This window comes from Nicotiana sylvestris, chromosome 1 (genome assembly GCF_000393655.2).
Source record: "Nicotiana sylvestris chromosome 1, ASM39365v2, whole genome shotgun sequence".
Lineage (NCBI taxonomy): Eukaryota > Viridiplantae > Streptophyta > Magnoliopsida > Solanales > Solanaceae > Nicotiana > Nicotiana sylvestris.
In genome coordinates this window covers 132,605,649-132,677,737 of record NC_091057.1, presented here as the reverse complement: position 1 = coordinate 132,677,737, position 72,089 = coordinate 132,605,649, and the positions used below count along the sequence as shown (strand labels likewise).

At 38.8% G+C, this 72,089-nt stretch overlaps 1 protein-coding gene across 1 annotated transcript; it reads left to right on the top strand.

Moving 5' to 3' along the window:
* The first annotated feature begins 33,382 nt into the window (after nt 1-33,382).
* On the top strand, nt 33,383-66,563 carry LOC104238318 (protein SUPPRESSOR OF QUENCHING 1, chloroplastic). Its single transcript, XM_070168028.1, has 28 exons — nt 33,383-33,849; nt 34,648-34,748; nt 34,875-34,931; nt 35,019-35,113; nt 36,277-36,376; nt 41,431-41,489; nt 41,858-41,985; nt 42,300-42,420; nt 42,876-42,963; nt 43,063-43,141; nt 43,385-43,445; nt 43,636-43,711; nt 44,546-44,656; nt 45,156-45,251; nt 46,373-46,495; nt 46,977-47,178; nt 48,416-48,516; nt 48,615-48,679; nt 50,162-50,255; nt 50,463-50,620; nt 51,682-51,731; nt 51,831-51,952; nt 52,056-52,163; nt 53,409-53,501; nt 63,964-64,000; nt 65,219-65,463; nt 65,554-65,703; nt 66,211-66,563. Exons 1-28 carry the CDS (start codon nt 33,495-33,497, stop codon nt 66,370-66,372), a joined length of 3,237 nt encoding a protein of 1,078 aa, XP_070024129.1. The 5' UTR covers nt 33,383-33,494; the 3' UTR covers nt 66,373-66,563.
* Nucleotides 66,564-72,089: the final 5,526 nt, after the last annotated feature.

The following is a 72,089-nucleotide window of genomic DNA, read 5'->3' as shown; positions in this document are numbered from 1 at the left end:
AAGCCATTGAAAATATAAAGCGCATAAATCAATCAGTTATGGAGGTATAGATAAAATAGGGATTTTTGGTTGGAAGCCCACGTTTGGGAGCACGATCAGTCGTGGGATAAAATCCGACTGTTTTCCTCCTTTTTTCACTTTTATGTATAAAAAAAATAATTGCAAATTTGAGTGGGCAGTTGTTAAAGAAAAACGACCAACTTCATACATGGACGAATTTTTTTTTAAAAAAACTGTTTTCCTTTGTTTTTTTGTTAACTTTTATTTATAAAAATATAATTACAAATATGAGAGGGTAGTGGTTGAGTAAAAAACGTCCAACTAAGAAAGTGGGAGGATTTTTTTTTATAACAACCAACCAAAAAAAGGGGAAGGAATTCTGTTTTTAATAGGCAAGTCTAATAATCTAATATCCAATAATAATAATAATAATAATAATAATAATAATAATAATAATAATAATAATAATAATAATAATGAGATTAACTGCAAAAACACAATCGGGGGAGGATTGGAAGTTTTTGAAATTTGATAAATTTAACTTTATTTTTCTGATTTGTAGTTTGAATTTGAAACTCCAACTATCTTGGAGAATTATCATAATTTTTTATATGTGTTAGAATTGTGGTTATTCCACTTGGCAGCCCAAGATAGTTTTGCTTTTGTTATTCTATATATATATATATATTTGTATTTGACTAACATATTTAAATATAGAATAAAGTTACCATATTTATTGACATTTATTAGCTTGCCACTTGGCTTAATAATAATGCCAATTATATATGGTAACTTTATTCCTTTAATATATTTATAGATATAGATTATTATGGGGTGCACATAGATAAGTAGTTGTTGGATGCTATATAGCTGAAGATGCTTCTCATAGTAGTTTTGAACTTACTAAAGCAAATTCGAGCTTGCTCTTATATTTAAAAAAGTAGTACTCCTATTTATGGTACATGACCTAACCAACTAAAATCATGAGCAAAATTATTGGTAAAAGGTAATAAAGGCTCACATGATCAATGGAATGAAAGTGCCTTTACTTTCTGTGACATAATTAACACATGAAATATAAAAATGTATGATCCTTCGTTGTCCCTTCAAATATTTTTTTTCCTCATTTTATTTACTTATGTGATCCCCTTGACACCATTTGCAAAATGTCACTAAGTGTTCTTCTAACTTGTGCCACTCCTCACGGAGGCGTTTGATGTGGTCGCAGGAGAAAAAGCAGAGCTGATAAAAACTTGCTCGCATGGGAGAACACAAAGCTTGGGGAAAACCTTTGAGCATCTAATGTGTATGTTACGTGAAATTAAGTTGTCGTTAGATAATTATTTGTTTGGTCTGTTCTGTTAGTTGGACTGTTCACACTCAAATTTCACAAATTAAAGGATAAAAGGTGCTCAAGGTTATATTTAGAGGATCATTTAGGTATACCCCAAACATAAAGGATAATTGTGAGGAAAAAAACTCTATCTTTGTCGGATGAGTAATAAATTAAAACTTAAAAACTCCAAAATCACAAAAAAGAAAAAGGAAATATGACAGTATGGATTGAACAACGGCTGAGATTGTGATTGAATCCCACTATAAACGGTGGATATCTTCACCACTTTGCATGGATGACACACGTACACCTCTTTGACAGCAAAGAACCATCAAATGGCCCCACAAACATTACCACGTCAGACAACAGTGGGGCCACAGAGAGTTAAGTGGATGATGAACCAACCCCATAAAGTAAAAGCACAGTCGCATTGGAAAACGGAGGAATGAAAGTGTGTTTCTCTGCTACTGTGCAGTTTCTCAGCATGGCGGCAGAGGATCAGAAAAACAAGAAGAATAAGACCATTATAACGGAGAAGAAAATCTACGGCGAAGATAAGTATTCCGGTGCCGGAAGTAATTATGCATGTAGCTTCTGGTCGCCTGTAGTTACCGGCAATCTCTCGGCAATGCAGAGTGGACAGAGTTCCTATAATGGAAAGGATGGCTTCTATGAAAGGCTTAACAAGTTAAACGAGTCCTCAGGACTTAGTCTCATGTGAGGCTTTCTTACAATTTCTCAAGCTTTCTCTCTTTGGTGGAGTGTTTAATTAAGATTACTAATTTAAACATTTGTTAATTAAGGTCCAGAAAATGAGACAAGAATGTGTTAGTAATGGATAGAGAACAAGTTTTACTCCTAAGAATAATGGCTTCATTATATCATGCAATGTATATTCATGGAAATAATTGTCATGACTAGCAAGCTCTGTTGGACACTTTATTACATTAATCATTGTGGAATATATGAAATGCTTTTGAGAGGACAGTATTAAATTTTGTAGAATTAGTTGATGAGAAATAAAGGTTAAATTGCATGCAAATCAGAAATAGGTCTGATAGTCGTTGGACCAATATAAGTTTCTCTAATTAGGTAATCCCAAACATTAGATAGAGCCTTGTGACTTTTGATTTTGAAGTGGTGTAATTTGCAGTACTATCTTGTACTATTAATTTTTGTGGCTTGCAAATTGAAACTTGAAAGTTGGCTGTTGCACTCTCCGAAAATGTCACATGGTGCATGTCGGATCCTCCAAAATAGTGTATTTTTGGAGGGCACGACATGAGCACAACATAGCTGAGAGGGTGAATTTTTCCTAAAGGGAAGTTACTTTTATATATGCAGCTTTAACTTTAGAGAAACAGCCTTGGATTTGTATCTTTTCTATGAAGAAGTCACTAAAAGAGGTGGATTTAATCAGGTATTTTTAAAATTTCCCACTTTATTGTTATGTGAATTAGTTTATCTCAATACCAACAACCCATGTTTACTGTTCCCACATATGCATGTGCTGGTCTACTGCTAATCACTTAAATAGAAAAGGGGAGTGGTGTTCATTTTGCGCTCCAGGAAAAAGATTACCTTCATTGTGTCAATGTTATGACATGATCCTTCGATCATGTCCTTGGAAATTGAGTGCAGTTTTAGCATACTTGGTCTCTATTTATTTGGTTCCCCAGGTTGCCACATCAGAAGATGATTCATGACTCAGTATTCTTAGATCCATGAAATAACCAGGAATATTTTTCTCAAAATTTAAGTATGATTTGAAAACATTTACAAACTATTTTGTTGGATATAGTTTTCTATATTACGCTGCAAAGTAGTCTGCAAAGAGTAGGCAGGTGGAGCATATGCGCTGTAGTCAATAGTCATTTATGATTGGGCCTTCTCAAATAGTAGTTACTTATACTTATGTGTTTCTGACAACTCGGACGTTATCAGTGCACGATGCTTTGGACCCAAACACTATTTATTTTTTTAGGAAATTAGTAATGTGTACAAATAGATTGTCTGAGCACCCAATGTTAGTAGCAACTTCGGATTAAAAGTAATTGAGCACGCATGTTTTAAAAAATTGGGTCCGCTACTGGTTTCTGATATCTAATTGCTTTATACCTTAGTTTTCCCTATTTGGTAAGTAATTTCTGGAAAGAGAGGGTTAAGGGGAAAACATATTGGAATATTGAAACGAGTTCCAAAAACTTGTTGCCCTTGTTTTTTTCGAAAAAGGGTTGTCTACTGTAACATTATGTTATTCACTGTATCATAGTTCATTCAGCCGAGAAGTGTGTTCAAGAGGTACGGCTGAAAATGTCAGTGACATGGCCCCACTATCAATTAAGTCTCAGATCATATGAGTTTCTAATTGAAGTAGATGAAATGAAGCCCCTATGGCACTGAATGTGGATATGCATGTGACATTCCCATTATTAGTATGAGTTTAATTACTTGATTTACAATGAGTAGGTTACTAGGGATGCCAAGTGGGGTGAAGTTGCATCTTATTTGCATGTGAGAAGCAACGTCGTAATGTTCCCTACTCAACTTCAGAAGGTCTACGAAAATCTTCTTCTCCAATTTGAGCAAATGTATTACTATAGAAGTCGAGAAAAAGCAACTATACCACCACCTAGTCATCAAGTTTCTGGTGCTGCTAGGGCAGTTTCATTAAAAGGTAAACTTTGTTCTTGAAAGTTTGGGGGCCTATGGTTTCTAGAAGTTGAACTTTTTAATCCTTAGTCCAGTACTAGTTGTTGATAACTCTCTTCTTTGTTTGAAGATTATAATCTTTCTTTAGGTTCTGGGGATAGCATAAATGACTCGGCGGGGAAAAGGAAATATTGTGATTGGTCATCTCCTGTGGTGTTACCACACTCTGATGATAAGAACGGTCCAGTAGAAAAAAGGAAGTGCACTAATGATTGTTGCTCAGTTTCAACAGGTTTGTTATTCTTCTTTATCTCAGAGACTTACAGTTCTATAAGCTTCCAAACTTCTCATCAAAATGTCAGTTTCGAGGAAAGTCGATAAATTGAAGCATCAACATACACTCATGCTAACTCTCCAACGTTGGTCAGTTATGGAGAGTTGACATGAAGTGAATTACTATTTTTTGTCTAAGAGAGTTTGTGAAAAAAACTACTACAATAAATTTCTAATTATGTAAATTATAAGAATATGTATGGACTTTTCAAAAGCTTTTCTAAAAAAAGACTTCGTTAGACAAAGAAAATGATTTATCTTCAGTTTTACCTTGCTTGTTATACAAAGCTGTTATAGGTTTTCCCTCGGGGAAGTTTCTAGAACATCTTTCTCCATTGCTGAAACATTAAAAAGCTCAAAACCTCAGAAGTGTCTTGACATGGATTTTTCTTGGATGATCTTTTCCACTGAGAAGGCAATTCCTCCAACCTCACAAGTCACACCTCAAAAAAAGAAAATATAGGCTGGTGATCTGTTATGCTGCAGTTACTTTATCTACTCTTCTGTCACCCTTGGTCGTCTCTTCTGTTGCATATGATGTAACTGCTGAAGACTTATCCAAAAAGAAAAGAAAAGGAGAAATGAAGAGGAAAGAGAGGGTAAAACAGATGAAAAGTGAGACACACAATTCAGTTAATGAAATTATGCAAGACAATGGCATCAAAATTAATCGTTAGCGCGATAAAGTAGAAAATTAGATTTGTTTCCGTTTGTAAGGCATCCATAACCTGCAACAACAGGTACTATTTTAAGTACGTGTCCTATTCAGCTGTATGCTATTGTTTGGAGATAAGTTTCTTCTAACGAAATTACTTTGCATAGTCATGGAATTGATACTAGTTCTTGCAGTTATCTTAAAGTTACAAGCCTGTCCAATTATTGAGTTTGTATCCTCAGGACAGCTTCATTTTTGCTTAGGTTAAGGCTCAAGTTGATCATAAATTTATCTTTTAGTAGGGCCAGAGACACCAGAGCAAAAATCTCAGGTTTCAGCAACCAACACTTATCTGAAGAAAGACCCCAGTGCCCCAATAAGAACAAGGAGTGGATATCAGATATACCTCAAGTTGGAATGTGAAAGACTAAAGAAAGTACTCGGGGAGAGTTCTGGTTCTAAGAAAATAAGAGAAATGGCAATCAGTAGTTGGAGGACTTTATCTGAAAATGACCGAAAGGTACAATGAAGTACTTATCATACTGTTGCTAGCAGCTCTAATGACTCCCTAATCTATTTCTCATATTTGGCCATTTATGTACTTTGTTTGTCAATTAAGCATTCATGTTTCTTTCCTATTTTTTAACATGCACAAATTTAAATCGCTTCATGTAACAAGTGGGGATTAAAGCTTCTGTCCTTATTGATTGTTTCCTTCAAATTTTTTGCAGCCTTATATTGAGGCAAGTAACAAGGACAGGGAAAGATATTACAGAGAAATGTCTGCTTATAAACAGCGTACGAAGAAGGAAACTGTAAAGGATCAAAACTCTTACAGCAGTTCAGCCCTTAGTATTATCAACTTTGGTGCACCACCAGAAACTGATAACGCGTACTATGTAACTTTGCAAGCTGATGCTGGAAGCAACATTGTCCCTGATGAATCCTTGATTGAGTCCACGGCACAAATGTTGGAGAACGCTAACCAAAGTGATCCTATATTTCAGATAGATAATTGGGGCTGTTTTACATAGTTGAGGCAAAATCATATGTGCTGTGGTCTTTTGCTAGCAGCTTTTGATAAGGGCGTGTTACTGCTTAGTGGTTTTTGGAAGGTATGCATATCTTTGTATCTGAGGATGTATGGCTCAGAACCTTAGCATGGTGTTTTGAGGATGTATAGCTTTTAGCATAATGCACTTGAAAATTGCATTTTTGTGCCTGCAAATTTTGTAAAAGGGTCCATGTGCTTTTCTGGTTAAGGGAAGTTTCCACAGATTTTGTATAAGCAATTCCCACTTTTGCATATACAAGCAGTGTATAAACTTTGTGTATATATAAGCTATTTTTATCGGCAGGAATCTGTATTTCACATATTGTTTCCAGTTTATATTTCACTTCCATGATCCAGGATTAACAAAATATGCCATAAAGCAGCTAAAGTGTTCCCTTAAAGTCCAAAACTTTGTAAAATAATTGGTATTAGACCTTGAAAGGGGCCATAAACTAGTATACATGTTTGCCTTTGATTTTTTGTTATTGTTAAGAACAGAGATCACATATATACTTACTGGTACACCTCATTAGAAGAGAGAATGACTAAAACACCTTATTACAATGAGATACTAAATTAGAACACCACAGGGGTGATGGCCAGACACATTACACCTCAACAAGTATGCAAGTGCGCAACTCTTGAATCTTGAGGAACAAACCAGAACTAGAGTTGCTAGTTGCTACACATACATTTTTATTGTATATGAATCCATATATATGGATCATCCGATCTCTTTTTACAAATGCTTTAGATTTTGTTGGGAGCGTGAACAAAGTCCTACATGGACAGTAGAAAAGAAAAAATAAGCTACTTATAAGGAGTTAGGAGACAGTAGAAAAGAAAAAATAAGCTACTTATAAGGAGTTAGGAGTTAGGAGTTAGATACTTTTAATATGTGCGGCCTTTTAGGAAAAACCGTGCGAGTTTAGCCCAAATCGGACAATATCACACAATGTTAAGAGTATCTTTGTGCCGTTTGGCTTAGTGTCGTTGCCCTTCTATGGGCCGGTTCACGGTTCACTATCTTTACACATAGTTTCAAAGGCACATACAAATAATTTCCAAATTAGCCTAAGAGGAAAATTGTTGGGAGCTTAGTCTAAAACGGATAATATCACGTCATCTTAAGAGTATTTTTGGGTCGTTTTTAGCTCGACAGATTTTATTGTAAATCTCATCTACTTTGAAGGTTTTCTTCATTGAAACTACGACAGTCTCAGTGGATGTCCTAGAAGGACTGACATAAGCTTTAAAATTGTCGATATTGTCAGTATTTCGTTATGTTTCTGGTACATGTTCAGCATTGCGATCTTTTTCGCTCTTTGCATTTACCTCCAGAATATAATATACCTTTTACCATCAGATTCAATGTACGTATAGCAACGCTGTTTTAGTAGGAAATGTTAGCACTTGTTAAAAAATGAAAGTGGAGGCAATGACAAATTGATGGCGCGTCACAATGTAATATCGGGCCATAATCTAACTAATTTGATTAGTCGAGTTGGCGAAGACAGATGCGAGTTTAATTTGATGAATTTAACTTGTAAATTTTTATTATTGAAGTTGCTTTACTTATAAAATTGTAAGTTTATTTCTCTATATCGAAAATACTGAATTTAGTTAAACCCATTGAACAAGATCTATTCTGAAATTATTAAGGTCTTGTTAAAGCCACTTTCGTTCAATCATTATTAAGCTCTTTCTGTCACATCCGTTTATAATCAACGGAACAACAAAAAATGCTTCATGTGTCTCCTGATCGTACTAGTTCGGCTTGACTTTGCTTGCATCAAGATGTTTTGTATGAGAAAGGGTAAGGGAAAGATTTGACGTATAAAATATTTTTCGTGAAATAAAGATGTGTAAAGGCATTTTGTTATAAGATGGAGGGGCAAAATATATATGTATACGGATGGAATTGGAACTTGTCCGATTTTGTCATTTTATCGAAGACGGGGGGCATCGTGTCGATGGACAGACTCGTAATGGGTCAGGTCATAGCATGAAGATAAAGTATCAAGCTCGAGAATCGAGGTGCTTTCGAGATCGAGGTCAGTAGCGATCGAGACCATATATGACAGACTTGGAACGAAGCGCAATAACGGAAAGGTGAGATATCCATAACCGGTCGAAGATCATGGCAGAAATCCTAGAATAGATCATATCAAGGGTGGTTGTTTGGGCTAATCATGGGATTTATTTCTATAATTAGAGTTATACCATAATTAGGATTCCTCTAATATATAAAGAGAAGTCCCCGTCTCTTGTAGACTCGCATTCACACATATCAAAGCAATAAAGTATTTTCTCTTTAGTTTACGCTCTCTTGTTCATCAACTCATTGCATTTTAACTGTTCTTACATAACTAGCTTAAGGGTATCCGATCTCGAGGCCTCTGTCCAAACGCTGGTTTACTTTATATTATTGTCAATTTTCATCTATTATCTTTACGTTTATTAATTGGTATTAGGTGAAATCACGTGTCCTTAAAACCATATTATAAGTTTAATTGTTATCCAATTTTTAGGGTAAACAGTTTAGGGCCCACAGTGGGGCCAAGGATAATAGTAATTGCCTAGTATTAATCATCACAACACACACTGCTTTTACACTTGTTCTCGTAAGTATCTTTGATTTTAGGAACATGTCAAACTCTCAAGCAGTGCCTACTCACACAGACACCGACCTTGGTCTTCATGGCGAAAACGAGCACATTCGCCCCAGAAAACGAAGTACCTCCAGTCAATCTCGAAGGACCACAAGCCGTAGATCTCGTCGATATCAATTCTCGTGTTGCGATTCATGGAAATTTAGGCACCGACCCTGAAAATAACGTCCGCAGAGATGCCCGGGTAGCCGATCAAAACACACAGAGTGGTAAAGAAGGCGGGATTAGCCTTCGAATGATATTTGAAATATTGCAGACTCAGCAAGATGCGATAGCGCAGCTCCAAAATCAGAATCGAGCACCAAGCAGAATCGAACTCGATGTATCACATGAAGTGATTCACAGGGTCAAGCCTATACCGGAAAAATCAAACGAAAACAGATCGAGAATTGACCTCGTCATCATGAAAATGCTCGAGGAGCTCCCTAAACGGATCGAATCGGGAAAAAAGAAGATTGAGGCTAACGATAAAAAGGTAGAAACATACAACTCACAGGTTGATCAAATACATGGGGCACCCCCGATTTTAAAGGGTTTGGACTCAAAGAAGTTCGTACAGAAACATTTCCCACCAAGTACAGCTCTGAAGCCCATTTCGAAGAAATTTCGCATGCTAGAAATTCCCAAGTACAATGGAATCAGTAATCCTAATGAGCATGTCACTTCTTATACATGCGCAATAAAAGGAAATGACCTAGAAGATGATGAAATTGAATATGTTTTGTTGAAAAATTTCGGAGAAACTATATCGAAGAGGGAAATGATATGGTACCACAATTTGCTGCCCAATTCCATTGATTCCTTCGTCATGCTCGATGATTCATTCGTAAAGACACATGTCGGGGCAATAAAGGTCGCGACTAGGAAATCAGACCTCTTCAAGGTGAGACAAAAGGACAACGAAATGTTAAGGGAATCCGTATCTGGGATCTAGATGGAACATATAGACTTGCCCCCGGTCACTGGTGATTGGGCTGTCCAAGCCTTCACCCAAGGTTTGAACAAGTGAAGTTCGATAGCATCACGACAACTTAAACAAAATCTCATTGAATATCCAGTTGTGACCTGGGCCGGCGTACACAATTGATACCAGTAAAAAATCAGAGTCCAGGAAGATCAGTTGGGAGACCCTTCCGGTTCCGTTTATCCGAATAGATCCGAAGGTAGGATTCAAAGAGACATCAACAGATAGCCCCGATCAAACAGATATCGGTACCAACCATAGAACGCATATCATAGAAATAGTGGACCAGGATGTAATCCCTTCGGAATGATCGAATGAATGATCAAGGGCAAAACTCCCGAGGACTCATGAGTAAGAGTGGCTTCAATAAACATGTCGAGCCCAAGGAAGAGCTACGGTTATCGGAATATAACTTCAGCGTCGATGCATTGGGTATTGTATCAGTCATTGGATGGATCAAAGATACTAGATGGCCCAGACCCCTACAATCCGACCCGGCTCAAAAAACCCTAATCAAATATGCAAATACCATGGAACCTATGGTCACAAAACCGAAAACTGCAGGCAATTGAGGGAGGAAGTAGCTCGTTTATTCAACGAAGGTCATCTTCGAGAGTTCTTGAGTGACTGAGCTAAAAATCATTTCAGAGACAGGGATGCAAATAGGAAAAACGAACAGGAGGAACCGCAAAACATGATTCATATGATCGTTGGTGGGGTTGATATTCCTCAGGGCCCGATATTTAAATGCACCAAAGTTACAATCATAAGGGAGAAGCGTACCCAGGACTACTTACTAGAGATACCTTATCTTTCAACGATGAGGATGCAGAAGGGATCGGACATTCTCACAATGACGCACTGGTAATATCTATCCTCATGAATAAAATTCAAGTTAAACGTGTGTTGGTTGATCTAGGTAGCTCGGCAAATATTATTCGATCGAGGGTCGTAGAGCAACTCGGCCTCCAGGATCAAATCATGCATGCAGCTTGAGTACTCAACGACTTCAATATGGCGAGTGAAACCACCAAAGGAGAAATCATGTTGCCAATAAACGTGTCCGGAACTATCTAGGAAAGGAAGTTCCACGTAATCGAATGTGATATGAGGTACAATGCACTGCTCGGAAGACCTTGGATCCATAATATGAGGGCAGTACCTTAAACACTTCATCAAGTCTTGAAATTCCCAACACCAGAAGGAATCAAAACGATGTACGACAAAGAACCAGCAGCCAAAGAGATGTTTGCAATTGATGGAGTAATACTAGTATCGACACTAACATCAACGAAGGGACCAGAATCAAAGGAAAAACAAGAAGTCAAATAGCAACCACAGTCGTCGGCCTCGATCAAATCGGAACAACAGGAAAATATCGAGGATGATGATTGTATGATACCTCAAACCTTTGTAACTCCCGATGATTATGACGCCACGAAGTCAACGGTTGAAGAGCTGGAACAAGTCATACTGATCGAGCATCTACCCGATCGAAAGGTATACCTGGGCACGGGGTTATCTCCCGAGCTCAGGGAAAAACTCATTAAATTCCTTATTAAAAATATGGATTGTTTTGCTTGGTACTATCTTGACATAACAGGGATCCCACCAGAGATTACCACTCGTCGATTGAGCTTGGACCCAAAGTTCAGACTGGTAAAGCAAAAGAGAAGGCCACAATCTTGAGATAAAACATGCATTCATCAAAGATGAGGTAACCAAACTTCTCAAAATTGGATCCATCCGGGAAGTAAAATATCATGAATGGTTAGCAAACGTAGTCGTAGTCCCCAAGAAAGGGAATAAACTTAGAATGTGCATAGACTACAAAGACTTAAACAAAGCATGCCCTAAGGACTCCTTTCCTTTGTCGAATATTGATCGCATGATCGATGCTACGGCCGGCCACGAGATCCTCAACTTTCTCGATGCCTACTGCGGGTACAACCAAATACAAATAAACCCGGAGGATCAGGAAAAGACTTCGTTTATTACTAAGTATGGTACTTATTGCTATAATGTAATCCTATTTGGACTAAAAAATGCTGGTGCTACTTACCAATGCTGTAAACAAAATGTTCGAAGAACAAATAGGTAAATCAACAGAGTTTTATATTAATAACATGCTAGTTAAGTCCCTGTGCGCAAAAAGACCATTTGGCACATTTGCAGGAAACATTCAACATATTGAGAAACTACAACATGAAGCTCAACCCCGAGAAATGTACATTTGGGGTCGGTTCGGGAAAATTCCTCGGCTTTATGGTGTCAAATCGGGGGATCGAGATCAACCCCAACAAAATCAAGGTGATCAAAGACATCACAGTCATAGACAGTGACTTTCGGCCGGTTCATCTCGAGGTTTTCGGATCGAAGTCACAGGTTCTTCTCACTGCTCAAAAAGAAGAACAATTTCACCTGGACCCCGGAATGCCAACAGGTGTTAGAAGAGTTAAAGCGGTATCTTTCGAGCCCCCTATTGCTTCACACTCCGAAAGCGGACGAGCAACTCTACTTATATTTGGCAGTCTCGGAAGTTGCAGTAAGTGAAGTCCTAGTTCGGGAAGAGCAAGTTACGCAATTTCCTATTTACTATGTTAGCCGAACTTTAGGTGAAGCCGAGACCCGGTACTCATACTTAGAAAAATTAGCGCTTGCTCTAATAAGCACCTATAGGAAATTAAAACCATGTTTTTAATGTCACCCAATTTGTGTTGTAACCACTTACCCCCTTCGTAACATTTTGCACAAGCCCGAATTCTCGGGCCGACTGGCCAAATGGGCCGTTGAGATTAGCGGGTACGATTTTGAATATCAATCCCGAACAACCATCAAGTCTCAAATAGTGGCAGACTTCTTGGCCGACTTCATGCCAGCCCTCGTACCCGAGGTCGAAAAGGAACTATTGCTAAAATCAGGTACATCATTAGGGGTGTGGACCCTTTTCACAGATGGTGCTTCGAATGTGAAGGGGTTCGAGCTAGGCATCATTTTAAAGCCACCCATAGGCAATACAATTAGACAATCTATCAAAACCCCTAAGTTTACCAACAATAAGGTCGAGTATGAGGCTATGATTGCAGGTCTCGAGTTGGCTAAAAGTTTGGGAGCAGAGGTCATCGAGGACAACTGTGATTCTGTACTCGTGGTTAACCAAGTCAACAAAACCTTTGAGGTTTGAGAAGATCGGATGCAGAGGTACTTGGACAAACAACAGGTAACCCTACTCCGATTCAAAGAATTGACCCTACAACATGTACCTCGAGAGCAGAACAGTGAGGCCGATGCCCTTGCAAATTTGGGATCATCAATCAAAGATGACGAAATTAGCTTGGGGACTGTCGTACAACTTTCAAAGTCGTTAGTCGAAGAAGGTCATGCCGAAATAAACTCCACAAGCCTAACTTATGATTAGAGGAACAAATATATCGATTATCTAATGAACGGGAAGCTTCTGTTGGACCCTAAGGAATCGAGGACTCTGTGAACGAAAGTTGTACGATTCACATTGGCCCAAGATGGAACATTGTACAGAAGGATATTCGATGAGCCGTTGGCAATATGTTTAGGTCCGGGAGACACCGACTACGTCTTACAAGATATTCACGAGGGTATTTATTGGAACCATTTCGGTGCCGAATCACTGATTCATCAAGTCATCAGAGCATGGTACTATTGGGACAATATGGAAAAAGATACTAAGGAGTTCGTTCGAAAATACGACAAATGCCAAAGACATGCACTGATGATCCACCAGCCCGGGGAGCAAATTCATTCAGTCCTGTCCCTATGGTCATTCATGAAATGGGGAATGGATATCGTCGGCCCTCTGCCATCAACCCCAGGTAAAGCTAAGTTCATTTTATTTATGACTGATGATTTCTCTAAGTAGGTTGAAGAATATGTTTTCGAGAAAGTTAGAGAGAAAGAAGTTATAGACTTCATCTAGGATCACATCATATGTCGATTCGGGATACCTGCCGAGATAGTATGCGACAATAGAAAATAATTTATCGGTAGCAAAACAACAAAGTTTCTCGAGGATCACAAAATAAAATGGATATTATCAACGCCATATCATCCTAGTGGGAACGGACAGGCCGAATCTACAAACAAGACCATCATTCAGAATCTAAAGAAAAGATTGAACGACGCTAAGGGAAAATGGAGAGAAATTTTTTCCAAAGTCCTTTAGGCATATTGAACAACGTCAAAATCTAGTACGAGGGCAACACCATTCTCCTTAGTATATGGAGTCGAAGCCCTGATCCCAATCGAGGTCAGGAAACCAATCGTCAGGTGCCGATACACAATGGAAGAATCGAATCACAAGGTTATGAACACAATGGGAAGCCGCCCTTGTTATAATGGTAGCACAGAAACATCATATCGAAAGATACTACAACCGAAGAGCCAATCTTCGCCACTTTTGAATCGGGGACTTAGTTTTGAGAAAAGTCACCCTCAACACTCAAGATCCAAACAAGGGGAAACTCGGCCCAAATAAGGAAGGACCATATCAAGTCCTCTGTGTCATCGGAAAGGGATCTTACAGACTTGGCGCGATAAACGACGAACAATTGCCAAATAATTGGAACATATCACTCCCTTTTTTCATTTATATTGATACTAACTTATTACATGTGTTCGATCGAAGACATCGGGGAATTTTTCAACACGAAGACCTCAGGTTTTAAAGCATACATTGCACTCTTTTTTCCTTAGATCGGTTTTTGTCCCAAATGGGGTTTTCCGACGAGGTTTTTAACGAGGCACCAATTATTTGTGCTACCTGGGGACAATTCAACAGTATTGAGGCTTCTTTACAATCAACTTCGAATATTAGGGGGCATCACCCTCGGATGTGATCACTCTCGAATGTTATGTTCTTAAAGAAAATACTTCGTATCAACAAGTCTTGATAGGTAAAATTTTGTAAAAGGGCCAAACAGTGAAATGAACCATGTCCTTGTAGATTACTCGAGCCCCGATGGCAAAACATATATGCATGAATGATTTATGGAAAGAAGTATTTTTCCTTACCAGATGTTCCATGCCTTAGCGAAATTTCTACTTTACTTATGATCTATTGTAGAAGTTGGCTCAAGTGCCGATCGAAAGTAAAGCTCGAGCTATCAACACCGTACTCGGGGACTGCTATCCAAAAATTGACATGTTCAAATTATTAAACTTCGAGACCATAAGACCTTGAAAAGGCAATCCTCAGTTTATAGTCCACAACCACCCTACTCGGGGACTAACACTTCGAACAAGTTCGAAGTGTAATCAATAAACAAGCCCAAAGGGCAAATCTCAAGTTAAAGGCTACGAACAAACTAACACGGTTTGAAAACGTTCGAATTTCGTAATAAAACAGGCCTTCAAATATTTTCATAAAACCGATTAAAAAAAAGGCTAACCTCGACAAAGTTACAAAGGGTTTCGATAACGTCAACCCTAAAAAGCCTTAAGGGGTATCAAATTGTTCGAACTCTCGAACAAACTTATGCTAAGGAGTAACAAAGTAAAAGGTTTTCAATAACACTGAATCCTAATGGATACAGATTTATCTCGTGCTAAGGCATTTATATGATTAAACTTTTTAAGCTGAAAAAGGAAAGAGCCACTCCTTTAAGGCCATATCGGCCCGATTCAAGAGCCTAAGGGCCATCATGTTGTTGAGCTCGAGGATCCACCCTCGCTCAACTGAAACCTAAGGGTTTTTTCTACTCTGAGTTCAAGCAAGTACTCGCTCGATTATAGAGACTATTCTAATCTGACTTCGACATAATTTTCGCAAGGCAACAAAGTGAGTCAAAATTCTCGAAAGATATAAAGTATACCAAAATTATCATCAGGCGAAAAGCAAAGTAGAGTTTTCACAAAACAGAATTGGGAGACAATCTAGAAAGAAAAGGGATCTTTCATATATGCAAAAATATTTACAAAGACCACTCAGGGTCTTACACAAAAAAATCCAAAAAAGAAAAAAGTTCTAAGTGCCTAATCTTCCCCGGGGGCCTCTGATAACTAGGGATTTTGACGCATTTTATGTTCCTTCTTGCTTGCGCTTTGATTATAAATTCATACAAAATAGTCCCAAAAGGCTCATAAGTTATGCTTGATTGCAGGTTTGATCAACAAAGTGACAAGATGTCAAAGATCAGCTCAAAAGGAGTGAAACTTTCACAAGTACCAAAGACAAGACAAACTCAGGAAAAACAGGCCTAGTGCGGCCGCACTACACTTTGTGCGGTCCGCACTAGAGAGGTTTAGAGACTCAACATTTCAGGCTTCGAAGCAATGCGGCCGTACTACACTCTGTGCGGTCTGCGGTGGACCTCCGCAGCCGCACTCCCATTCTGTACGGTTCACAGAGACAAGGTTCAGAGAGATGCCAAGTTCAGAGGTTCAAGCCTGTGCGGTTCGCGGTCGAGTTTGTGCGGACCGCGCTAGAAGCTTCCGCGGCCGCAGTCCATTTTGTGTGGTCGGCGGAGCCTGGGTTCATAGAGTCAAGATTGCAAGTTCAAGAGCCTAGTGCAGCTGCACACCATTTTGTACGGTCCGCACTAACCCCGTAGGGGCAATTTTCTCCAGTTTTTTCAGCTTAGTATAAATAGAACCTTTTTTCCATTTTTAGGGTATCAGATATTATCAGACGTTAATTGCGCTCGTGAGAAGACTTTTCTTAGCAATTTTGGGTATTTTTACTTAGTTTTTATCATTAAATCTTTGTATTTACCTTAGCAATTAATTAATATGTCTTTATCTTCATCTATTTCTCTATTTTTCTCTTCAAGCATGAGTAGCTAGACCCATTAGCTAGGGTTGTGGCTCAACCCTAGTGTGGGTAATTGATGGGTGTTGTGATTTAAGGTTAGATTGACTATGGGTGTTTGTTATTTGGGTCAATTTCATGGTTTAATCTATGAATTAGTGGTTGCAAATACTAGTTTGTGCTAAGTTGTCTTGGGTTCTTCTTGAGAAAGAGAGCCTAAGTCTCCGAAATTGACCCAACAAGGAACTGAGATGGACTCAAGAGAATTGATAGTCCCAATTAAAGGGTTAAACCTCGAGAGAGTATTACCCGACTTAAACCCCAGTTGCTTGAGCAAATTTGCCTACCCTATTGGTCTTGAGAAAGTCAATTGGCAAAATCACTCTCTCTACCGAGAGGTGTGAGAGTGGGTAAAATTGTGCAACGGTTATCGCATATTCCCCAATCATGTCAATTATGCCTTAGGTTCAATTACACATCTATTGGCCACCTAGGAAGATGCCACTACCCTAGTGCCTTTTAAACTATTAGATACAACTTGTAGCAATTTACTCGTAGTTAATCTAGTAACAATTATAATTTGTAGTTTGATAATAGTAGAATATAAAGAAAATCCAAAAATGATTAGAAGTGATATTTGGAACAAATATGCAATTCCAACCTAAATAGATACTCGACTCCATTCCTAGCTCTTTGTGGAAATCTATCCTGACCCACAAATAGGGTAAAAGCTATTGCGACCCTCTCTTCCTGCTTTTTAGTAGTGTGGAGTAGGTTGTGATCACTTTTTGGCTCCATTGCTTGGGAGCTAACGGTTTTGGCTATCTATTTAGTTAGTTTTGTGTATTGTTCTTCTTTCCTTCTTTGTTACTTACTTGTTTGTGTCACTACTCAGGTACCAATATGGCTTTAAACAACGCTAATGACCCTCTTGAAAGCGTGATAGCGGGGAAGGAGGTAGATGATCTTGAGCAAGATGAGGTGCCTCTTGCACCTCAAGGACAACGTAGAGTCCACAATGCCAATGCGAATCCATATAACAATATTCCAGACCCTCCTCTGCCACCTCCAAGAGTGGCTCCCAGAATACTTCCAAACCAGGGTTATGCAAGTGCTACTGTCCCACCCAAAATCTGGGCGGGCAACTTTCAGATAACTAATGTGATATTGACCTTACTTGAGCAGCGTGGGTACTTCACGGGCGCTACGAATCAAATGCCTACAAATATCTCAAGGGGTTCGTAGATACATGTTGGGGGAGAAAGCAGGCGAATGTATCTGAGGATGCAATGAGATTGAGACTTTTCCCGTTCTCACTTCGGGAGAAGGCATTAGACTGTCTCGAGAGACTCCCCAACCATTACATCACAACTTGGGATGAGTTGACGGATAAGTTTATTGCCAAATTATTCTCTCCTAGTCATATGACGACACTTCAAGATGAAATATTAGCCTTCAAGCAAGAGCCAACGGAACCTTTGAATGAGATTTGGGAGCGGTATAGAACGATGGTGAAGGAGTGCCCAAATAATTATATGACCGAGGCCATGATCCAACAAACCTTCAACCGGGGTATAAATACTACAAATCAATGCATTGTTAACCAATTGGTCGGGGCAGTTTTATGAAGCTTTCTTATGATGAGGCATGTGATGTACTTGATGAAATGGCGGACACTTCTTCAGCATGGCAGAGTAGAGCAAATGCGCCTCAAGGTGACCCTACGGTTATCCATTTGCACAAGGAATTACATGATCACTGGCAAGCGATAGCTGATCTTACTACTACTATGAACCAATTGGCTAAGGCGCAGTTGTAACAAGTTCAGAATCCTTGCCAAGTGAATGCCATGGAGGGTGTTAGTATGTTTGTCAACAAGAGAAGACAAAGGAAAAATCAAGGGAATTCTGAGCAATATGATGATACATGTTGTGGGTTTCCAAATGATGGTTATGATGATCAAAGTGAAAAGGTACAATATGTCAACAACTATCAAGGCAATAGAGGCAACTCTTCAAACCAACAATGGCGACCCCAAGGAAATTGGGGCAATCAATAACAAGGTGGTGGTAATTGGAACAACAACAACCAAAACAACAATTGGGGTAATCAAAACAACAACCAAGGCAATTAGAATGGAAATAACAACAATTGGGGCAACAATAACAATCAAGGCGGGTGGAACAACAATGGAAACCAAGGCAACCGGGGGCAAGGCTTTCAAAGGCCCCTAATGTACCAACAATCGAATAATCCACCCCATTTCCCCTCTCAAGGTCCTAGTTCTTCTAGTAATGATATGGGTAGAATTGAAATGATGTTCGAGTAGATGATGAAGAGGAATGTGGATTCTAATGCACAGTTAGCTTCTCACAACACCTCTATCAGAAACTTGGAGGTGCAATTAGGCCAAATCTCTCAGTCATTGAATACTCGCCCGAAGGGTGCTCTACCAAGTGATACGGTAGTGAACTCAAAGGGTGGAAACAATCATGTTATGGCAGTCACAACAAGAAGTGGGATAGGTGGTGATGTGAATGCCTCTAAGCAAAAGCAAGTCGTGGATGATGATATTGAGTTGCAAGATGACGAAGTCCATTTGGTAGTTGAAGATGTGGTTGATGAAAATGTGAACAATGAAGTGAGGATTGATATTCAAGAAGTCGAGGTGGAAACCTAAAATGATGTGAACCCGTCTAGGAAAAACATAATTGACATGTCGGAGCCGGTTGTGCCAAAAGCCAAGGCTCCTTTGCCAAGGCCACCTCCACATTATCCTCAAAGGCTCGCGAAGCACAAGAATGATAATTAGTTTAAAAAGTTCATTGACATGATGAAAAACTTATCTATTAATGTGCCTTTGGTGGAGGCACTTGAACAAATGCCGGGTTATGCAAAATTCATGAAAGACTTGGTTACAAAGAAGCATTCTATGGATTGTGAAACTATAAAGATGACTCACCAAGTTAGTGCTATAGTGCATTCAATGGCCCCAAAGCTTGAAGATCCCGGTGCTTTCACCATTCCTTGCACTATTGGGAGTGCGGATTTTGCCAAGACTCTATGTGACTTGGGAGCTAGTACCAATTTAATGCCCTACTTAGTTTTCAAAACTTTGGGTATCGGGCAACCTAGGCCAACCTCAATGAGACTTTAAATGGCAGATCGATCGATGAAGCGACCTTTGGGCATTATTGATGACGTGCTTGTCCGAGTGGACAAATTCATATTGTCGTCCCACTTTGTGATTCTAGATTGTGAGGTGGACTATGAGGTTCCTATTATCTTGGGAAGGCCTTTCTTGCAACAGGGAAGACATTGGTTGATGTTGAAGTGGGTGAGCTCACTTTCCGAGTAGGAGATGAAAATGTCGTTTTCCATGTTTGCAAGTCTATGAAGAAACCCAATAGCACCGAGACGTGCTCATTTGTAGACCTTGTCATAGCCGTGATTGTGGATGATACTAGTGCTATGATCAACATGGAGGATCCTCTTGAGGCCGTGCTATTAAATCTTGATGTCAATGAGGATGCAAGTAGAGTATCGTGCGTGAATGCCTTACATGGGATGGACTCTTATTCTTATGAGCCTAGAAAATTGTCTTTGGATCTTGAAAACCGGAAAACTCCACCAACAAAACCATCAATTGAGGAGCCGCTGGTGTTGGAGTTGAAACCACTTCCTCCACACCTCAGGTATGAATTCTTGGGCTCAAACTCCACTTTACCAGTTATTCTTTCTTCTTACCTTACTAACATGCAGGTTGAGGCCATTTTGGCGGTGCTTCAAAAGAGGAAAAGGACAATTGGATGGACTCTAGATGACATTCGGGGAATAATCCCCGCATTTTGTATGCACAAAATTATCTTGGAGGATGATTCAAAGCCTTACTTAGAGCATCAAAGAAGATTGAACGAGGCTATGCAAGAAGTGGTGAAGAAAGAAGTGATCAAATGGTTGGATGTTGGGGTTGTGTACCCCATTTCTGATAGCTCATGGACTTCTCTGGTGCAATGTGTACCGAAGAAGGGTGGTATGACTGTGGTGACCAATGACAACAATGAACTTATTCCCACTCGGCCAGTTACAGGTTGGAGGGTTTGCATGGACTACCGGAAGCTAAACAAGGTGACCCGAAAGGACCATTTCCCATTGCCATTTCTTGACCAAATGCTTGATCATCTTGCGGGGCGTGCTTTTTATTGCTTTTTGGATGGGTACTCGGGGTATAATCAAATCTTAATTGCCCCGGAGGACCAAGAGAAGACCACATTTACTTGTCTGTATGGAATCTTCGCTTTCTCTCAAATGTCGTTCGGATTGTGTAATGCTCCGACGACATTCCAAAGATGCATGATGGCTATTTTCACCGACATGGTGGAAGATATATTGGAGGTTTTCATGGATGATTTCAGTGTGGTTAGTGATTCCTTTGAAGAATGTTTGAGAAATTTGGATAGAGTATTGGCCCGATGTGAAGACACAAACCTCGTACTCAATTGGAAAAAATGCCATTTCATGGTTGAAGAGGGTATAGTGTTGGGTCACAAAATTTCAAATCATGGAATTGAAGTTGACAAAGCCAAGATAGAGGTGATTTCAAGGCTTCCTCCCCCATTTTCGTCAAGGGGGTGAGGAGCTTTCTTGGGCACGCGGGGTTCCACCGAAGGTTTATAAAATATTTTTCAAAGGTGGTAAACCCCTTGTGCAAGCTACTAGAAAATGATGCAAAGTTTGTGTTCGATGAGGGATGAATGCAAGCATTTGAGCTTCTCAAGCTTAAGTTGACCACTACCCCAATTATTACCGCACCAAATTGGAGCTTGCCTTTCGAGATCATGTGTGACGCAAGTGACGTTGCAGTTAGTGTTGTCTTGGGTCAAAAGGTTAACAAGATGTTTCATTCGGTGTAAAGCAAGACCATGAATTAGGCTCAAAGGAACTACATAGTTACCAAAAAAGAGTTGTTGGCTATAGTATTTGCAATGAAAAAGTTTCGGCCGTATCTTATTGGGGCCAAGGTCATAGTGCACACCGATCATGCCGCTTTTAGTTACTTTATGACAAAGAAAGACTCTAAGGCAAGATTGATGCGATGGGTGTTACTACTTCAAGAGTTTGATCTAGAAATTATGGACTGGAAAGGTAGTAAGAACCAAGTGGTAGACTACTTGTCCCGTTTGGAGGAGGAGATGAGGCCTTGTGATGGCCTTGAGATCAATGATTCATTTTCCGACGAACAACTCCTTGGGGTGTCAATGAATAATATGCCATGGTTTGCCGATGTTGCCAATTACCTTGTGACTGGAGTAATCCCGTGTGAGCTCTCTTCTAACCAAAGGAAGAAGCTCAAGCGGGATAGTTTGGATTTCTATTGGGATGAGCCATACTTGTTCAAGATTTTCACGGATGGTGTGATTCGTAGATGTGTCCTAGAGGAAGAACAATTGAGCATCTTAGAGGTTTGCCATTCTTCACCCTATGGTGGCCATCACGGTGGGGTGAGGACCACCTCAAAAGTTCTTAGTTGTAGATTCTATTGGCCAACCTTGTTCAAAGATGCGGGTGATTTTGTGAAGAGGTGTGACGATTGCCAAAGAGCGGGTGGAATTTCAAAAAGGGATGAGATGCCTCTCAATACGATTCTTGAAGTGGATATCTTTGATGTTTGGGGCATCGATTTCATGGGTCCATTTGTTAGCTCTTGTGGGAATACTTACATTCTTGTGGTGATTGACTATGTCTCAAAATGGGTTGAAGTCATGGCTTTGACTAACAATAAAGCCCAAAGTGTTGTTGCATTTTTTAAGAAGAGCATTTTCACAAGGTTTGGCACTCCTCGTGCGATCATTAGTGATGGGGGATCTCATTTTTGCAATAAAGCTTTCGACAAGTTGCTTTCTAAGTACGGTGTCAATCACAAAGTTTCTACCCCCTATCACCCTCAAGCAAATGGTCAAGTGGAAGTCTCCAATCGGGAAATCAAAAGCATATTGTCAAAGACGGTCAATGCAAATAGGACCGATTGGTCGAAGAAGTTGGATGGCGCTCTATGGGCTTATCGGGCAGCTTACAAAACTCCGATTGGGATGTCTCCATATTGGTTGGTGTTTGGGAAAGCATGCCATCTTCCGGTTGAGTTAGAGCACAAGGCCATGTGGGCTTTGAGGAAGTTGAATCTTGAATGGGATGTTTCAGCCAATCTTCGTGTAGAGCAGCTCAATGAACTCGATGAATTTAGATTCCATGCCTACTACCGTTCATCCTTGTATAAGGACAAGATGAAGTACCTTAATGACAAATATGCTCGTGGAAAGGAGTTCAACGTAGGTGATTCAGTTCTCTTGTTCAACTTTCGGTTACGTCTGTTTCTGGGAAAGCTCAAATTCAAATGTAGTGGACCGTTTGAAGTTGTGTTTATGACCCCTTTTGGTACTCTTGATTTGAAAAATAAAAATGGTGAAGTCTTCAGAGTTAATGGGCATCGGGTCAAGCATTATCTTGGGAAAATTGATGACAACCACGTGGTGGCACTTCTTCATTTCAAATGATATGATGGTAACCTGCGTCGTGCCGCGACGTTAAATCGGGCGCTTCTTGGGAGGCAACCCAAGTGTTTTTCTTCTTGTTGTTTTCTTTTATTTTCTTTGTAGAATAGGATTGATTTTTGGGCTAATTAGTTGTGAGATGCTGCAGGGATTGTGTTGATGCAGTGCAAGACATAATAAAGAAATTGTTCAGTCTCTGAAGTTGCCAGTGCGGCCGCACTACACTTGTGCGGTCCGCAGTGGTGAAGGCCAAAGTGATACCTCTCTGAAGTTGGCTACTGCGGCCGCACTACACTTTGTGCGGTCCATAGTGGACCATTGCGGCTGCGGTCTATTTTGTGCGGACCGTAGTGGGATAATTGGTCAAGTTTGATCATAACAGTTCAGTGCGGACCGCGGTCCATTTTGTGCTATCCGCACTGGTAGGTGAGAATGGGCCCCAAGGGTTTTTCTATAAATAGACCCTGAGGGCCTCCTTTTACCCTTTTCAAAAAATTGAACCTCAGAGACTCTAAATAATGTTCCTCTTCTTCTTTGATTGGCATTGTTTAACTTCACTTCATCTCATAATCTAGTAACATTATACTCATTTCTTCTTTGTTTAATTTTGTAATTTTGTTTAAATTCCATTTTTCTTAACTTCTGTTCTTTTTCCTCCCATAATTAGTTCGATTTCTAGGTTAGATTAGTTTAAATGTTGATTCCTGTGAACTTAGTAGTTTAATGGACTGGGTAATCGATTAGGGCCTCTAATTAGGTGGAAATTTGACCTTAAAAGCAAAATCTCAAGCCCTAACTTAGTGCCACTTCTAGGCACCCTATGCGGACCGCAGTCATTTTTGTGTGGTCCCCGGTGCCCCAGTGCGGTCCGCAGTACCACTTTGTGCGGACCGCACTGATGAACTTCTAAAAGATAACCCTTGGGCAGTGCGGCCGCACTATATTTTGTGCGGTTTGTACTGGGCCAGTGCGGCCTTGTGCGGGCCGCACTATCAAGATTCAGAGGGTGGGTATTCTGAACCCTAACCCTATGCGGGCCGCACTACCATTTTGTGTGGACCGTGTGCGGTCCGCACTGGGCAGCCTCTGAGGACTGTCTATAACACTTTGATTCTGTTATGCAATTTGTTCTGCTGCAATAACTTGAACTGCCTTGATTGACACTAACAAATATATTGAATGATGTTTACAGACAATGGTAAAACAAAGAGGCAAGAGATCAAAACAACCCGGTAGAGGTGAATCTTCCCGGGGTGGAAAATAGAAAATGGTCAAACTCACTCCCCAAGCTAGGCAAAATATCAAGAACATGAGGAAAGCCATAAAAGCGGTTGACAGAGCCATTGACATGTTGGGGAGTGAGTACGAGCCCTCTCGGGAGATCTCTTTGGACTCAGTCCCAAAATACATCCCGTATCCGGAGAGGGCCAGACGTAGAAACACCCCTCCCTCATCACCCACTGCCCAAGCACCAGGGCATGTTTCTACTAAGTTATCTGAGGGCTCAACAGTCGGAAGTGGTGAATACTCTACCTCCCCCACAACTTCATTATCCGGGAAGGGTGCAGGCGGAGGTGAAGAGGAGGTACAGGGAGATGAGGAGGCAACTGGAGGTGATGAGACTCAGGTGGGAGGTATTACCAGAACAAGAAAACCTGATGTCTGGGAGGATAGGTTCGTGAGCGAAATGGCGTACCACAAATTTTGGGAGTGGTGGCCGGTGAAAAAGTTGATACCGGAGCGGAGTTTCATTGACAATGATCTACTACCCCACAACCCTAACGTGCAGAGACAGTTCAGAACTAGAATGGGTTGGGAGCACTTCTTAGATAACTGTGTGGATGCCAACGAGCATTTGGTCAAAGAGTTTTATTGTAATGTAGCCCACATCAAAAAGGGCTCCAAAGTGACCAAAGTTCGTAATTTGAAAGTTTTGTTCGATGGTAAGTCAATTAATGAATACTTAGGCTTCAATGAGGAGGATGAGACTCTATATATGGTGAAGATGGAGATGGGCGAGGAGGTACGTCCATGGTTAGCTCAGTACCTAGCAATCCCAGGTACTGTTCCTGATTGGTTGACAGTTGGGGTCAAAATATTGCGGAGGACCCTAACTTTCAGGCGAATGGTTGGGAGACCTTTGTTTGCAGCCGGTTGGACCCGACCACTCATGACCAGACCCTTCCTCTCCACCGGGCTATTTTGGTTGCTTCCGTTATGGCGGGGTACCCTATCAATGTGGGGAATGTGATGTCCACAGTTATCACCATTGTGGAAGCAAAGCATGACCGGAACTACCCTTTCCCCAGCTTCCTCACTGAATACTTCACAGATCTAGAGGTGAAGCCAAGGCTATATGACAATCAAGGTCAAGGCGACAACCTCATTTTCCTGGTATAGCTTGAACGGGAATGACAACCCCAAGGACAAGAACTACAAAGCCCCTGCTTCTGCCCCAATTGGCTAGTCTGAAGAGCTAGTTATGTAGAAGTCCCTGCTGCGCCTACCTCCACTTTTGCTGACTTACCCCCTGGACCTTCCACATCTTCAGCCAATCCTCCCGGCCCTTCCACATCAGCAGGCCCGGAGATCCCATCTACCCGGGCCCATCCCATTACTGCCCACTGGCTAAGCCAAGCCATGCTGAGTATAAACAACTGGATGCAGACTACCTCATCCAAGTTGTCCACATTGACTACTACTGTAGAGGCTCAGTCGGCACCTCATCCAACATAGGTCCCACAGTCGATACAAGATGCTTTGAAGGAGATACTTGAGAACCAGAAGAAAATCCTCACCACTCAGGATGCATTGGCCAAGGCAGTTGATTCACACAGCAAGGCTCTCAAGGAGCTTGCTTGGGAGCACAAAAAGCTTAGGAAGACACGGGCCTCCAAGGAGTCCGTGAAGGAGCTGCGGGCAGATGTTGATAGACTGAAGGCAGACCAGCTGCCTTTGGACCTGTTACTTGATGATCCAGTCCCAACAGCTCATCCACAGCCGGAGCAGACCCAGAGGCCTCCGAAGAGGAGGAGGATTCCTATAGAAGATGATGCCATCATCCAGTTGGCGGACCCACCGGAGACTTACTCTAGTCAGCCAACGGATGTACCAGTTCCACAGCCTGTCGAGGTCCAGGCCCCGGTCCTAGTAGCAGCAGAGCAGACCACTGGGAACCAGTCTGAGGTTCCCAGGCACACAGAGGACCCAGGGATCACCCATGATCCTATGCAGACAGACACGACTTAAGAAGTCTTCTATATCCCTTTTCTATATATTTTTGGTGCTTAGTTAGACTAGTTGGCATTGGGGACAATGCCAGCTTTCATTTGAGGGGGTGGGCCCTACATTTTTTTGGATGACTGTATATATTGATATTTTTTATGCTTTCTTGATTTTTCACATTTGGTCTGTATATAATTTGATATTTAGTTACTTTTATCGCACTTTTTATCTTTCTTTGGGTATGTATATAAAGTGACATCACATTGTATATATTCATCCCCCGTTGTATATTCAAATCCCCTATTGTATATATTCATTCTATTTTTCGCAAAAATTTATGTTCATTTTTCTATTGTATATATTCTATTTTTCGTTTTTAGCTTCTTATTTATGTTCGTAGCTTTTTGTTTTGTTTTGGATGTTTTCAATAAGCCTTTGGTTTTCTTAATGCCACGGTTCTTTCCAAAGGTGGAGTGTTGTGTGAACCGGGTGGCTCTTCCCAATGATGGATGGCGTGACAACCTTTTAAGGGTTTGAGTCCGTTTATCTTTTTGCTTTAGTAGTTTGTAGTTAAGGGTACCTCAAGCAAAGCTTCACTTGGGCCTAGCACATTTGCCTTTGATCCCATGGTCAAAGACAAACTGTTGTGTTTAGAATGGTGAAAGTCGTGACCTTGAGACTCTTGTGTTGACCGATAATTATCAAGTGGTTTTCGGGACCATTGTGTGCTCAAATCGTATCGAAGGTCGTTGTGGGACCCCGACTCTATGTCTTTAGCAATTCCTTAGCTTGTGTGGTGAGTCATTGAATTGCAAGTCTAAGTCCCGAGCCATTGGTCTAGAACTTGCCCTGAATGTTTGTTGAGGCGAAATCATAAGTGAATTTTGACTTGAGGAATGATTATAGGCTCTCCTTGATCCAAATGATAGTTTGCACAAATCCATAGCCTACCAATGATATGATCCCTAGTTAACCCTTTTGAGCCTTAGACTTTCATCTTTCAAGAACCATGATACAAGCCTATACCTGTGCTAAAAGATACCCTCTCTTGGCACCCGATCTTTCCTTTAGCACATGGCAAAAGTATAAGTTTGGGGGGAGAGACAAGGATGGCAACAAAGTGGAAAAAAAGACACAAAAAACAAAGAAAAGAAAAGGCAATGAAAAAGAAAGAAAAACAAAAGACAAAAAGAATGGTCAATGTGAAAAGGAATAAAGAGGGATTCAAGAAAAACAAAGAATGAAAGGTGTGGAAAAGTTGAAAAAGGAGAAAAGGTTTGAAAAGCATAAGAAAGAGTGACAATGTGTCTTTCTAACCCCTTAGAAAAGAAGTGAAATGACTCAAAGAGTCAAGAGAATGTTTGCCAAATGAATCAAAAGAAGTTCTTAAGGGAAGATGGAACCCACTTAGACCAAAACATTTCCTACGCTGAACCAAAAACCTTCATAATGACTCCACAAAAGCCCTATATGATCTTGAGTTGAATGAAGCTTACATTAGTGGATACTCATATAAAGGGCAGGCATATGGTACTTAAAGCTGGACTTGTGACTTTTTCTTGAGAGAGATGAGCGAATTTCCATTAACCTCGGTTTGTGTCCAATATTCTAAAAAGGTGAGTTTTGCTTAGGGAGAGTTGAGGATGTGTGAGTTTGGGTTCCACAATGACCAAAGTAATTGAGAGAGTTCTTTGAGTCAACTCTTGATGCTCTTGTGTCGCACTTGATCCATGGTTTTTCAAAGGTCAAATGTTGTTAATGATTCATTTGTATTGAGGGCAATTTTTAGTCCCAATTGATGCTAGTTGAGGTTGCTTTAGGACAACTGAAAATTTCTTGGATTTTCCCTTAAGGGATGGGTCTTATTTTGTTTGCTTGAGGACAAGCAAAAACTTAAGTTTGGGGGAGTTGATAACTAGGGATTTTGACGCATTTTATGCTCCTTCTTGCTTGCGCTTTGATTATAAATTCATACAAAATAGTCCCAAAAGGCTCATAAGTTGTGCTTGATTGCAAGTTTGATCAACAAAGTGACAAAATGTCAAAGATCAGCTCAAAAGGAGTGAAACTTGCACAAGTACCAAAGACAAGACAAACTCAGGAAAAACAGGCCTAGTGCGGACCGCAGTGGAAGCAATGCGGCTCAACATTTTAGGCTTCGAAGCAATGCGACCGCACTACACTCTGTGCGGTCCGCAGTGGACCTCTGCGGCCGCACTCTCATTCTATGTGGTCCACAGATACAAGATTCAGAGAGATGCCAAGTTCAAAGGTTCAAGCCTGTGCAGTCCGCGGTCGAGTTTGTGTGGACCGCGCTAGAAGCCTCCGCGGCCGTAGTCCATTTTGTGCAGTCCGCGAAGCCTGGGTTCAGATAGTCAAGATTGCAAGCTCAAGAGCCTAGTGCGACCGCACACCATTTTGTGCGGTCCGCACTAAACCTGCAGGGGCAATTTTGTCCAGTTTTTCCAGCTTAGTATAAATAGAACCTTTTTCCATTTTTAGGGTATCAGATATTATTAGACATTAGCTGCGCTCGTGAGAAGACTTTTCTTAGTCATTTTGGGCATTTTTACTTAGTTTTTATCACTGAATCTTTGTATTTACCTTAGCAATTAATTAATATGTCTTTATCTTCATCCATTTCTCTGTTTTTTCTCTTCAAGCATGAGTAGTTAAACCCATTAGTTAGGGTTGTGGCTCAACCCTAGTGTGGGTAATTGATGGATGTTGTGATTTAAGGTTGTTTGACTATGAGTGTTTGTTATTTGGGTCAATTTCATGGTTTAATCTATGAATTAGTGGTTACAAACACTAGTTTGTACTAAGTTGACTTGGGTTCTTCTTGAGAAAGAGAGCGTAAGTCTCCGAAATTGACCCAACAAGGAATTGGGATGGACTCAAGAGAATTGATAGTCCCAACTAAAGGGTTAAACCTCAAGAGAGTAATACCCGACTTGAACCACAATTGCTTGAGCAAATGTTCCTACCCTATTGGTCTTGAGAAAGTCAATTGGGCAAAATCACTCTCTCTACCGAGAGGTGTGAGAGTGGGTAAAATTGTGCAATGGCTATCGCATATTCTCCAACCATGTCAATCATGCCTTATGTTCAATTACCCGTCAATTGTCCACCTAGGAGGATGCCACTACCCTAGTGCCTTTTAAACTATTAGATACAACTTGTAGCAATTTACTTGTAGTTAATCTAGTAGCAATTATAATTTGTAGTTTGATAATAGTAGAATATAAAGAAAACCCAAAAATGATTAGAAGTGATATTTGGAACAAATACGCAATTCCAGCCTAAATAGATACTCGACTCCATTCCTAGCTCTATGTGAAAATTGATCCCGACACACAAATCGGGTAAAAGCTATTGTGACCCTCTCTTCCTGCTTTTTAGTAGTGTGGAGTAGGATGCGATCAACCTCCTCTTCATCTTCTCCACTCTCAGATCCACTTGCACTCCCGGAGACATCGTCATTAGAAGAAAGCAGCGCTCTAGCTTCGGTCTTGAGTACTTTCTCACTCTCGATCTCGATGGCAAGGTCAAAGCCACGAGCATGAATCTCCTCGATAGTCTCTCTATAAGACTGGCATGCTCGGAAATGCAGAATGCTCGAGCCTAAACAATATCGAAAATTTCCTTTACTCAAGCGTGAGCAGCTTCAGCGTCGGCTCGTTAGACGACCATGACTGCCTCCGCGCCAGCCTTTACTTTTTCTGCCTCAGATGTGGTCTTCGCAATTTTGGCGGCCAATTGAGACTCGAGCTCCTCAATTCTCTTGGTTCGGGCCAAGTTCTCCTCTTTCATGCTTTGGAGTTGATGTTCATCCGATAACAGTTGGGCTTGAGCGGCCTCTTTCTTCTAGGCAAGGCGATCCATGTTTTGTTTCCACCCTAAAGTCTCCGCCTCCTTCATCATGGTCTCCTCGCGAAGTTGCTCGATCTTTTTGGCCTTTTGCTGAACCTGCAGGATCAAAGTGTTAGTCGTCGTTACCGAATCAATATATCGATCTTCCAAAAAAAAATATTACCTACTCAATCAGGTCAGTTTGTACTTTATGAGTTGTTGCCAATTCAGCTCGGAGGTTCTTGATCTCCTCTTCTTTTTGCCCAATGAGAAGTTTTAAGGCATCTCTCTTTTCCGTAAGCCTTTTGAGATCAGCCTCACATCAGCTCAGCTTTGCCCCAGGATTTAGAAGACGCTTCCTAATGAAGTGTCAAGGCCTATGAAGAAAGAAATAAAATCATACAAGAGGGAATAAAAGACAAAAGTGATATTGATAAAGGGAGCTAAGACTTACCTGACTCAACAATCGATGAGCCTCACTGAAGATACTTGATGCATCGCCTAGATCGGAGGAATCTTCGACCCCCGTAAATCAGCCACGAAAAAGGTCTTCCCCTTCGTGGGCCGTTCCCATATCGAAGGGTCCTTATGGCCTAAGCTTCCTGAATTTGCCCCTCGAAAAATGTGGGGAGGGGCGAGTCGCTAATGTCTATTGCCCCAAACGAGTCACTTGGAGCATTCTCTTCATTTTGAAGGGCCTCGGACTTGACCTCTTCAGGTACGACCACCGGTTGGCCATCACGACGGGAGGTATCTTTGGCCTCCGATGACTCAGGGACTTTGTCGGGCCATATTTCGAGATCCCCCCGGTCCGAGGCTGAACCTCTTCGATCATCACCGGCTCAGCGGCCTTTAGGACCTCGACACTCCTCTTTCGAGGCACCAATTCGAAGGCGACATATTCATTCTCCTCTTTTTCATCTCGTAGCTGTTGAACTACATTTGCAGGCAGGGCGGCGGTATCTTTTTTTGACTTGCGAACCTTGCTTTTCTTGGTCTTTAGAGTATCGGAGGGTGAGACCCTTTTTCTCTTCTTATCCTTGGCCGGCTTCGGGGCCTCCTCCTCCTCTCCAAATGGGAGCCTCATGACAACATTGTCTTAGAGACCTGTATAAAAGGAAATCAAGTAGGAATAAAAAAAGAAACATTTTCAGAGAAGAGCATCAAACACGGGTAAAGAAACTTACCGTGATTTTTGGCCTCTCATCGGCCCTTTGCTAAATCACGCCACGAGTGCTCAACATACAAAGAGGTCGAGGCCAGCTTTCGAACCCAGTCCTCAAAGTTAAGGATTGCACCGGGCACCCAAGAAACCGCTGTATCATATGAAAGAATGTCAATAAGAAAAGGCAAAAGAAGCAAAACAGAAGCTATATGTTGATTTGTACTTATGTTTCATATTCCACTCTTCGAGGAATGGCATCTTCTCGGCGGGAATTATGTCGGAAGTCCTCACTTGGACAAACCGGCCCATCTATCCTTGATCCTTGTCCTCATTTATGCTTGAGAACAACACCTTGGTGGCATGACGCTGAAGCCTTATTAATCTGCCTCGATAGAGACGGGGGATGTACCGTCTAATGAGATGACCGAGGGTAAAAGGCATGCCCTCGACTTTGCTCACAAAAAATCAAAGCAGAATGATAATGTGCTAGAAAGAAGGATGGATCTGGCCTAGGGTTATTTGGTATTGGCGGCAGAAATCGAGGATAGCGGGGTCGACTGGACCCAACGTGAAAGGGTAAGTGTAAACAATTAAGAACCCTTTCATGTAAGTGGCGATGTCCTCTTCGAGGGTCGGAATCACCACCTCTTTGCCCTCCTAATGACAATATTTCTTCACCTGTTTAAGGTCGCCCTCAGTTATCGAGCATATATATCTCGACATTGGCTCATATCGGCTAGAGACCGACGAGGGTTTCTCAACCTTGAAATCAGAAGTGAAATTGCACACCCCGGGAACACACTCCTCGATGCGTGGCTCTACCGACGTCTTGTCGCCGGCTGACCGCGATGAAGAAGCTTTCTCTTTTTGAGGATCGGTTTTTGATATTTTTGCCATCTTTATATGGATTCAGGGAAAGAAAAAGATGAGATTTGTAGTTTGGAAAAAGGGTTGGTCAGCATATACAGGACTCACAACGAGGCCTAGAAACTGTGCAAGGACGGAGAGGCTTGATAACATGTGAAGAACTTTGAAGATTTGCAGAAAGATTTGAAAAACTTAGAAGGATTTTGAAGATTAGTGCAAGAAATATTCAAAATAAAGTTTAAAGAAGTGAGAAAAAGATCTATTGAAGGATTCACGACGACATTTCAAAGGTACTAGTGGCCGACCATCAAATGACGCTCATTAATGATCTTGGGAACCATATCGATGCGACCCTTCGGTCGCTTCTGTTGCTTACGTCACAAGGGTGACGTCATAACTGATCGAGGTATAAAATCGAAGGCTTAGTTCGTTTCTTCTCATTACACTCCAAGAAATGAGGGGACTATCTGTATACGGATAGAATTGGAACTTGTTCGATTTTGCCATTTTATCGAAGACTAGAGGCATCGCGTCGAGGGTCAGTCTCGTAATTGGTCAGGTCATAGCACGAAGATAAAGTATCAAGCTCGAGAATCGAGGTGCTCGTCGAGATCGAGGCCAATAGCGATCGAGACCATATATGACAGACTTCGAATGAAGCGCAGTAACAAAAAGACGAGATATCCATAACCGGTCAAAGATCATGGCGGAAATCCCGGAACAAATCAGATCAAGGGCGGTTGTTTGGGATAATCATGTGATTTACTTCTCTAATTAGAGCTATACCATAATTAAGATTCCTCTAATATATAAAGAGGAGTCCCCATCACTTGTAGACACACATTCACACAGATCAAAGCAATAAAATATTTTCTCTTTAGTTTACGCTCTCTTGTTCATCAGCTCGTTGCATTTTAACTGTTCTTACATAACTAGTTGAGGGTATCCGATCTCAAGGGCTCTGTCCAAACGTGTCCAAATACTGGTTTGCTTTATATTATTGTCAATTTCCATCTATTATCTTTACGTTTATCAATTGGTATTAGGTGAAATCAAGTATCTTTAAAACCACATTATAAATTTAATTTGTTATCCCACTTTTAGGGTAAACAATATATTAAGCCAAAACAGAAAGGAGATAGCAAATTGATAAGGAAAACCGACATTTCCCATCACATAAATATGGGATGAATAGACAAAATCCCACCTCAATTCGGATTATCCGCTAAAAACAACCGTCGTATCCGAGTCGGATAAAAGGGTGTAATGGGCCAATCACACGGAACCACAACTAAATCCTTTTCCCCGCCACCCATTAAACAACCAAATACGAGTTTTATTTGAGGTTTCAGTTGAAACATCACCAAAGGCTCTTACCAAAGGCCAGAAAATGGCGTTAAGGCTTACACCATCTCCAGTGTCCACGTGCACTCGTGGAAAACCCAGACTCACTACACTTTTCACCTCAAGATCCAAATATTCCTTTCAATTTCGTCCAAAACCCTTCAGAATCTTGGAGTTGGAATCTAGAAAGATGAGTTTAAAGGTGAATGCTTGCCAGAAATTGGATGAGAAGATCGTATCAGAAAAGGGTAGCCAATGGGGAAAAGTGTCGGCGGTGTTGTTTGATATGGATGGAGTGCTTTGCAATAGTGAAGAACCTTCAAGAAGAGCGGCTGTGGATGTTTTTGCTGAAATGGGTGTTCAAGTTACTGTTGATGACTTTGTGCCGTTCATGGGCATGGGTAACATTCTTCTTCTTGGACACTCTCTTTATTAATTATTACATTCTTTTCATTTATTTGCGTTCTATGGTGTACTAGTTCAGGGTACTGGTGGAGATCATCATTGTTGAATCATATTTTTTTCATATGTCTGGAAAGAATTAGCCGACCCCAACAAGTTTGTGATTGAGAAGTAGTTTCTTGATTGATATGTTTGGGAACAAGACAATTTTCTAAAAAAAAAAGAGACAGATTTTGTGTGACTTCCCTTATCTGCTTTGGATATCACGTCTTAAGTTAGGTTAAAGCACAAAGCATTAGTCCCTCACTTTTAAGTTGGTAAATCTCTGTGCAGAAAGCAATTGTTCACTGCTACAGTCAGATTGCCTCATTATATCCTTATCTCAGCAATTGGTCATTTTCTTTAAAGCCATGCCAATGACTTTGGTGAAGTAATGATTAGGTCCTCTTCGGGGAACTTTGTTATGTAAGAAACAAGAGCACCATCATCTACCTCATTTGAATATCTGTTTTTTGTGAAGCTTCATCTCTAACACTTGCGTTACATAGTCATTCCTTTTCTCTGTGAGAACTTGTTGTTGTGAATCATTATCAAGTTAATTGCCATCGGATCATAAACTTTTTTTTTTCCAGTACTCATTTTTCGACCCCCAAGTAACGGACACATAAAAAAGTTGATGTAATGTTACTATCCTTTAGGAAAGCAAATTTTGAGTGTATGACACCTTTTTTCCTTTGCCATCTTTTGTCAATAACCTCTTCTCTTTTTCATTTTCTGTTGTCCTCGAAATAAATCAGGTGAAGCATACTTCTTAGGTGGTGTTGCTTCTGCTAAGAGTGTTGAAGGATTTGATCCCAACGCTGCAAAGAAGAGATTTTTTGAGATATATTTATCAAAGGTGATTGAAATTCTCATATTATTAAAAAATATCTACTTTTTTTTTGATAAGGTTAAGAATATCTACTCTTAAAGCACTTTCCTTTTAGACATAGTAACTGACCCCAAAACTGACAATCATTTGTAGTACGCAAAACCGAATTCTGGCATAGGTTTCCCTGGTGCTTATGAACTTGTCTCTCAGGTATGTGACCTGTGTTGCAACTTGGCTCTATGTTCTTTCTCTTTCTTCTTTACTGCTTTTCATTAATTTGGTGATATGGTACAACAGTGTAAAAGCAGTGGTCTCAAAGTTGCTGTTGCATCTAGTGCTGATAGGATTAAAGTTGATGCAAACTTGGCTGCGGCAGGTTTACCAATAACGATGTGAGTTAACGTAATGCACTTTAGCTGTGAATAGTAGCCTCTCATTCTTTCTATAACCAGCATACAAGAGACACTGAATTGTACTGAATGAACACATGGTGAGAACTTCATTTTATTTGAAATTATCAGTATAAATATATTTTATTGCTGCATGCTACCTGATATCTATTCCTGAGATGCTTGGCTTTGTGAGTATAACTGCTGTTGTGGAATTGCTGGACATAAACTGTTTGTTGGGACTAGGGGTGGCAATATGGTTCAAAGAAAACAGTTAACCACCCATATTATCCACTAAAAAATGGGTTGGATAATGAACTTTTTAAAGACAGATCAAATATGGATAAGAACCATATTATCCATTTAGAAAATGGATAACCAATGAGTAACCAATGGATAACCAATGAGTCTAACTTTTACATTTGTAAAGCCTCAAATTGGGGGTTCCTCAAGTTAGAGAAATTAAGAATTCTCCCAAAAGTGATCATATACAAGAAGTCATGGATAATATGGGTAACCCATATTATCCGCCGGTTAACCCGTTTTTTAATCCGTATTAAATATGGGTCGGGTCGGATAATTGATCCGTTTTTTCATTACCCGTTTTCAACCCGAACCATATCCGACTCGACCCGCCCGTTTGCCACTCCTAGTTGAGACAATGAATCTTTTAGTAGTGGAATATAGAGCTCAGACTCCAAAAAAGTTAAATATGCTTGGATCTGTGGATGTAGAGATTTCTGTGACTATTTTATTGTTCTATATCATGATTACTCTTAACTTTAAAATTGCTTCATAAGTTCAACTTGTCTGTTAGTAGTAATTTCTTGGTTGTCTGTATTTAGGAGTTTATATCTGGTTGTTAATCTTATCAGACAGATACCTGGTAGATGGTCCTAGCTCTAAGACAAAAGTATCAAAAGAGCTGTATGTCCGGGCACATAGTAGTGTACATGCATTTGTATGTATGCAAACACATGATCTATGAGTTGGTTGGTAACATAGTTTGGAAGAACATAGAACTTTATTGTGGTTTAAAAGTGAAAGTGTACACTTGTGACGAGAATGGCGGGTTTGCAGTGAAATAATTGAAAGCTTCCTCGCCTTTATCTTTAATTATCTTTTAATTTATATGTGACCTCATTTCCTGTTTCTTTCATTGACAGGTTTGATGCAATTGTATCTGCTGATGCTTTTGAAAATTTGAAGCCTGCTCCTGATATTTTCTTGGCTGCATCACGGATTCTTGATGTTCCCACTAGTGAGGTAGTTTCCAAAATGTGCAATGCTGTTTCGCTACCACCCATCACAATTTTTTGTAGACACTTAGCTCTGGGTAGTATGTGATGATAACCTGATGAAAAACTTCTAGTCGCTTAAGATATTACCAATTTCTGCATTCACATTTTGTTTAAGCGAGACTTCCCTACATTGTTATCCACTTATGCCTGTAATCAGATGAAGCTTGCTGGAAAACACAATACAAGCAAAAAAGATAATGAGAAACTTGATAAGTGTGAGAAGGCACGGGAGAAAATATGATATATATTGATATATGGTGTGTGATGCAATACAAGAGGTGTTATTTATAGCTACTCTATACAAAGGGGATGCTACTCCTATTCCAATGTGGGACAATTACATAGCTATCTCTAACACTCCCCCTCAAGCCGGAGCATATAAATCATATGTACCGAGCTTGTTACATATATAATCAATGCGAGGACTAGTGAGGGACTTGGTGAAAATATCTGCAAGTTGATCATTCGATCTCACAAACTTCGTAGTAATATCTCCTGAGAGTATCTTTTCTCTGACGAAGTGACAATCAATCTCAATGTGTTTAGTTCTCTCATGAAACACCGGATTTGATGCAATATGAAGTGCAGCTTGATTATCGCACATAACAATACCTGAGCTAGATTGAGCAACCTCAATACCTAGAAAGTACTTCAATCTGCCTAGATCCTTAGTTTGAAAGTGCTGGAAGAGATGCTGCTTCAGATTAGTAATACCATCCTGATCATTGCCCGTAATAACAATATCATCAACATAGACTACCAGATAAATACATAGACTTGAAGCAGAGTGGCAATAAAACACAGAGTGATCAGCTTCACTACGAGTCATGCCAAACTCCTGGATAACCGTGCTGAACTTACCAAACCAGGCTCGAGGAGACTGCTTTAGACCATAAAGTGACCGACGCAAGCGACATACAAGGCCACGAGACTCCCCCTGATCAATAAAACCAGGTGGTTGCTCCATATAAACCTCATCCTCAAGATCACCATGAAGAAAGACATTCTTAATGTCCAACTGATAGAGGGGCCAATGACGAACTGCAGCCATGGATAGAAAAAGGCGAACTGATGCCACTTTAGCCACTGGAGAGAAGGTATCACTGTAATCTAGCCCAAATATTTGAGTGTATCCTTTGGCAACAAGACGTGCCTTAAGTCGATCAATCTGGCCATCGGGACCAACTTTGACTGCATAAACCCAACGACAACCAACGGTAGATTTACCTGAAGGAAGAGGAACAAGCTCCCATGTACCACTTGTATGTAAAGCAGACATCTCGTCACTCATAGCCTGTCGCCATCCTGGATGAGACAATGCTTCACCTGTAGACTTAGGGATGGAAACCGAGGACAATGAAGATATAAAAGCATAATGGGGAGATGACAGACGATGATAACTCAAACCAACATAATGAGGATTAGGGTTTAGTGTGGTCCGTATACCTTTTCGAAATGCAATCGGTGTACTAGGAGCAGGATCCGCAGTAGGAGCCGTGTCAGGTGCAGGACGAGAACCAGATAAGCCTGATGTAGGGCGCGAACGACGATGATAAGTCAAGAGTGGTGTTCCTGTGGCTGGGGAACTAGGAGGGATAACACTGGACTCCTCAAAAGTTGGTATGAGTGAAACCTCTGTGGTTGAAGGTGGAGGAGGATTACTAAACTCCTCAAAAGTCGGTATAGGTAAGACCTCAGATATGTCATGGTGGTCAGCAGAAGTGACATCAGTTGTGAAGAAAGGTTTAGACTCGAAAAATGTGACGTCAGCTGACATAAGGTACCTATGAAGATCAGGTGAATAACAACGATATCCCTTCTGAACACGAGAATAACCAAGGAAGACACACTTGAGAGCACGAGGAGCTAACTTATCTTTCCCCGGGGCTAAGTTATGAACAAAACATGTGCTCCCAAAAACCCGAGGTGGAAGAGGGTATAAGGCTGACTGGGGAAACAATATTGAATGTGGAATCTGACCCTTGATGGGAGATGAAGGCATCCTATTAATCAAATAACAAGCTGTGAGAACTGCATCGCCCCAAAAACGCAGCGGAACACGAGACTCAATTAGAAGTGTGCGAGCAGTCTCAATAAGGTGCCTATTCTTTCTTTCTGCAACCCCATTTTGCTGAGGGGTATAAGGACAAGATGTCTGATGAATAATTCCATGAGAAGACATAAACTGCTGAAACTGAGAAGATACATATTCTAAGGCATTATCACTGCGAAAAATGCGGATAGAGACACCAAATTGGTTTTTGATTTCAGCACAAAAACTCTGGAATATAGAGAATAACTCAGAACGATCTTTCATTAAGAAAAGCCAAGTACATCTTGAGTAATCATCAATAAAGCTAACAAAATAACGAAATCCCAAGGTTGAACTGACTCTACTAGGACCCCATATATCAGAATGAACCAAGGAGAAAACAGACTCTGCATGACTCTCAACACTACGCGTAAAGGAAGCTCGGGTATGTTTCCCAAGCTGACACGACTCACAATCTAATCTAGACAAACTGGATAAACTAGGCACCATCTTTTGAAGTTTGGATAAACTCGGATGTCCTAAACGTCTGTGGATTAGATCTGGAGGATCTGTAACTAGACATGTTGTGGAAGGACTGAGCGAGTTAAGGTAGTAAAGACCTTCTGATTCACGACCTGTACCAATTGTCCGTCCCGTACTGCGGTCCTGCATAATAAAAGAATCATCAATAAAATATATACCACAATTGAGGGCACGAGTCAAACGACTAACAGATGCAAGACTAAAAGGACAACCAGGAACATAAAGAACGGAATCTAGGGTGATAGAAGACAATGGGTTGGCTTGTCCAACTCCTTGTGCCTTAGTTTGACATCCATTGGCTAAAGTAACAGTAGGAAGAGACTGTGAATATACAATATTCGACAAAAGTGATTTATTACCAGAGATATGATCAGAAGCGCCTGAGTCCATGACCCATGGTCCAAGAGTACTAGACTGGGAAACACAAGCAAAAGAATTACCAGCAATAGGAGTGTCAGTCTGGGCAACTGAGGCTACTTGTGGAGATGTTTGCTTACTTGCTCGATACTGAAGGAGCTCATTATATTCTTCTTTAGATACAGAAAAGCCCTGGTTACCTGTAGTCTCGCTCTGAGCAACGTAGGCATTTTTGGGTGGACGACCATTTAAGGAATAACACATTTCGTGAGTTTGTCCAAGTTTGTGACAATAAGAACACTTGGGTCTAGATCTCCCAAAACGACCGCCTCCTCGTCTATTCTCCATAGCTTGAGATGGCCGAACATCCACTGTCTGGGATGCAAGAACAGAGGAATCAAGTATCTGTGATGAAATCACTGGGTGACTTGGTGCTGCAGCAAGGCGAAGTAATCGAGAGAATAATTCATCAACTGTAGGGACAGTCGGACTCGCCAAAATCTGGTCTCGTACTGAATCAAGATCATGAGGAAGTCCAGCGAGTGTAAGAACTAGAAACATTTTCTGTCGCTGCTCTTGTTGTTTTGACACACTAGCAGAAACTGACATCAATGTCTCAAATTCCTCCATGACTGCCTGTACCTGACCCAAGTAAGTAGACATATCTAATTCTTGCTTCTTTAAGTTTGTCATCCGTGATATCACATCATAGAAGCGAGATATATCATTAGTGTATAACGTACGAGCCTTTGCCCAAACCAAATAACATGTCTGGAATGGCCGAAACAAAGGCATCAACTTAGAATCAATAGAACGCCACAAGATGCTACATAATTGAGCATCAATTTTTGCCCAAAGCGCTATCGCCTTTTCATCTCCTTCGCTAGACTGTTTAATCAGATGATCTTGCACACCTTGACCTTTACACCACAACTCGACAGATGAAGCCCAAAGCTAAGTAGTTTGAACCTCCCATTAAAGGTTCCGAGGTAATCATAACATTAGAGTTTCCAGAACTCATGCTTTTAGACCCAAAAACATCAATTCCCAAAGACATCTTGTAAATTATTACCAAATAAGAGAAATAATCAACTGTAATCCACTGAAAATAGAGTAAGGAATACTGAACCAGAATAGGAAACTACTGTAGCAGTTGGAACGTTACTGTTGCAGCCGGAAAATATTCAAAGTGGTCGGAATGAAATAAAAACAGTAGGGTTAGGATCGGAATTACCAGAAGACCCAACTGTTCTGAAAGAATTTTTTCAAAAAATGGCCGGAAGTCCACCCCTTTTTTTGAAATCACTATTCACGCCGGAAAAATAAAAAAGTGGTCGGAATTTGGTGTAACCTGGATGGGTAGGCTCGGAATTGCAAGGGAAACAATCTGTCCTGAAGAGTCATCGCCAAAAAATGGCCGGAAGGTGGCCCACGCAACGTTGGAACTTCGCCGGAAAATTTTCTTTGGACAACTACAGTACCGCCGGAGATTTTCACTGGGATTTGGTCGCCGGACAGTGACTACTCTTGTGGTAGTGTTGGATTTTGTGCACAACACTGACCGAGACAAAACAGACGCAAAACAACTTTGAAAGTCGCCGGAAAAAAGGGTTCCGGTGACTGATTTTACTTCCCGGAATCGCTGGAATTTATGCACAGCGATAAATCTCTCACGATAGCTCTGATACCATGTGAGAAGGCACGGGAGAAAATATGATATATATTGATATATGGTGTGTGATGCAATACAAGAGGTGTTATTTATAGCTACTCTATACAAAGGGGATACTACTCCTATTCCAATGTGGGACAATTACATAGCTATCTCTAACAATAAGTATGTTCTTATTTTGTATGTTGAAAATTAAAATTTCTGGACAGAAAGAGATGCTTAATTGTCAAACGTTCTGTCAGTGGGAACAGTTTTTCTAATTTTGGATACATCATTTTCTTTATAAAATAATGATGGCGCATTATGAATTGCTGAAGGTTTATCATCCGAGGCTGATGAATCTTGATGTTTTAAGCAAATAAGCATTCTTTTTGTCGATCTTGGTAGACATTATCATAATCCTCTATGTTGACAGTGTATTGTGATTGAAGATGCATTAGCCGGAGTACAAGCTGCCAAAGCTGCGAAAATGAGGTATTTGCAATCTGAGTGCCTTTTCCTTTTATTTATATAGTTGGACTACATACACTCATTCAAACTTGTTGGTAACCCTGACTCTACTCCTCTTAGAATCCCTAGAAGAATAGAAAGGGCACTTTTTTTTTTTTGGCTCAACTTGTAAATATTAAGTGCTGTCTTGGTGTTGATTTTTCTTAATATAGTTACCCTTCTCTCAAAAAAGGTAACACTGACCGTACTTGGACTTTCCTCTTCATTTGTTGCATTTGTCAACTGAATCAATGAGTTGTATCAACATCATTCTAATTTTCCCTCTTTGGTTCTCGTTTTAGTGACCATTTTGATTCCATTCTATATTCTTAAGTATGTTGACCTACTTGCAGATGTATCGCTGTGACGACAACTCTGTCAGAAGATACTCTAAAAGCAGCGGAGCCAACACTCATCAGAAAGGAGATAAGCAATATATCAATTGAAGATATCCTCAATGGTGGTGGCTCTGGTAGCCATAGTATGTAGTTCACCAACATGTTAAGAACTGCCCTTTTCATGTAATATTGACAAATGTAGAATACTGAAGCTCTTGTGTGTCACTATGAAAAAACTTGCGAATAAGTTGTTTCTTGTATTGACTCAATTATTATTTGAAGGATTTCCTGTTCTCTGCTCCCTTAAGCTGTATGCTTTAGCTGCTAACTATTGTCTTTTACTTAGTTGATGGAAAGCTGCTGGTTCTGATGTTTCTCTAGCATATCCTTTGTGGTTAATAGTGGCTTCCTTTCTATGCTTACTATATAATGAATCTTATGATGACAAACATTGCAGATGTGATGGTGCAGGAATCCCAATCCATTATTGATCTAGCTGTTTCTTCCCCTGAATCCAATAGGACAGAGAGTATTGCAGATAATTATCCAACCAGTGGTGCTGTATCTTCAGTTGGAGGGTAAGAGGGATTCAATATCTTGATCATCAAAATTAGATCATCTTTGTCATCATGGCCACTTTTCATATCTAATACCTCGAATTGCTGTATTCATTTGTAGCTTCATAATTTTTTTTTCTCTTTCCCTTTTTTCCCCTTCTGAGATTCTTTTCTTAAACTTTACCTGGAGTAAGTCGAATTGCTAAGAACAGTGCATACTGGCAATATCCTTATCAATCTATTCTAACCTGATGTATATATAATCACTGAGTTACATGCTTTATTTTGCTGCATGTAGGATCAAATATGCTTAGAGAGTGACATGAATAATGCTCATACAAATGAAATTCTCTCGTTTGCAAAGTGGGATACTTTTGTCCCCAAAAAGGGTCCATTTCATGATGCTTTACGAGATTGCCATTTAGGGCATTTGGTATAAAGTTGTCGTGAGGTTGCAGAAATAATTTGTCAGACAGGGTGCAGGTTACGAGACGCGATGTTGTAAGATATGGAAGTTTAGGAATTGCTGCATCCTGTCTGCTCTTCACCATTACAAACTGGAAGGTATAAAAATTAAAGAAAGCAGAGCGTAGGAGAAAGAAAGTGAAGGCTTCCTTATAATTTACTTTGTTCATCTTTGCAAGCTTTGCTGTTCCCATGCAGGCAATGCAGTATGCATCTCCAAAAGCTATCTGGAACTTGTTATTTGGCACAGGCAGTCCTCCTTTTGAACAGAAAGAAGGTCTTCCTCTTTCGATGAAGTATTTGTTATCTGCTCTTTATTTTCATTCTTCCATTCTTCTTGCTGTAGAAAACTTCTCTCAATAGCACTATCTTTTCTCTTATTTTTGTGCATTTCCAATATGGCTTCTATCCATTTTGTATATGAAACATGGGCTACTTCTTTTTCCTTTCTTTTTTTCCTTTTATTTCTTGCAATATATAATGGAAGGAGATTATTTTTTATTGTCTGTTGCCACTGCAGATGCATCCCGTTCGCAGAGGATTCAACAATTTGTAGACTATATTTCTGATGTGGACGCCAGGTAAACATAGGGTTTTATGTATTTTGAAGCTTAATTTTAGTTTGCAGATTTCCTACATTATGAAATCACTATCATTTATGTTGCATGTATTCTGGCATCTTGTGAATCCTTACATCTTGATATACTTCTCTTTAATTGATCGTGGATTCTTGGCTTATTTTATCATGTTTAATATTCTGCATTTTGTTAGGAAATCTACGGCTATTGTGCCTGAGTTCCCATCTAAACTTGATTGGCTGAATACAGCCCCCCTTCAGCTACGCAGGGTAAATACATAATTCCATCTTTAAATTCTGCTTCTTCTGGCAAATTTATTTCTTTTTCTTATGACTTATTTTTCTTTTGTGCATATTTATGTTCTTCTGTCATTCTTCAGTCTTGATGCAAAAATTCTTCTGGAAACTTTTCGGTATCTACTGCTATCAGTTTTGAAATTGTCTAAATGACGTTTTCTATTGACTACATGTGTACATAAAATTCTTGAAACTTGTAGAGAAATTCCTTCCAAATATAATAGTGTTGTTTCACAATATGTTGTAATATTTTAATGGATTACCATATTATCCTTTTGAGATAATGTTAAGGATCTTTTGACTAGGGCATTGGTTACAAAAAGCTTTTGGTGACAACCATGAATACCTTTTTTCTAACGGTGGTGTTCGGGCCAGCTTGTGCGCGCCTCGACTATTCCACCGGGTACCTACTACCTCCCACCAACACATGTACAAAATAACTCTGACGTCGCCCCTCAAGGCTTAGGCAGATGTGAGACAACCATGAATACCTATTACCTATGTTGCTCGGATTCTCCGAAAATGTGGCAGGATACGTGTCGGATCCTCCAAAAGTAGTGCATTTTTGAAGGATCCGACACGGGTGCGGCTACATTTTGGAGAATCCTCGCAACATAGCCTATTACACCATTATGAATTTGAAAAATATCTATTCTGCTGAATAGTACTTTAAATCTTATTGTTTCTTGGAGGTATGTTTCTAAGTTGCATATATTTACCAGGAAATGGAAAAAGGAGGAGTTCTGGATGATATATTCATGCTATTACTATGCACCTGTTCCCTGAAACATTTCTATGTTTGCGCAGGATTTGAAAGGAAAAGTGGTTCTTTTGGACTTCTGGACTTACTGCTGCATTAACTGTATGCATGTACTGCCAGATCTGGAGTTTCTAGAAAGAAAATATAAAGATATGCCTGTAAGATTGTCTTTCACCCTTTCACCTTTAGGGTTTCAGTCTCAGCTTTATTGAAATGTTATTCTGTCTACTACAATTTGATCGTCTGAGAATAGGCATCAAATGAGTTTTGCAGATTGCTAGTGCTGTCAAAGAAGAAGGAGCTTTAGTAGCTTTTAATTGGGCTAATTTATTAGCTTTCTGAGTTAATACTGACGGTCAAACCAATATAGGACATGCGTAAAACACAAATAAATAAAGAACCTGAAACTAATAAAGATAGCACGACCTCAAATAATTGCTAGTCTCATATGCGTGAAATGAACATAAGATAATTGTTCATGCCCCTTTCATAAAAGAATCTTTTTTTAAGAGGAAGCCAATATTTCTTATCCAAATAACAGGAGAAGAAGCTAATATTGGTTATCAATTTAGTATTTCTTATCCACAGATGCCTCTGAAGGTTTGCATACACACTTCTAAATCACAGTAGCTGATTCATCAAACATTAGTTTTGCAGTTTGTTGTTGTGGGGGTGCATTCGGCAAAGTTTGATAACGAGAAGGACCTTGAAGCCATCCGCAGTGCTGTATTGCGCTATGGAATTACTCATCCAGTAAGTAGTTATTCATGAGCTGGAGTATTACTGATTTTGTGTGTGATGATTCTTTCCAATAAGCACAACCTGCTTGGGTCTTGAATCTATTAGTTGCCCAAGAAATGACATGAACAGTTTTTTTAGATGGAAATTAATTTTTTTTGAGATGGAAGAAATGACATGAACATTTGGAAACAATATTAGTGTGCACAAAATTTAAAGCATCCTCATTCTGCTTATTATTGGAAAACCTGGGTTTTCAGTTAGTACTTTTGGTACCTTCTCCAGTGGGCCCAAGAATTTGTTTCTTCTAACTAGAACATAAAGTATACCAGATGAACTGTAAAATGATTGTTGACCATGAGATCCTAATAACCAACTTGCACAAACTTTGGCTAGGATATGATTATAAAGTACTCTAAGATGCAAGCTAATTCAACCAAATGAATCAGTGGTAGAGTTTTGGTTTGCCTTCTGTAACATTTAAATAATGGCAATCACGTCTAAATTAGGTATACTAATTCTTCTAAATGATGTTGACACATTTATTAGTCAAGAGCCTTTTAGACCCTCTTCTCTGCCAAGAAACCACTTCACCTATATTAGGTTATATATTACTCCTTTTTGGTAGATTAAGATAGAATCAGCGCTGCTATCTACACCATGCTTGGCTATGTTAAGATTGCCTTTCCAATTATTGTACATTGTCTTGGCAACCTCTCCCACCCTTTCCTCCATTTTCTAATCCAAAGGAACCTTCTGAGCCTTGGGGACTCCATAAATTCTACAGCAGGGAGTACATGCTAATTCATTGTTAATGATTAAGGATTGTGTAACAATTTATATAATTCATTTTTCCAATTGAAGCTTTTGTTCATACCTGAAGTTTATAATTCAGATTTGAAATTCTGGTGAATAGGGTAATTTGAAATTTGACATTGTTATCATGTCAAAAATATCAGCTTTAATTTTTAGTTGATTCTATCTTTCCAGTCTACTCATTTCCTTTTTCTAAAGAAAATTCTCTGCTTCCATTTAGTACAATCCCTTAGGGGGTTAGTCTTAGGATTGAGGGATTATATGTTGTATTTTATAGCAGGCAATGGATTTTTAATTAATTGATTCTTTTGAATGATCAGGTTGTTAATGATGGAGAAATGAATTTATGGCGGGAATTAGGTGTAAATTCATGGCCAACGTTTGCTCTTGTCGGGCCAAATGGCAAACTCTTGGCACAATTAGCTGGTGAAGGTCATAGAAAGGTTTCTTATGGATTTCCTTTTTCTTTTGTTTCATGCAATAGTAGTGTGTATACTGGAATTATCTAACACATTTACAATGAGATGATGGAAAATGGTTCACTTATTAACTTGACAACTGATATAATACACTCAATTCTTGAACACCTTTCAAAGTGCATTGTGAAAGAAAACTTCTGAGATAATATGCTGCGCTTCGCTCTCTTCAAATCTCCTGTTATCTAATGTGCAACTTCATGGAAGACATTCTTATGGAAGCTACATATTGGAGTTTCTCCCTTTTCCCTATCTTCTCTAGCTATTTTATGCCTTGAAACTTCCTTCAGATGATATAATTTGTAACAGAGAGTTTCTTTTGCTATTTGATTATTGCAAATGGCCTCTTACATATTTCTTTCTAATCAATGTGGTCTCCGGCAATTGATAGTGAAAATTATTGACAAGAACTAGCTGTCATTTCGATGTTTTTTGCTTTGGCTTGTAGGATCTTGATTATTTAGTCGAGGCTGCTCTTCTGTTCTATGGTAGGAAGAAGCTCTTGGATAGCACACCCATTCCCTTGCGCTTGGAGAAAGATAATGATCCCCGCTTATTAACATCTCCTTTAAAGTTCCCTGGTAAGCTGGCAGTTGATATCCTCAACAACCGGCTATTTATTTCAGACAGCAATCATAACCGAATAGTAGGTTCTTCCTATCTCTCCTCTCTATCTTTCTCTCTATATGGTTATTTTATTATTTTGAGAATGTTCAAATGCGTGAACTGCAGAAAGTGGTTGGTGTCTGTAGCATCAAGTTGTTATGATTACTCTTTTCAGGGTATGCTGCTTTTTTGAAGTTATGAACTGACCATGGGGTTATTGAACAATATCAAGCTTGAAGTTCAAAATGCATTAATGATAGTTAATAAAGCGAGATATTTCTAACACTTGGATTGCAGGAGTTTCCAATTCCGTATTTACTGTTGGAAATGAGAATTTAAATAGGAATATCTTTTTTAAATATTTAAAGGTAGTATATTGATATCGGCAACAAGTGCTGTAAAATATCTACAAGAGGAAGCTACAGAAAATTAAAAGAGGAAAGTATGATGAAAAGATTAGGGCTATGCCAAGATAAGATCAATCTTTATATATTTAGTTTAGAAGGCAGGGGATAATATTGCTAAGGTGAGTGTATAGTAATGGTAATATGGAAATTTGGGTGATGTCAAACTGGAATATAGAAAATAAGGTTGAAAGATTTAGCAGTCTCTTTATCCAAATTTGGTGATGGAAGAACAAAGAATTAAGATTGGAAGCTGCTAGGGATGTCCTGTACCTTAGTGATATGATGCAGAGTGCTGAAAACTCTCTCCCTGCTAGAGAAATAACAGCTTCTGGCATACATCGTCCGGGGAAACAATTGAAAATGGAAAACCTGAAATTTGCACAGGAAACAAGCATTCAATGGGAAAGAATATGTTAGAATGAAAATTCACGAGGAAGATAGAAACCATGCTAGGGGAGGATAAGGAAGGGTTTGCATGTTATGTGTGTAACTGTTGTAGATTTCGTTTCTTACCCTTCTGCTTTTCTTAGAGAACTTGTTCATTCTTTGTGGGGGACTCAGAAGTTGATTAGGAAATTGTGTTTCCTTCTATATACGTTCTGGTTCTTCTTTGCTCTCTTCTAGGAAATATTTTCATTCTATTACATTACACTTCCTTTCTTAGTCCATCCCAGTCTCACAAATGAGGCCCTGATTTTCTTCTGATACTTTTTCCCATAATCAGAACTTTCCCGCATGTCCCGTACTGTCTGAGTGACCTGCATTACCCTTATGATCATACTATTGTTAGTTGCCTTCCTCCTTTCCACTTTCTCCTTGTGAGCTGAATGGTAGAATTAGTAAACCCGGACAATTTTCACATGTGAACAGGTAGTAACTGATCTAGAAGGAAATTTTCTAGTCCAAGTTGGAAGCACAGGAGCAGAGGGTCTTCGTGATGGTAACTTTGATGATGCCACATTCAATCGGCCGCAGGTAATTGTTATAACTTTTTTGTTCTCTTAAAAAGTTGGATTGTTTACTTTTTCCCATTTGCAAAGATCTCATATCTTACATCTTATTATCTTTTATAGGGTCTGGCTTACAATGCGAAGAAAAACCTCTTATATGTGGCAGATACTGAAAACCATGCTTTAAGGTACTGGCAGAAGAGGCATGTCTGTTATTGGGCTAGACATATATGTTTTTACTTCTCATACAAATGACTGTCTCATCTATTTTTTATTTTATGGATTCTCCTTTTCCATGCATATTTTCCTCCCATTAGATGCTTATGCCTTCATCTTGGAGAAGTTAAGGAGGATAAAATTGACGTTGTGGGTTTATTTATGCTTTTTATTACCGGGAAAAGCTTGGATTGACCAAAGGGTATATTGGAATCTAATCTCATCATTTTTGTTTGCATGAAGAAGTTTTTGCTCCTCAGTGATTATAAGAGAAAAAACTGGACTTTTGTGATGGATTCAAAATGTGTTTTTGTCTTTCTTAAAATGGGAAATTTTTGCGCTATAATGGTATCCTCTGTCTCAGTTTACATGAAATAGTTTGATAATACATGGAGTTATGTTGATTTGAGTTACATATTTTTTTAGTCGTAGTGGAATACAGGATGGTAAAGTAGTTGAAGGTAGTCTGAATGGAGAACATCATTGTTTCCATATCATATGCTAAGTATCACAAGTACTTGATACTTGTGATAAAATTCATTGATCATTAGTTTAGAACCAATGTTTTGGAGCTTCAAAATAAAACTCTCTGAAAAAAAAAATAACAGTTGGAATCAATATTCTTCAACTGAAAATTACAATGGCAGAATATAAATATTTCAATTTTTTGTAACTTGTTGATAACCATTCTGTACTTTTTAATGCGATACTCCTTTTCATTTAATTTTAAGTTTGGTTTTGACTAATCTATCTGTCCCACCCAAAAAGATACCAAGTGGTTAACCATTGGTACGTGGGAAACTTTGGCTTCACTAGGTTTTGAAGTTTATTGTGAGAATTGTAAGGCAACAGGTTCACTATTTCATGTATTAGCTACTCACTCATTCTAAACATTAATAAAAATCCTCAGTTTACTCCATTTTATTCTGCCGGTGTACCAAAAATTTGTGTTTTTCAGCCCTATAGTTTCTGTTCAAATTCAAAAGATGTCTTTCAAACAGTTAGTAAGAACAAGTGCATATTTCTTGTTAACTCTTCTCATTTTGCCATTAATCTAATGGATTAAAAGGTGTAGACAATTCTGATCGGCCATCGAAATGTTGGAATATGATTCTAAGGAGAGAAGTCTAAAGGCTTCTGATGCTGTTTGCTCATTAGATGAAACCATTTCATAGTTATTCAAGCCATTATCAGAGTTACTGTGATAAGTCATTCTAAAAACTTTTTAACACATTGAACATACCTACCCCATTTCCCTGTAGGATTGATAACATGAGGTTAAACATTCTGTTTCCCAATTTTTGTATTTTTGACAGATGAAAGTTGTCCCTTCAATTTTCATTTTTAGTTGGCATGTGCTTGTAGTTTTTTTATGAGATTACAACTTTGTTCTTTTCCTGGAAAATTTGATGAATCTTTCAGTTTTAACAACATATTGAGTTTTACATCTGTAGGGTCATTGACTTTGTGAATGAGACAGTACGAACCCTTGCTGGAAATGGAACAAAAGGTTCTGATTATGAAGGAGGAGGAACTGGAACTGCACAGGCAAGATCGGATCAAATTTATGATATCTGGAAACTTGTAAATAAATAATATCTTGGTGATAAAACTGGTGCCAGTTAGCTCAAGCTTATTCCCATGATGATGTAGTTTCGTTCTCTAATCCAATCTTTCTCTTAGATCAGTCTCAAATACAGTCTGGTTAATCATCCTTTTTTCTTTGTAACTGAACATCTTTGGTCATGTTTTCAGCTTCTCAACTCTCCCTGGGATGTCTGTTTTGAACCTGAGAACGGAATTATTTACATTGCAATGGCCGGTCAGCATCAGATCTGGGTGCACGAGACATCAGATGGAGTTACAAGAGCTTTCAGTGGGAATGGTTTTGAGAGAAATCAGAATGGTTCAAGGTAATATTTTTTTATCTGCATGTATTTTAGGTTAAGCGGGGTTGCAGCAGAACGCTGATCATTTGTGCTAGTTGTTTATTTGAGGATGAAGTGTAGCTGATTGATTGATTATTGATTTATCATCTGTTGGAGTCCTGTCACATTTTCTTTTGAGGTGTTTTCTATTTTAAACTACTTTCCAAGCCCTTTTGCAGAAAAGGTACCTTTTCCTCTTTTTGATAAAAAGAGAGAGAGATCCATATGTCAATCTAGAGCGAGGGAAAGCCAACTGAGAATAGGATCTTTCACTGATCAACAAATAAAGACCAAAAATGAGCAGAAATTCGTGATTTTTTATTCACTGCTTTGCACATGCATTGTAATCCTGTCGGTGTATTCACTTTCTAGGACCACATGGATATGTTTCTTCTTTTTGATGAATAGCCTGAGTAGGCTTTTCCTAAATTTCTCTCATTTTTTTGGAAACAGAAAGAGTTTTATGGAATGAGCTTTTGGAGTGGTATACGCAAAGATAGGACTAGTTGTCAAAGTACATGTGAATTTAGCTGGGTTGGCATTTAAACCTCAATTTTTACTGAAAGTTCCCATTATAAATGTGGAACCATTTTCCTCTGGACTTCCAATGTTATCATTTAACTTATATGTTTGAACGTGAAGAGTACAAGAAACATCTTTCTCTAAGCAAGAACACACACCTCCTTTTTGGTCTTGATATGTGCTCTGGATCTCTTACTAGTGAAAAATTGATTAGCTCTAGCTAATTTTTCTCTGTTGGCTACTTATGCTATAACTTCCTAGTAACATATGGTGAAAATAGTTGATCTCCATGAATCAGCAGGGGCTTGCAATCAAAAGCAAACAGGGAAACAATTATGTAATTTAGAAAAAAGAACCCAGCTTTGTACCCTTAGTTTTTGAGTTTTGAGCTTCTCTCATTGTATGACTTGTCCTTGTATGTGCTAGTTGTGAGAACATCTCATATCATTTTCCACTCACTTTAGGCGAACTTGCTGAAATTCTTACTACTGTTATGTATCTTCTTCTTTCTTGGCATGGGAAAGCTCAACAAACACATCATTTGCACAACCTTCTGGGATTTCATTATCACGTGGTAATTCTCTTAACGAGTAATAGGTTGTTCTTATTTACTGGTATACTGTTTTTACCTTTTCCTTTGAAACCAATTGATTTACCTTTTTTTTTTTTGTAGATCTAAAGGAGGCATATATTGCTGATAGTGAGAGTAGCTCCATTCGGGCAGTTGATCTAAGAACTGGAGGTTCAAGATTACTGGCTGGTGGTGATCCAATAATGGCGGAAAACTTGTTTAGGGTATTTCTGTTTGAAGCCAAAAAATGAGATTTTGATTCTCTAGTATGCTTAAGTTACATTTGTGACACAACAAAACTTGCTAAAGAAACATTTACCGGTGCAGTTCGGAGACCATGACGGAATAGGCTCTGAAGTTCTTCTTCAACATCCATTAGGTGTTTTATGTGGAAAGTCTGGCCAAATTTATATTGCAGATTCTTATAATCACAAGGTACTTAAAAAACAAACTTCTTGACAGTAAATACAAAATTTTATGACATCTATGATGTTTTACACTCTTCTCCTAGTAATATTATCTTATTTTACTTTCACTAGTTCAGAAGAAATGTAATTGCTTTATTAATTTAATTTTAACTATGACGTATATTTCTTTGTCAAACTATCTTCTCAATCACTACTTTAATATATGTCTCTACTATTATCAACGTATGATTCAAGTGGAAAAGACCAAACAGATATGCTTCTAGAAGAGAGACCTCAAAAGGAAGAAACATTAATTGCAATTATTGATGGTATTATCAGATTTGGTTGCCTAACTGCATTCTTAGTTTTGTTTTTGGTAGGAAGCCATGAATGTATGTGCGATAGTAAAAAATACTCTTCATTCCCCATCTCCCTTTAAATTACTGCTATCCTTCTCTCTCTCTACCATCATCATAAGATCCTTCGATGGGCTTTGGCATGAATCACATATGGTTTTATTAACAATTGTCCATCAAAAGAAAGAAGGAAGAAATAGGCCCTTGAGACCCCTTGCTCTTTTTAATACATAATCTGGAGAGTCTTGTTTCAAGTTATTTGGACTTGACCAAAGCTCGTCATATTAACTTGCACCTTTTTGGTCTAAAAAAATCTTTTTGGATGGGGGGTGGATCTGTGAAAAGTGGGGGAGGAGAAGATAGAAGAGGGAAGAGCCTTTGGTGAGATTGAAACCCGGCGGTGAAAGATTTAGTTGCAACGACTTGTCGATAACACTTGATAGGAGTGTTAAATAGCATTTTGACTTGCAATATCAAGGTGACAGCATATGTCAACAATGATACAACATACAGTGTAGATTTTGGTTTCCTACTTTTGAATAAATTTACGATTGAGATGTAAAAGCCAATAAATATAAGTATGCTTAACCCAAAATTGAGATGTGTAAATAAATTTTTATCTGCTGAAATTGTGGTGCCTGATGGCAGATATGAAGAACATAAGCGAAATATTAGGTTTCAAAAGTTTGTGGCCATATTGCTGCTTTAAGATGGCATATGTGAGCTTCTTCTTTCAATCAGCTAGTGAGCTTGAATTGAGATATTTCATATGCTTCTAGTTGCTGTTTCAAGTTCAAAGAATCCATTTTCATATTTCATATGTAACTTATGTTTCGACAATGAACTACTTGTTTTCGTACTGTAACAGACACATCTCTATGTAAGTTGAAGCTTCTCTTTTTTGTTTAACTTGCCAGATTAAGAAATTAGATCCAGTTAGTAGAAGGGTGACTACATTAGCTGGTGTTGGTCAAGCTGGTTTCAAAGATGGAGCGGCAGTGGCAGCTCAGGTTGGAAAGAGTTCATATATCTTTTCTTACTTATATTGTGTCCTGGATACTAGTGCTACACTAATTGGCATTCACTGCACCCAAGCACATATTATGTCTACATAGACACTCGATAACATTAGCATGGAATTGAGTAACAGTATCACCGCATAGACCATATTATTTCTCCAAAATGATGGACATAATATGATAATAAGCTTCTGGAAGGTGAACGTTTTAAATCTTTAGCATTTTACTTGTTAAATCTGTGGTTGCATGTGTAAATAACCTCTTTAGTTATAAGGCCCTTGTTTTCTCAAAAAAAAAGGTTATAAGGCCCTTGTACAAGTGCAACATCCCTTCACCCCTTTTTCTGCCTTAGATTTTATATGAATCAGCAGTAGCATGTGGATCTATTATATATATATATATATATATATATATATATATGTTGGCAACAGATGTTGATATTTCTGTTCTTTTTCCTCATCTTTTTCTTTGTTTATTTTCAAGTGGAGTAGTGGACTTGTATCTAATGCGTAAGGAGCAAGGAAAAGAAGAAACAAAAGAAATTTGTCATGGACCATTGCATTGTTTGACATGATCAAAACACTTTAGTAAGACCTATGAGTGCCGCTAGGTAATCCAGCAAGGATAAGTGTATCAGATACCTGTCCACTTAGGTCTCTGAAAGTTTTGGACATTTTATAAAGTATCCGAGTTTTTAGATGCCTGGAAAAACTATAAGATGTTCTGCACAAAAAATAAGTGAGAATGCACGGGAGAGAAATATTATTATTTATATTTGTTACTCAATATAATACAAGAGGTCCTATTTATAGCTATAGTCTACAAAGTACATATTACTCCCATTCCAATGTGGGACTATACATAACTAACACTCTCCCTCAAGCCGGTGCATACACATCATATGTACCGAGCTTGTTACACATGTAATTAATACGAGAACCAGTAAGAGACTTCGTGAAAATATCTGCTAGTTGATCATTTGATTTTCCAAACTTTGTAACAATATATCTCCAGAAAGTATTTTTTCTATGACAAAGTGATAGTCGATCTCAATGTGTTTAGTCCTCTCATGGAACACCAGATCTGACGCAATATGAAGAGCAGCTTGGTTATCACATACCAGTTCCATCTTGCTGATTTCTCCGAACTTTAACTCCTTGAGCAACTACTTGACCCAAACTAACTCACACGTTGCCATAGCCATGGCCCGATATTCGGCTTCGGCGCTAGAACGAGCAACTACATTCTGTTTCTTGCTCTTAAGAGACCAAATTACCTCCTACTAGAACATAATATCCAGATGTAAAACGTCTATCAGAAGGTGATCCTGCCCAATAAGCATCTGTGTACCCAACAATCTGCTCGTGGCCTCGATCCTCGAATAGTAATTCTTTGCCTGGAGCTCACTTTATATACCGAAGAATGCGAACAACTGCATCTCGGTGACTATCTCAGTGAGAATCCATAAACTGACTTACAACACTCATCGGAAAAGAAATGTCAGGTCTAGTCACTGTGAGGTAATTCAATTTGCCAACTAACCTCCTATATCTCGTGGGGTCTCTAAGAGGCTCTCCCTGTCCTCGCAGAAGCTTAGCATTCGAATCCATAGGAGAGTCAATAGGCCTGCAACCCATCATTCCAGTCTCCTCAAGAATGTCTAAGGCATACTTCCGCTGTGAAATAACAATACCTGAGCTAGACTGAGTGACCTCAATACCTAGAAAATACTTCAATCTACCCAGCTCCTTAGTCTGGAAGTGCTGAAAGAGATGCTGCTTCAGATTAGTAATACCATCCTGAACATTGCCAGTAATAACAATATCATCAACATAAACCACCAAATAAATACACAGATTATGAGCATAATGCCGATAAAACACAGGGTGGTCAGCCTCACTACGAGTCATGCCGAACTCCTGAATAATTGTGCTGAACTTACCAAACTAAGCTCGAGGGGATTGTTTCAAACCATATAGTGACCTGCGCAATCTGCATACACAACCACTAAACTCCCCCGAGCAACAAAACCAGATGGTTGCTCCATACAAAACCAGGTGGTTGCATTTTGTTGATTGCTTTTTGGTGCAAACTGGCTTTTGCACCTGATGTAGATGATATTTTAGACGCAATTGTTGATTTACACAACCTGTAATTACGCCTGTTGCACTGGCTTGGTGCAAATATTTATATAATATATTATTTACCCATAAAAAAAACCTCCTCCTCGAGATCACTGTGGAAAAAAGCATTCTTAATGTCTAACCGATAAAGATGCCAATGACGTACATCAGCCATGGACAAAAAGAGACGAACATATGCTACTTTAGGCACAGGAAAGAAAGTATCACTATAATCAAACCCAAAAATTTGAGTATATGCTTTTGCAACAAGACAAGCCTTAAGCTGATCAACCTGGCCATCCGGACCGACTTTGACTACATAAACCCAACGACAACCAACAATAGACTTACCTGCAGGAAGAAGAACAAGCTCCCAAGTGCCACTCGCATGTAAAGCAGACATCTCGTCAGTCATAACATGTCGCCATCCTGGATGAGATAATGCCTCACTTGTAGACTTAGGGATAGAAACAGTGGACAAAGAAGATATAAAAGCATAATGAGGTGATGACAGACGATGATAACTTAAATAGACATAGTGGGGATTAGGATTAAGTGTGGATCGTACACCTTTGCGGAGTGCAATTGGTTGACTAAGAGGAGACAAGTCCGCAGTAGGTGCAGAATCTGATGCAGGAACGTGAATCACCTGGGCCTGATGCTGGATGTGGACGATGATGATAAGTCAAGAGTGGCGGAGCTGCAGAAGGTTGAACTGGATTATGTGAAAGAACTGGAGCTATAGGTGGTGGAGCTACAACTGGAGTTGTAGGTGGTGGAACTAGAATTATAGGTGGTGGAGCTACAACTGGAGCTGTAGGTGGTGGAGCTGGAGATGTAGAGGAAGTTGAATGAGAGATAGTGATTGAATCTCCAAATGATAAAACTGGTAGTACCTCAGAAATATCTAAGTGATTATCTGGACCTATGATGTATGATTGGGTTTCAAAGAAGGTAATATAAACAGATATAAGCTACCGCTGGAGGTCAGGAGAATAGTATCGATACCCCTTTTATGTTCTCGAGTAACTCAGAAATACGCATTTAAGAGCACGAGGAGCTAACTTATCTGTTCCTGGAGTAAGGTTACAAAACAAGTGTCCAAAGATACGGGATGGAAGAGAGAACAAAGGTAAGTGGGGAAACATGACAGAGAATGGAACTTGGTTCTGAATAGCTGAAGATGACATACGATTAATAAGATAGCCCCCCCCCCCAAAAAAAAAAAAACGCAACGGAGCATGAGATTATATGAGTAGGGTACGAGCAGTTTCAATAAGATGTCTATTCTTTCTTTCAGCTACCCCATTTTGTTGAGATGTGTACGGACAAGATGTTTGATGAATAATCACATGAGATTCCATAAACTGCTGAAATGAGGAAGACAAATACTCTTGGGCATTATCACTATGAAATGTGCGAATAGAAATCCCAAATTGATTTTGAATTTCAGCGTGAATGGTCTGGAAAATAGAAAACAGCTTAGAGCGACTTTATCAAAAATATCCAAGTGCACCTCGAATAATCATTAATGAAACTGACAAAGTAGCGGAATCCCAAGGTGGAACTGACCCGACTAGGACCCCAAACATCTGAATAGACTAAAGTGAAAGGTGACTCTACTCGATTATCAAGACACCGAGGGAAATGGGAGCGAGTATGCTTACCGAGCTGACAAGACTCACACTCTAGAGCTGACAAGTGAGATAAACCAGGTACCATTTTCTGAAGTTTTGACAAACTGGGATGTCCCAACCGTTTATGTAATAAATCTGGTGAATCAGTAACAGGACAAGTTGTTGCAAGAAGACAAGATGTGAGTCCATGTGATTTAGCAAAGATAAGGTAATAAATTCCATTTAATTCATGCTCGGTACTAATGATCCGCCCCGTTCTGCGTTCCTGTATAAAGGCATGATCATTAAGAAATAAAACAGCACATTTAAGCGATTTGGCTAAGTGACTAACAGCTATGAGATGACTATTGGGAACATAAAGAACTAAATCTAAAGGTAAGGAAGGAAGTGAGCTTGCTTGACCTATTGCAGTTGCCATGGTTTGAGACTCATTGGCCATTGTGACTCTCGGAAGAGATTGAGAATAGGAAATAGTAGTGAAAAGAGATTTGTTACCAGAAATATGATCCGATGCACCTGAATCAATGACCCAAGACTCAGAGGATGAAGATTGGGATACACAAGTCACGCTATTACCTGTTTGAACAACAGAAGCTATCTCAGAAGATGTCTGCTTACATGCTTTGTACTGAAGGAACTCAATATAATCTACCAAAGAAACCATCCAACTATTCAAAGTATTGGTTCCCATGTCGCTGCAATTTGTAGTAGTAGGGTTAACTTGTTAAATAGTGGAAATCAGTAACTCCCGTGGGAGAACTGAAGAAATAGCAGGGAAAATACTATTTACAGTAGAAAAGCAGAAGACTATTTTACACTGAAAACACTGTTCATACCGGAGAACACTGTAACTCGCCAGAAAATTGCAAAGTTGTCGGATTTTGTCGTAATCAGCATGGATAAACTCGGAATTCTCTTGCGAGCAAGTTGTCCTAAGGAAATGTTTTCAAAAAGTGTCCGGAAAGGCGCGCATGGAGCATATCTCGCCGAAATCTGTTTTCTTTTTCTAGCACGTGATGGCGCGTAGGAAGGTATTTTCTGGTGGGGTTGACTAGAGTTTCGTCGCCTGAGCCTAAGGAGTCTTGTGATGGTGTTGGGTTTTGCACAACACCAACAGAAATTGATTTTGTTGCGGATAGCCTCTTAAGTCGCCGGAAAAATTGCACGGCGACGAGGTCTTTCTTCCCGGAATTCGCTGAAATGATGCACAACGATAAGTTGCTCACTAATGCTCTGATACTATGTCAGAATGCACGGAGAAAAATATTATTATTGATATTTGTTACTCGATATAATACAAGATGTCCTATTTATAGCTATAGTCTATGTTAGTTTGATAGTTAAATAGTAGTAAATAACCCTAATCCCATATGTATTAGGAGTAGGACATGTATTATATATATAGGGCTCATTGTATCATTGTCAATATTAATCAATAATATATTTTCTCCCGTGCATTCTCACATGGTATCAGAGCATTGGTGAGATAATTATCGTTGTGCGTCATTCCAACGACATCCGGGAAGAAATCAGTCGTCACCGTGCAATTTTCCGGTGATTCGAGTAGCTGTTTGCATCAAAACCACTTTTTACCGGTGTTGTGCATAAACTAACACTACCATAGTGTTCTCCGTCTCCGGGCGACCAAACCCCACAAAATCCCACCGGAAAAAACCCATCCACGCGCCGACCGGAGTGATTTTTTCCCGGCGAGATCTATCCACGTGCTGGCGCGTGGACCTCCTTCCGGTCAGTTTCTGACGAAACTCCTTTTGGACAGCCTTCTCAGGACATTATTCCGGGCCTACCCATCAAGTTTGCATCAGATTCCGACGATTTTTTATTTTCTGGCGAGCTACAGTGTTTCCGGTGAACAGTACAGTGAAATAGTGATTTTCAAACAATTTTCTGACCTTTTCCGGCGTGAACATTATAATGTCATTCTCATTAGAAGCCTTAGACTCACAATTCGTTGGATCGAATGCATTAAATCCAATCCAGATGGTTTCTTTACCAGATTATATTAAGTTCCTTCAGTACAAAGCACGTAAACAGACATCTTTAGGATTAGCCTCCGCTGTTCCAACAAATAGTAGCATGACTTGTGTCTCCCAATCTTCACCTTCTGAGCCTTGGGTCATTGATTCAGGTGCATCTGATCATATTTCTGGTAACAAATCTCTTTTCACTAGTATTTCATATTCTCAAACTCTTCCAACAGTCACAATGGTCAATGGGTCTCAAGCCATGGCAACTGCAATAGGTCAAGCAAATCTACTTCCTTCCTTACTTTTAGACTCAGTTATTTATGTTCCTGGTAGTACTTTTAATCTCATAGCCGTTAGTTGCTTAGCCAAATCACTTAAATCTGTTGTTTTATTTCTTGATGACCTTGTTTTTATACAGGAACGCAGTACAGGGCGGATCATTGGTACCGGACGTGAATCAGATGGACTTTATTACCTTATCCTTGCAAAATCACATAGACTCGCATCTTATCTTCCTCCATTAACTTGTCCCGTTACAGATTCACTAGATTTATCACATAAACGGTTAGGACATCCTAGTTTGTCAAAACTTCAGAAAATGGTACCTGGCTTATCTCACTTGTCCACTCTAGAGTGTGAGTCGTGTCAGCTCGGTAAGCATACCCGCTCCCATTTCCCGCGGCGTCTTGATAATTGAGCAGAGACACCTTTTACTTTAGTCCATTCAGATGTTTGGGGTCCTAGTCGGGTTAGTTCTACCTTAGGATTCCGCTACTTTGTCAGTTTCATTGATGATTATTCCAGGTGCACTTGGATATTTTTGATGAAAAATTGATCTGGGTTGTTTTCTATTTTCCAGACCTTCCGCGCTGAAATTCAAAATCAATTTGGGGTTTCTATCCGCACATTTCGTAGTGATAATGCCCTAGAGTATTTGTCTTCCCCATTTTAGCTGTTTATGAACTCCCATGGGATTATTCATCAAACATCTTGTCCGTACACATCCCAACAAAATGGGGTAGCTGAAAGAAAGAATAGACATCTTATTGAAATTGCTCGTACCCCACTCATACAATTTCATGTTTCGCTGCGTTTTTGGAGGATGCAGTTCTTACATCTTGTTATCTTATTAATTGTATGCCATCTTCAGCTATCCAAAATCAAGTTCCATTCTCTGTCCTGTTTCCCCACTTACCTTTGTTCTCTCTTCCACCCAGTATCTTTGGGAGTACGTGCTTTGTTCATGACCTTACTCCAGGAAAAGATAAGTTAGCTCCTCGTGCTCTTAAGTGCATATTTCTGGGTTACTCGAGAACGCAAAAGGGATATCGATGTTATTCTCTTGACCTTCAGCGATTTCTTATGTCTGTTGATGTTACCTTCTTTGACACCCAATCATACTTCACAGGTCCAGTTAGTCACTTAAATATTTCTGAGGTGCTACCTGTTCCTTCTTTTGGAGGTTCAGTCCCTATCTCCCATTCATCTTCCTCCATAGCTCCACCGCCTACAGTTCCAGTTGCAGCTCCACCACCTATAGCTCCAGTGCCACCACCGAGTCCAGTTCCACCACCTAGTCCAGTTCCACCAACTATAGCTCCAGTTCCACCACCTAGTCCAGTTCAACCTTCTACAGCTCCACCACTCCTGACTTATCATCGTCGTCTGCCCTCAACATCAGGCCCAGCTGATTCACGTCCTGCACCTAACCCTGCTAATACTGTGGACTTGTCTCCTTTTAATCAACCGATTGCACTACGAAAAGGTATACGGTCCACACTTAATCCTAATCCTCATTATATCGGTTTAAGTTACCATTGTCTCTCATCATCCCATTGTGCATTTGTGTCATCTTTGTCCTCTGTTTCCATCCCTAAGTCTACAGGTGAAACACTCTCTCATCCCGGATGGCGACAGACTATGATTGACGAGATGTCTGCTTTACATGCGAGTGATACTTGGGAGCTTGTTCCTCTTCCTTTGGGTAAATCGACTGTTGGTTGTCGTTGGGTGTATGCAGTCAAAGTTGGTCCAGATGGCCAGGTTGATCGACTTAAGGCTCATCTTGTTGCCAAAGGATATACTCAGATATTTGGACTCGATTATAGTGATACTTTCTCTCCCGTGGCGAAAATTGCATTAATCCGCCTTTTTCTATCCATAGCTGTTGTTCGCCATTGGCCTCTCTATCAATTAGACATTAAGAATGCTTTTCTTCATGGTGACCTTGAGGATGAGGTTTATATGGAGCAACCACCTGGTTTTGTTGCTCAGGGGGAGTCTAGTGGCCTTGTATGTCGGTTGCGCCGGTCCCTCTATGGTCTAAAACAGTCTCCTCGAGCCTGGTTTGGTAAGTTCAGCACAGTTATTCAGGAGTTTGACATGACTCGTAGTGAAACTGATCACTCTGTATTTTATCGACATTCTGCTTCGAATCTCTGCATTTATCTGGTCGTTTATGTTGACGATATTGTTATTACCGGCAATGATCAGGATGGTATTAGTAAGTTGAAGCAACATCTCTTTCAGCACTTTCAGACTAAGGATCTGGGCAGATTAAAGTATTTTCTGGGTATTGAGGTCGCTCAGTCTAGCTCAGGTATTGTGATCTCACAACGGAAGTATGCCTTAGATATTCTTGAGGAGACAAGAATGACAGGTTGTAGACCTGTTGACACTCCGATGGATCCGAATTCTAAACTTCTGCCAGGACAGGGGGAGCCTCTTAGCGATCCTGCAAGATATAGGCGGTTGGTTGGTAAATTAAATTACCTCACAGTGACTAGGCCTGACATTTCCTTTCCTGTGAGTGTTGTGAGTCAGTTTATGGATTCTCCCTGTGATAGTCATTGGGATGCAGTTGTCCGCATTATTCGGTATATAAAATCAGCTCCAGGCAAAGGCTTATTATTTGAGGATCGAGGTCATGAGCAGATCGTTGGATACTCAGATGCTGATTGGGCAGGATCACCTTCTGATAGACGTTCTACGTCTGGATATTGTTTTAGTAGGAGGAAATTTGGTGTCATGGAAGAGCAAGAAACAGAATGTGGTTGCTCGGTCTAGTGCAGAAGCAGAATATCGAGCAATGGCTATGGCCACATGTGAGCTAATTTGGATCAAACAGTTGCTCAAAGAGTTGAAATTTGGTGAGATTAGTTAGATGGGAAATTTGGTGAGATTAGTTAGATGGGACTTGTGTGTGATAATCAAGCTGCTCTTCATATTGCGTCAAATCCAGTGTTCCATGAAAGAACTAAACACATCGAGATTGACTGTCACTTTGTTAGAGAAAAGATACTCTCGGGAGATATTGCTACAAAATTTGTGAAGTCGAATGATCAGCTTGCTGATATTTTCACCAAGTCCCTTATTGGTCCTCGTATTAGTTATATATGTAACAAACTCGGTACATATGATTTATATGCACCAGCTTGAGGGGGAGTGTTAGTTTGATAGTTAAATAGTAGTAAATAACCCTAATCCCATATGTATTAGGAGTAGAACATGTATTATATATATATATGGCTCATTGTATCATTGTCAATATTAATCAATAATATATTTTCTCCCGTGCATTCTCCCAGTCTACAAAGTACATATTACTCCCATTCCAATGTGGGACTATACATAACTAACAATAAGCATGAACTTGATCGATGTTAGAGTCTCATATTTAGGAAGGTTTTCGTGCTTGTTCTTCGAATGTGAGCACTGTAGCCAATCAATAAAAGCTACTTGTAGTGGTAGATATTTCTGAACAAGTTCCTGGATAACAAGCCTAAAGGTTTTCTTTTAATGAGATTGATATTGATGATAGTGACAACACAGAGGGATCAACGCGTCAACTTGAAGGGCTAGGGGACTCCTTTAACTCAATAATGAAAGTTAGGATCGATAGGAGGAGGCCTTACCTCTTAGATGACCCAAGCAAGTTATTAATTTATTGGATGGATCCTCCTAACTGTAGTTACAGGAGAATGGACGTCAAATCCTTGGTATTAAAATGATGGAAGTTTTTGCGCCATTCTGTTTGATTCTTTGCCTGCATAATAAATTTCTTTTGAATCTACTTTTATATGTAACTTTATGAAAGAAACAAGTTGGTTCTTTGTAAAAATGTTAAGACTACAGTACTGCTAATTGTTCTCTCAAACTCTCTTCCCTTGAAAGTATGTGCATTACTGCATTCAATTTGGTGGTTGAGGTAGGGGGTGAGGCTGCGTGGTGAATGCTGAACAGCTGAGGTTGTGTTGAATGAAGAGATAAAAGACACCCCAACTACATGCAACAAGAAACTGACTTTGCTATTTCTGCAAAGAGCACCAATCATCTGCACTTATTGGACCTGATACTTGCCCCAAGAGGTCACAAAAAGCATAAATGGTTCCTTGAATTGTACAATCCTACTTATCTACCTTTGTGTACTTCTTGTATGTTGGAAGACTCCTTGCTACCATACATCAACAAAATTTTACCTTCTAAAAAAAGGGAATATCATTTTTTCTTAAGTTAAATACTATAGGATACTAGTTACTGATTTGTCCCATTAAGCTTCACATTACATTGTTAGAGGGAGAATTTCTTTTTGATTCTTAAATCTGTCATTCTAAAATTGCTTTGTTTCTACTGTTAGTGGATCTCTGACTTGCAATTTTGGTGATTCTCTTCTCTGTTTTATTTTTAAATTTTTCTTTTCCTGCAGTTCTCAGAGCCATCTGGAATCGTTGAAGCAGAAAATGGTACTCTCTTTTCTATGTGCTGCGATTTATTTGGTTGATTGCTCACTCTCAGAGTGGGCCATGAAACTTTGCAGGAATAAGAGACGTTACTAATCTCAATGAAATTAGTGGTCTATCCTCAAAAGTTTATTTTTCCACAATATCCTCAAAAAGTTGACCTCATGATTTAATATAGCACTTTGACAAGTGTTGCATTTTCGTTATGAAAAGCACTATTCTTGCTTTCCTTGTCATTTACTATATGTTCAGATGATATTACCTAATTGCTTCTTCCTTCAAGTTCAATTTAGTCAGGAGCTCTATCACGTTCAATTTTTGTAAACCCATCTTAAGCTGCACCAGCAAGAAACCGTAGGAGTGCTAGTTATGCATGCTAGTAGTTTATAATTGATCAAGCAGAAATTCTTGCTAAAGCATAAAGTTTAAAGTATTTCCTTCTGTGGGAAGAGTTCTTTCTATGAAAGAAATCAAATTGTGGCACTGCTCAGTCCTTCTTGAACACGTCTGAAGTGTTCATTCCTGCATGAACACATTTTAACTGACCTCCTCCTCTCTTCCACATTTGTCCAAAGATCAGATGCAAATGTGTGGATGTGTGGGAGGGAGGGAGGTGCATACTGGGATTTTGGTGCATGAGAATTTGCACCTAAGGCGTATCACATCTCCTGACAGAGCGTGACTCCACTTATGTTCTAAAGAATATTGGTGTAAACAAGGCAACTGTTTCCTATACCTCTTTGGTGTGTGAGTGAGCGACTGGGTATTGACAGCAGAAAAGGCCAAAGAGAAGAAACCTGGGAGAAAGGCTGGGATGAATAAACACTTTTGACCACTTGAGTATCAATTGCTTAAGATTCAGTAATACTTTCTACAATGCATTCAATTGTTTGAGGAACTTTAGTCTCGTTGACAAGTTGAACCAAGAAATTGTATCCTGCGATGGTAATGATATTCCAGATCTGAGATCCATGTCTTGAGTTAGACCATACTTTCGATTTTAGTTCAGTTTTATGATTTTTCTTATCTGACCCTTGATAGACCTAAAGAAAGTTCTAGAACTGCATTGTGTGATGCATACTGAATTTTGATCAGTAATCTGGAGCTAATTCATCATATCTTTTATTCAACTAATAGTAATTGTATGTATCTCTGTATTCATTTTTGAAAAGGTGACAGCTGAAACTTGTGTTTGACTCTGTTCTATGTTATCTTTTTCAGGAAGATTATACATAGCAGATACGAATAACAGTGTGATAAGATACTTAGACCTGAACAAGTCAGAAGTTGAAGTTCTTACTCTGGAGTTAAAAGGAGTGCAGCCACCACTTAAATCCAGATCTTTGAAGCGCCTTAGACGGCGTTCTGGAGCTGACTCACAGACTATTGTTGTTAATGGTGGTTCATCCAACGAGGGTACATTAAACTTAAGAATCTCGGTACCTGAAGGGTACCATTTCTCAAAGGTTCTCTTTCTCTCTTTCATGAATAAAAATTGTTTATGATACCTTTGCTTATTTGCCTTATGTAATTTGCTGCCTTCTACCAAAATGCAGGAAGCACAAAGTAAATTTAGCATAGATTTTGATCCAGATGCTGCTGCTGTTGTTGATTCCTTGGAGGGAAATCTCAGCCAAGAAGGTTCAGCAGTAGTGCACTTCAGAAGATCTTCTGCTTCAACATCCACCGGCAGAGTTTATTGCAAGGTACGGTTATCTGTAGATAGTATCTTTGAAGTTTGACTTTAATTCAGTCAAGTCTCTGGCTTGCATTTGCTTCCCTAAGCCATGGTTAGTGTATCTGTCGGCAATTTTATGAATAGAAGGCTTGTAGCTGATTATTATGTCTCACGCAGATACCAGGCAACGTTTCAAGCAAAATGAAGCATCAGTTGCTTCAAATTTGCCAATGACAATTTGACCTCTGTAGCGTGTGCTATGTCATTGACAGTGGCTTGCTATATATGTTTTTTATTAGCAATTGTTAGTAACAGCTCATGAAAAGAATAGTTATATACAGAAGCAATGCATGCCAATAGGATCAAACAATGTGGTTGTATATGTGCCTCGCTGTGATGTTGCTCTGCGAATTATCACTTTTCGAGCATTTTACTGTGAAATTTGCCTACGACTTTGAAACCTGTTACATATGAGCTAAATATTAAACAAGAACAGGATGCACTGTCTAATTTAAACTTGTAAAACCAATTTCAGGTATACTATTGCAAAGAAGATGAGGTTTGCTTGTACCAGTCTTTGACCTTTGAAGTACCATTTCAAGAGGTAAATCCTGATTCTGCCCCTGCCATGATCACACTTCCCTTTGATGTGAAGCCAAAAACATCCCCAAGTAGCTTACCGATACCGGAGAAGTGATTCATCGATCACAAACTTGTTTATAGTTACACATGTATTTATATTAAAATGTTTAGTTCGGTGTTTGCACTCTGTAATTATACTGAATTAAACATTTTAACCGTTAAAAGTTACAAAACAAAGTGTGAATACGTATTATAGCTATTACTAATTGATAAATGGATGTATAAAAGTCACACGTCATTTATTTACTGGTTTTGATTCAAACACCGGATGCAAATAATTTTTTTTTTTCATGTCGCTATAGCCTAAAGAGAGGCGCCAAGTCGGCCAACAATTTGGGATTCAATTGTTGTGCTTTGCGTTCAATTCAAGATATAGTACCATCTCACCCTACAAAATAATATTGGAATATATTTCAAAAGAGTTGATAATATTGATTAATTTAATAATGTCATAATCATGAGTCACGAGTTAACGAGCAACATGATCATTAATTGCATGATAAGCAAAGGATAAAGGAAAGGGACTCATTCGTGTGCAATTGTCGTTTACTGGTCGGATGATGATTTTGCTGGCAGATGCTAATATCAATTATTTGGCTTCAACAGATTTTAGATATATTTTTATTGTTCTAAAGACCGTTGGTTAGTCTTTGATTTATCATATAATATTGTACTTTTAGAAAGAACGAAAAAAATTAGGAACCCTCTTAATCAAAATAATGCAAAGAAGAATAGCTTATATTCATATTATATTTGTTAATTGACAGCTTGCAACGCGTTTATTGCGCTAATTTGATGCATATGCTACTCTTAAGCCTAACATTCTTATCTCCTTCCAAAGCACACCAATAAGTATGATTAAGTGAACATTCGTTTGTACCCCTAATTGTATTCTTTGCACCACCCAATTTATTTTTCATATTTAGGAGGGTTTTTTTAAGAGAAATTTTCATAAAGCATTATCTTTTAGTAGTAATTAGCTATTTATAGATATTATTTGTTATATTACGGATTATAAATACCTTTTATGTGGTTATAAGATGTATTTGATGTATTTAAGCTATTGTATTCATGAATACAGTAGCAAAAATAGGCGTGAATCAGGGAAGTCCAGCTAATCAGTTGTTATATTCGAGTGTATTCGACTGTATTCATGGAGTGAAACATGGGAGTACAGCTGGACAGATTATTGTATTCGACTGTATTCACGGCGTGAAATAAGGGATTATACTGTTTGTAAAACGGAAAGTGAATCAATTAACATAATAGACTCATAATATAACTCAACAAACTTAATTATAACACACAATTTTTGTATTTTCAGTTATAAAAAAAGATTCTCAACCGAAAATATCCCAAAAACATAGCAATCTTCAGAGAAATTATATAATACACCTGAATACATAAATTATATTAATTAAAAAAAACTTGTGAATACATTCATGGCATATAGCGAGACAGTGAATACAATGAAATACATAAAATACAGCGTGATACATTGAAATACAATGAGAAAAAAAGACAGTGAATACAATGAAATACAACGAGCCACATTGAATAGCAATGAAAAAAAGACAATGAATACAATGAAATACATGAAAATACATTGAAATATATTAACAGAAAATCAAGTTGTTCAGCCCCAAACTCCATCGTCTTTGTTCAAGAACAAACCAACCAGATTATATGTCGGCGGCTGCTGTCTTTGCAATCTTTAGGTTGCCAATGCCATTTAGTATAAAAATTATCAGGTCTACCATTCTCAGAACAACGAAAGCCTTCATCCAAGAACTTATAATCCTTTGATTTATACGGTGGATAACTTTCATCCCAAATCCAATTCCCATAAAAAAGATCACAACTTTCTGCTCCCTTTTCCAAAAAATCCAAATTTTCAGTCTTGTTATATGGAACAGACGATCCATTGAGCCCAATCCACGTAGCAAACAAGGATGTACAAACGAGGCCCTTTGTTTACTTTTCTGTAATCCAACAAAAGCAAACACAAGAATAAGCAAACAGTGAAAAAAAAAAGCAACCAAGTACACTTGGTGATGGCTCAAAAAGCTTCAAGCATTTGAATTTCTTGAAATTTTTAAATTGGGTCATTGTGTTGAAGAATCTAGGAGATGGGCTTTGCACAAATCCAGTGGAAGGAGGAGGAGATCAGAATTTTTAATGGGACGGGGGAAGAGAATGAGATGTATCAAAGTAGAGAGAGAAAGAAAATAGTGTAAATGATTAGTGTATTTAGTGGCTTAGGGCTAGGAAGTAACCAAAATTAAATATTTTGCTATAAACTTCAAAAGGTATCTATAGAATATAATTTTTTAAATTGTATTTGTTTAAAATAAATAACGCGTTAACCTTTGCTATAGGAGGTAAAATTCCTTTTTTTAAGGCAGGACTATCAACCTAAAATATTCGGTGGTTTTCTAGTTTTTATTATATGATTATTTATATTTGTATTTGTATTTTGTACTTGGATATATGAGGGTTGGGGTGGGGTTAACGAGTGTAATTATCTTCCAAAGCAGGGACGATGGTAAATTTTTGCATATACTTTACAATGGTAAAGTCTTTCCGTCTGATCTGAAAGTGTGTGAAACTAATTTTCTAAAAATATAAGCATGAATTGGTAGTTACGAATTAGGGTTTATTATTATGGAAAAATGACACTGCTGTAGAAATGATAATCGAAAAAATATATAAAATTTATAGATTTTTGTATTTATATATATTCTGTATGTTATATACAAATTTTATATATTTTTCGGCTATCAAATATAAATAGTTTCTGACGCGAGCTAAAAATGATAATACCACATTTATTAGTATCAAGCTTAATAACCCGATAAACGGGAAAATGAAGTGCCCGTGACACCACGGGCAAGGGGAGGAGTTTGTCTCTCAAATTCAAACACTATTAAAAACTAGTTTTCTAATCACAACTATACTTAAATAATTATCCATGTTATCTCGATACTCTAATTTTGTTTAAATCTACCGTTATGGTCAAAGAGTGCTGCAGAGATAGCTCCATGTTCTTAAGAGCGCAGAAAGTACGCTAATTAATACTATTAATCAGTTGTTAGTATTATTTAGTAGCATAGGTATAGTCTTCAAAAACACGAAATTAATCAGTCGTTATATTATTTAGTAGCATAGGTATAATCTTCAAAAACACGAAAAGGTCAAATGTTATGGATAAGTAAGAATATTAGCATGAAAGAATGATTTAATTAGAACAACAATTAAGAGATAGCATGTGGGAGTTGGTTAGCCATTCACCAAATGCAAGAAAAGTATATATACCATCTCGTGTAGGCTTTCTTGTGAAAGTGTTAGGAAATTTCTGCCTAATATATAGCAGCTTACAAGGCGCTGAACATGATTAATTAAAAAGAGGATCAATAATATGCTCAAATTTTGGCTTGATATCTTTGAATTTTAAAGAAATTTTAAGATTACGATCCTCGTTTTTCTGACTTTAATTAGTTCAAACTTCAAACTCACATTTGACTTATAATAAAAGCGTATACTCGAGCACTGAATCGGTAACAAATATTATTGTTCTGTTAATCTTAAACAAATTTTTAATTTGATTTTATTCTATATAGATTATAATTTATAAACTGCCCTAATTCGTTTGCCATCTTCCTTAAAAAATGTGTAAATTCTCTTTTTCTTCTCTTGTATAAATCAAAGTAGAAATATAAAGTTATAAACCATGATGCAAAAACAATAAATTTTTTGCCTAAAACATATATAGTAAAGTCCTATCTTCTGATAATGAAGGGAAAAAAGGAAATAATTTATTATGGGCAAAACTTAAAATTAACCAGTAGTTCTCACCTTCTTATCCATGATTACATTAAAAACATATACTACATAATTGGTAGATTTCCAACAGTAACTAAAGTTTGCGAACCAGCTGTTTGAGCTTTTCCTATATATATAATTTTAAAAGAGAGATCATTTTCTTTTATCTTGTCATATAATTAGTATTAAAATGCAAGTGGTAAATCAACATATGGAGTTTATAATTGATAATCTAGAAGCATGTGAGTGATAGCTGTTGATCACTGCTCTTACAATTGAAAATTTCTAATTAGTTTAATGACATTGAAGCATGTCTCACTAAAAGAGGCAAAACACTCTGGCATGTCACTGTGCCTAATAAATTGGCTTTGTCCAGTTTTTGTATTTTACATTATCCTTTTTTATCTCTTTTGGTTATTTATACATATATCTACACAAGGATTTAAGGGATTCTATTGCTGTGAGTTGTAAGATACATGCATGCTACTTCTATTTCAAGAAAACCGAAATTTAATTTCTTAATTCCTAAGTATATCTTAATTATAGAGATTATGATAAGTTTTTTTTTTTCTTTTTTTTTTTTTGGATTTCATTGAAATATCAAGGGAACTGTTATGCTTACGTTATTGGAGTGTAATGACAAAATGGTTACTGAAAAATGCAAAATAAGAGATTACTTTCTCTACTTTTATAGCATACAAAAATGGAAAAAAACCGATCACTGTTCAGTGTAAATGCAAAGGTAAATCGGCGTGCTGCACCTAGTTTTTCAACTAACTAGTAACTATTAACGGTCAATTTGCACTATTACATCATTCTCATTCAAGAATATAGAAGAATTTTGGAATGAGAATGAGATTTGCTTACTTAGTGGAGAGTCCAAAAATTATTATTATTCATACGTAATGTAATTGTCATAAATAGAATGAGAATGAGAATGAGAATGCCACTCCAACATCTAGATATAAAGTAGAATATGTATGTTTATGGCATTTAAGTTATTTCCGATAGTGTAACAATTTATTTTCTTACTTTATCGGTAAATTTAACCTTAATAGCAAGTAATTTAATTTTCATTAAGTTATCAATTATAGTTATTACGATATTTATCTCTAAGTAATTTAGTTGTGTAAATTTTTTACACCGTGAAAGCATGTTCATAAAAGATCTTTTTTCTCTATTACGTTTGGTTCCCTCACTATTTAGCCTACATGCAAGGGCAACTCGGTGCACAAGGCATCCTACATTCATGCAGGGTTCGGGGTAGGACTGCACATTAAGGGGTGTGTTGTAAACAATATACCCTAATACAAATATTAATTGTTGCTCTCACGGCTCGAAATCATGACCTTAAGTCACACGAAGATAACTTTATCATTACTTCAAGATACCTTTCCACCGTTGCCTACATGCAAATATTTGTTTATCATCTTTATTTTTTTAAGAACAGAAAGAAAAATAGGAAACTATAGAAAGAACATTTATGTGGATGAAACTTCTCCACATTCAACAACAGGATTATGGATGAGTCCAAAGGCATCAAATTCATTGAAAAACAAATAAAAAGAAGGCAAAAAAAAAAAAGAAAAGGAAAAGCCAAGAATTTGATAGGAATTGCCATGAAAACAACCACATGCTCTTTTTCCCTCACCTCCCTTTTATCATTTCGTATTTGTGCATCACCCACTGATATAATCATTGCTGAGAATAATTAAAAGCAAATTCCAGTTGACCCCATATGACAACCAATCAATGGCTGCCACCACCCTCCTCTTTCTTCAATAGACCTTTTCCACATCATTTGCACATGACAATTAAACAAAATGAATGCTTTTATTTGTTTATATGATTATAGCACATTGCCCCCTTTTTTCCCCATTTTCCTTTCTTCAAGGATAGAAAATATTCGCAACTTATTTCTAACATGACTCGAATCTATAGATTGGAAGT

Excerpts from the sequence above, each read along its gene's own strand:
- LOC104238318 (XM_070168028.1), top strand. The coding sequence starts at position 33,495 with ATGGCGTTAAGGCTTACACCATCTCCAGTGTCCACGTGCACTCGTGGA. Across the intron at positions 44,657-45,155 it reads GAAAATATAAAGATATGCCT|TTTGTTGTTGTGGGGGTGCA; the intron begins GTAAGATTGTCT and ends TTAGTTTTGCAG. Across the intron at positions 46,496-46,976 it reads CTGGTGAAGGTCATAGAAAG|GATCTTGATTATTTAGTCGA; the intron begins GTTTCTTATGGA and ends TTTGGCTTGTAG.